The sequence below is a fragment of the Triturus cristatus genome, chromosome 9 (assembly GCF_964204655.1).
Source record: "Triturus cristatus chromosome 9, aTriCri1.1, whole genome shotgun sequence".
Classification (NCBI taxonomy): Eukaryota; Metazoa; Chordata; class Amphibia; order Caudata; family Salamandridae; genus Triturus; species Triturus cristatus.
The window spans coordinates 239,171,066-239,243,154 of NC_140592.1; the positions used below are offsets into that span (position 1 = coordinate 239,171,066).

Here is a 72,089-nt window from a genome sequence, read left to right on the forward strand (position 1 = left end):
GGCATAGCTTTGTTTTGCTCGTGAATATGGATTAAATGCAACTTTAAAGCAGCAGATTTCGAGTGAGTGCGTTTTTATTCCGACTTCTGGGCTCAGAGGTCACCTGCTTTGATATTTACCGGCTGCTCTGCCGTACGAATTTCGCACCGCGCCAAAAGAGGAGCGCCGACTTTCTAAAGAGGGCACCACAGGATTCACACATATATATATATATATATATATATATATATATATATATATATATATATATATATATATATATATATATATATATATATATATATAACAACTACGGGTGTCCCCATTAAAGATGTCACTCCTGGGGGGGAATACGCACACACACCTCCGGCAGCAGCTGTCAGCAAAACACCTCAACTTCCAAATGCAAATGCCAAACGCGTTTCAAGCCGTAAGCCCTTGTTCACTGGCTTGCATTGACAACAGAGGCAGCAAGAAGTTTAGGAACACCTTTATTCAATTAACACAGTCCCGCCCCAATGGGCGTCAACAGGCAAGGCATTGTGGTCATAGTAGTCCATATACCAGCGATGACTGCGGTTCCATCCAAACCCAAGTGGGTGTTGCTGCCCCCATTCAAATTAATCCTCAGTGGGATATCTACTTGAAAGTCATCATCCCCAGTGGGTGAAAGTCAAAGGAAAATCACTGACTGCTCACCAATGTACTCCGTAGGTGAGGCCTCCTCCACTTCTGTGTGTGCTCGCGGTTGCGGGCACAAAGAATCCGCTATTTAGAGCAGCGGGACATCTTTGCGGCCGGACCAGCCGCTATACAAAACAACTACGGGTGTCCCCAATAAAGATATCACTCCTGGGGGGGAATACGCACACACACCTCCGGCAGCAGCTGTCAGCAAAACACCTCAGCTTCCAAATGCAAATGCCAAACGCGTTTCAAGCCGTAAGCCCTTGTTCACTGGCTTGCATTGACAACAGAGGTAGCAAGAAGTTTAGGAACACCTTTATTCAATTAACACAGTCCCGCCCCAATGGGCGTCAACAGGCAAGGCATTGTGGGCGGGACTGTGTTAATTGAATAAAGGTGTTCCTAAACTTCTTGCTGCCTCTGTTGTCAATGCAAGCCAGTGAACAAGGGCTTACGGCTTTAAACGCGTTTGGCATTTGTATTTGGAAGCTGAGGTGTTTTGCTGACAGCTGCTGGCGGATGTGTATGTGCGTATTCCCCCCCCAGGAGTGACATCTTTATTGGGGACACCCGTAGTTGTGTTATATATATATATATATATATATATATTTATTTATTTATTTATTTTTCAACCAACAAAAAGTTCTTGCACTCCAGGAGGTATATAGGCAGGCGGATTTATTTCATGAGTTTAAAGTCATCACCATCACCAAAAAAGCACAACCAATGCTTTTCGACCTGAATGGTCTTGAACCGTGATTTGAGATGTCATCAGTGATGTCATCAATGATGTCACTGACCATGTCATGAGTGATGTAATATGTGAGGTCATACGCAGCGCATTGCAGTGGTGTGAGTTGAAGTTAACTCAGGTGACTATAACAGCTGAATTTCTCTGGTTTTGTATGAGTAAAATCTGACCCTAACTATAATGTCCCTCTAATCTTTGTGGTTTTTAGTGAATATATATATATATACATCTAGTGCACTGTCAAACATGGAGGGAGCCCGGCATTTGCTGCGCTAAAGGAACGAGAATTTCTGAAATATTATCAGCATTGTGATATGTTTGAAGTGCATGATGGAACTTGTATGCCCATAGACAGTCACGTGGTCAAAACCTTGAAATGCACGCATTGACGCACTTAGTGGATGACTTCCTTCCGTGAACAAGGCTTACTTGCCGAAACATGTCGGAGAAGGGGAAGCTATAAGTTTGCTGCATGACTCCAAATAAAAAGCCTGAGTCCTCAGTATTGGGCCTCTTTACTTTTTTCATGTGCGAGATGGTTTGACGGGCCCCTCCGTGCCCGCCTCAAGAGGTCGCCCTGAAGGGTCGGGGGCTCCACTTCGGAGACTTTTTCTGTGGATATATATATATATATATATATATATATATATATATATATATATATATATATATATATATATATATATATATATATATATGTTCAAACACACACACATCTAGCTATGCTCACAGCTTTCCTTTTATTATGTGGTCACGGGGGACACTGAGCTCCCTTTTTCGCCATTCTCTGATTTTATGCTTACTTGAACTAATTGTCTTCAAGTATATTATGTTTTGCATATACAGCAGCTAGACCGATGAATATTTGGTTTACATCTATCTTTAAATGTTTTCATTAATTGACTTATTCATTATTCTAAAGCTAATAAGTCCTTGGTATACTAATGTTGAAGTTTATCATACTTATCCGGGTTCCTTTTGCATAATGGGGTACTTGTAAAGGTATAGTGTCGGTAGTCCATTCCAAAGGTTAGAACTAAGAAATCTGAATGAGCCACTGCACATATTCCCTAGCTTTACTGAGGATTCAACAGAAGAGATAAGGAGGATTGTTGTTCTGGCTAGTTGAAAGTCTTATAGATAAGAAGAGGCACTTAAATTTAATTCTTAACTCTAAGGGCAGCCGCTATAGCTTTTTGTGAGCCTCGGAGGCATGATCTTGTTTGTTAAGATGACAAATGGAACGTATTGCAGCATTCTGTACTCTCCAAAAAAGCAGGCAGTCCTAAACCTAAGTGTAGCAGTAATCTAATTTTGACATCAAAGATGAGGTAACAACCATATAAATCTTCAGGAAGGAAAGGGAGAGCTCATTGCATGATACACAGTCCATAGAAATTGCTCTGCACTGCAACTTCATTTATTTGGAGATGCAGAGAAAGTTTGTGGTCCTAGGAGACGCCAATGCATTTTGCATTAGTGGCTGTGGGATGTTGTGTTCCAAAGCCACACCAAAGTGGCTTGCCCCTACATTCTCTACTTCTGCCAATATTTAAGATTTCTATTCTTTGGCATTAATATAGCCTTATAGCCCGCTGCTATGAGCTATATCGGTTGTTAAAGGCCCTGCCGACGCCGCAGGCAAGGGCCTATAATGAGATTTAGGGCCTTTAACAACAGGTATAGCCCTCAGCAGTGGGCTGTAAGGCTATCTTAGAACATTCCACACACTAAGGATAGAATATTCTATATTAACAAGGAAGCAACAGAAATACAAACATTGGAATGTTGGAGCAGAAGGCTTATACCAGCCATTAAAAGCCCAGAGCCACTCCATTTCTTCAGAGGAGCTCCCGACATTCCAGTGTTCTAATTTAAGAAAATGAAAGGTCATCCATTGCGGGATTGCTTGCATGGAGTCGTAGAAATGTGACAAAGATGCAGGATCTGGATGATCTATGTAGCTAATAATCTGCATATCATCTGTATATGGAAGAGTAGTAGAATCAAAAGTTAGAATAAGACTAGATAAATGCAGTGGTAGCCGGCATGGTACGTGGGTGGCGTGGCAGGTGTGGGCGCGTTTGGTCCCGAGGGGGTGATGAATGGTAAAAAACAAAATAATAATAATAAAAGAAAAACATACCTTGCCGTGCCAGTCCAGCGTCTCTGCTCCTGCTCTCCGAGGCACAGGAAGCACAGAAAAGGCTCTCCTGACAAATCACATCGCTGCAATGCAGCGTTGTCTTTGGTTTTGAACGTCCTGGTTCAACGCTCAACCAGGGAATGGGGTCCTGGGCTTGTTCTCCACACCGGCTGTAATACAGCCTGCATGTAGAACGGGGTAAGAGCGTGTGACTGATGTGGGCAGCCCGAGAGGTTTGACCAAGCAGTCATTGCGCACTTAGAAGTGGGTAAACCACTCATCCCCGGCCTGCTCCGAGAGCCGAGCAGCCCTGCCCAACCACCCACAAAACAACAGGAAACATAAAGTTATAATAACTCAAAGATATCATTTTATGTTTCCTTTGCAGTGCACTGCTTAAAAGCAGTGGGGCGACGCTCCTCCGCAATAGCGGAGGAACCGCCCCTGGATAAATGTGGACATATAGTGCCGGGAAGCCCTGTTGGGTAGCTGCGCTCTTTATAAATGTAAATACAAATACAAAAGCATATGGGACAATTATGGCTTGGCGGTGCTCAGAACCGGATTAGGACTGAGGTTGATTTTGAGCCGGTAGTTCTTCATTGTGTAAGGCAGGTGCCTCACTGCTAAGCTCACGGAGTCCCACCTTTAAACAAAATGTAAAGCCTGATTAACAACGGGCCTTTGCACTCGTGGCGGAGGCTCTGCAGTCGTGGGGTAGTCTCCACACTCAGGGCAGAATCTCCACAGAATTCTCATAGTGGGGATTCCTCCCCAAGTGCGGAGACTACCCCACGACTGCAGGGCCTCCGCCACGAGTATGAGGGCCCTTTTTGAAATTAGGCCCTAAGTGTTCCTGTTTTAATAACTGTAGTTCCTAAATATCGAATGCCGCATGGTCAACGCCTTTGTAAGTAAAAAAACAAAAAACAGAACTATATAATAGAATTTGTGCTAAAGTGTTATTATTATTCATGCATAATAGTTATGGGTACAGGAGTAGAATCATTGTAAGCAAAGTTATCAAATGAAAAGTGACATTTATATTTATTGAGACCACAATATTGAAAAAAAATTAAAACACGTTACAAAAATATACATTGGCCATATAAAAATTTTATTAAAAAAAACAAAACAAATAACAAGCAGCCACCTGGATGTAAATGTTGCTTTATCGAGTTTAAAACAAGGTTTTCTTTTGGACCCTATACAGAATGATTCTAGTCAAATTTATTCAAGGCCAGACTTGTCATTTAAAAAAACACTGCTCAGGGGCAGTGATTTAATTTAATTCAAATGTGCAGGGATTTAGTATTCTCTTTCCTTTCCAGGCAGAAGTGTGTCCTCTGGAGAGTGTACCATCAGTGCGGGGGGAGGCCACAGAGGTGCTGGAATGCCCACACCGCCTGCTCAGAGAATCACTGCACCATGTGACAAGTTGACAGGGATTAGGCTGATGCTGTGAGCAGTTGTGTTTCTCGGATTCTACATGTCCTCTCTCAGGTCCCCCTTGGTGAACCGAGGGCAGCCCCTCGAAGCCACAGCCCCAACCCTCGCTGCGGGTGCTGAAAGGATTAACAAACAACCTCATGTGCTACAAAACTTTGTGTTAATCACTTATCATTTATTTTATAAACTAACTTCACATGAACTGCTCTAATAAAAATGTCAGTCTGGTAAAACTGTATGCAGTGGTATTTAGCCATTAGCAAGTCGTCTGTACTTACATTAGAGTATACATGGCATTTAGATATATGTGCATGTCAGGACCCAATTAGTTAAATAATACTTCTATTTGAATTACTAGCGAGCAATGCACAAGGAAGAACCACTTTTAATGAATGTTTGCCTTTTTGCGAAAACAGGGCAACTCCATGTTTACAATTTTGATACTTGTATTCATTTTATATTGAGTGAAAAAAACATCCTGATCTAATTAAACTACGTGGGAGTCAGCAATACCAGTTTAAAGGAGCAAGGCGAATCACGCAGCATAAATAAAGCTGCACTTTAAACAAGCATTGGCAAAGCCAAATTGTCTTGCCTATGGGAGCTATTGGCTTAGGCAATGATTTTTAACCATGCTGTTCAGCAATACAGCTGCTGCACACAATGGCTAACAATATATTTTTTTTATAAAGCACTATGACACGCACAGTGCTAATGCATTTATTTTAAAAAATGAGGGAGTGGGCTGGGGACGAGGCAACACAGTGTGAGAAAGAGCGGGAGAGAAGGAGGCGGATGGTGAAAGGAAACTTGAGAGACAATGGGGAAGCACACATAGAACATAGTGTGATTGGTTAGCATGGGAGTCTAGGGGAGCACATCGACAACATAGGGTGGGTGGGAGAAATTAGGGTAGGGCACGGACAACAGAGGGTGGGCGGGAGTGAATGGGGCAGCAAGATGACAACAGAGGGTGTGCAGAAGGGGCTGGGCCAGCAAACTGATAATGAAGGCTAGAATGGAGGGGTGGGGGAAGCAAGCTGAAAATGGAGGGAAGACAGGGGAATGTTTCTGGGCTAGAAAGCTGACAACAGAGGGACAAGCAAAATGACAATGGGGAGCGTGCAGACATTCTGAAGAAGCACACAGACAATGGAGTGTGGGTAGGCAGAGCTGGAGAAGCACATGGACATTAGAGATCAGGCATTGATGAGGAAGAAAAGGGAGGGGCTTGAGTGGCAAACCGACAAGGAGGTGGTGAGGAAGCAAGAATGGCAAGAAAACGTGGATGAGGAGGAAGCAATAACAGCAACTAAGGGAGAGAAAGAGGAGAAAAGGGGAGAGAAGTACACAAGACAGACAGTTGGAAAACATATACACTGTGGCAGAGTGCTTCAACCAAAAACAAAGTAAGCGCCTGAAAAAGGAGCAGTGGGAGGACAGAAGTAATTGGGGCATGCTCCATGGGAGGGACAAGTATAAGAAGAGGAATGAAAGACTACAGATGTTAACAAATAAGAAGCAAGCAAATGAGAGCGACCATAAAACCAACCAATGGTAAGCAATGGGTGGACTTCAAGCCTACTGTAAGCTAACTGTTTTTTTTTTTTTGCAAGAGGCAATGCATGCATTATTTTAGGTGAGACCTAAAAAGGAAAACAAAATTTGACTTTTCCTTCCTCTGCTCTGTTTTACTACATGCAAAAACAACAGTTGATGGACAGAATGCAGAACAATGTCATACATTCACCCCAGTACAGAGATCTGGGCCTAAATCCATCTTTTCTTTGCTCACCATGCCATTCCAGTTTGAACCCAGCCATATGCAAATCAGTCTTGACCCTGTGCCTCATGGGAACAGTCCAGCCCGAACTGCCAAGCCAGGTCCTCCCTGGACTGAAACAAGCATCCTAGGACCGGTTTCGGGGTTTCACCCCTCTTCAGCCAGGATAGCTTGATTCCAGTGGCATGGAGAGCACGGGACTCACGTCTGAGCATACCCGTCCCACTCGGGGTGACAAATGCAAAGACAACAGTTGATGGACAGAATGCAGAACAATGTCATACATTCACCCCAGTACAGAGATCTGGGCCTAAATCCATCTTTTTTTTGCTCACCATGTCATTCCAGTTTGATCCCAGCCATATGTAAATCAGTCTTGACCCTGTGCCTCATGGGAACAGTCCAGCCCGAACTGCCAAGCCAGGTCCTCCCTGGACTGGAACAAGCATCCTACGACCGGTTTCGGGGTTTCATGCCTCTTCAGCCAGGGTAGCTTGATTCCAGTGGCATGGAGAGCACGGGACTCATGTCTGAGCATACCCGTCCCACTCGGGATAACAAATGCAAAAACAACAGTTGATGGACAGAATGCAGAACAATGTCATACATTCACCCCAGTACAGAGATCTGGGCCTAAATCTATCTTTTTTTTGCTCACCATGTCATTCCAGTTTGAACCCAGCCATATGCAAATCAGTCTTGACCCTGTGCCTCATGGGAACAGTCCAGCCCGAACTGCCAAGCCAGGTCCTCCCTGGACTGGAACAAGCATCCTCCCTAAGTGCGCCAGGTATGCCCAGACGTGGGTCCTGGGCTCACTGTGCCACTGAAATCAAGCTATCCTAGCTGAAGGGGGGTGAAACCCTGAAACCGGTCCTAGGATGCTTGTGTCCGGTCCAGAGAGGACCTGGCTTGGCAGTTCGGGCTGGACTGTTCCCATTAAGCACAGGGTCAAGACTGATTTGCATATGGCCAGGTCTAAACTGGGGTGGCATGGTGAGCAAAAGAATGATGGATTTAACCCAGATCTCTTGACTGGGGGTGAATGTTTTGATTTGTTCTGCATTCCGTCCATTAATTGTGTTTCTTTTGCTTTCTTGCCCTAAGTGCGCCAGGGTTGCCCAGACGTGGGTCGTGGGCTCACTGTCCCACTGGAATCAAGCTATCCTAGCTGAAGAGGGGTGAAACCCTCAAACCGGTCCTAGGATGCTTGTTTCCGGTCCAGGGAGGACCTGGCTTGGCAGTTCGGGCTGGACTGTTCCCATGAGGCACAGGGTCAAGGCTGATTTGCATATGGCCAGGTCTAAACTGGGGTGGCATGGTGAGCAAAAAATGATGGATTTAACCAAGATCTCTTGACTGGGGGTGAATGTTTTGATTTGTTCTGCATTCCGTCCATCAATTGTGTTTCTTTTGCTTTCTCGCCCTAAGTGCGCCAGGTATGCCCAGACGTGGGTCCTGGGCTCACTGTGCCACTGGAATCAAGCTATCCTAGTTGAAGAGGGGTGAAACCCTGAAACCGGTCCTAGGATGCTTGTTTCCGGTCCAGGGAGGACCTGGCTTGGCAGTTCGGGCTGGACTGTTCCCATGAGGCACAGGTCAAGACTGATTTGCATATGGCCAGGTCTAAACTGGGGTGGCATGGTGAGCAAAAGAATGATGGATTTAACCAAGATCTCTTGACTGAGGGTGAATGTTTTGATTTGTTCTGCATTCCGTGAATCAATTGTGTTTCTTTTGCTGTTTTACTACATGGGCAGTGATAAGCAGAAAGGAGATATTTATGGCAGCATGTTTATTTTTTCCATGCTTTAGGTAACTATAAGAAAGATAGTATTTCTCTGCATGTTTCCACACTTTTTGAGCGACAGTGTTTTTACAATCTGACTTGTATTCAACTGACCTGAATATCGTTTTGCAAAAAAATAAATGTTTGTTTTGGCTGGTTTCGTTTTGCACTGGAAATTTTTATTTATTTTGCATGTGTACAAACATTTTATTTGCTTCTCATAAAAGAGCACCACACCAAGGATTTAAGTGGATTATGGGAAGACGTATGGTGTGCGTCAAGTAATGGCGGGATGCACTCCTTTTTTTTCCAACTCTTTGTCTCCTTTTATCGGGTCATTGTAAAGTGCGTGCATGCTGGGTTAGTTCCTTGCCCCAATGGCACGTGTACAATATCACCAGACTGTGTGAGGGATCATTTCACCCCACCCCAGCAGCACAGCCGATTAGTGGAATTCCTCCAATCTTCAAAAATGTATATTAATCCATTAATCTTATTCTTTTTTTCCCATTTCATCCATAACTTTAACCTTCTTATTTCCGTTTCATCCACAGGTAGGGATCATGCTCTCTCCCAACTTATATGCTCATGATGTGCCCATCCAGGCCTCTGTCATGAACACAATGGAAACACATGATTTGTCCATAGCAGTTCCTTTATTAAAAAGCCAATGCATTTCGAGCGCTGCACGCTCTTCTTCAGGGGTAACTGCAAGTATTAAAAAATATCCATTACTATATTGGTCTCAATTCACCAGGATTAACACAATGCATTATTCAATTAAATATCCTTTAATCGAAAATCTCATCAAACATCACGTCAATGTCACTCCGTCATCGAATGCATCCCCCAATACCCACGTGTTTTGATTCAAACCCTGCTCGACCCCTTTAACCTTCCCAACATGAAACTCCCAAAATACCTCCTCACCTTCATACATACTTTTGAGAAAACCTTTTCTACGTGTACTACGAAACACTAACCCTGGAATTACACCCTTCATTCACACTGTTTTCTCTCATTCTCTCCATACTTTGAACTGAAAACTTTCGAACAACTCTCCCCTTCCTTACGCTTCTAATCCCTTCCCCTCAAACCTTCCTGCTTAGACTATTCACACTACTTTCACACTCAAAACCACTCAACCGTTATCTCCTTCGTAACTCATTGCAGCCATATCAATTATGACACTTCACATACCTGCTTAGACTGTTACACTGCCTTCCCAACATCCATTGCTTGAACAAACTTCTTTCACCGTCTCAACCGTGCGTATTTAAACCAAAACCACTCACACAACGTTCCCTCATTGGTGCTCATAAATAAAACTACTATGAATTATTGATTACTACATTACCCATAAGGCACTTCATTCCCATTTTAAAAGTGATCAGTAACTAGATCCAACCAACCACTTGCTACAACTGACTTTAGTCAATGTGTTAACGTGTAAAAACTAACACTATTACAGCTACTTTCACAATGGTGTGACCATGTACTATTAGGACTAAAGTACCCCCACCATACATTAAGGATATTGAAATCTACCTTGGAGTGCATGACCTTATAAATGAACTTGGCTTCAACCTCATTTCTGTAAATGGTCATAGAACTACTTGGTGACTTTTTCTCATATAGAGTATTGATTTAGAAAAAAATATTATAGAAACCATTTTGCATTATTTTGCTACATTGTGCATCAAAATAAGACTCATCTTTCACCTTTGAAGACCGGAGTAAATGAGTTCAAAAAAGCTGCGTTTTTTAAATTTAACATATAGAGTATACTCTATCCTCCCCCGTCTTACTAACATTTATTCACCAAATTTAGATTGCCAATATTTGGTTTCTTATGTCTCATGTCGGATTTCTAAGAGAAATTAATGAAAACTCATACATTTTTTGGACAATAGCTATGTAAATTAACATTTACAGGCACCTATAAGAGGGGAAGACATAACCCCTCTCTACCTGGTGACGCTGCGTGCAAGGCAGGGGGGTTTACAGTTGTGCAAGCCAATAATCGCTGATGCAACCTGGCACGCAGCAGCTCCACTCTCAGATATGTGAGCATTAAAGGAGCAAATCGTTCTCTCTTGTGTGGCCCCAGTCTCTTGACGGAGCCTGAGGCGACACAGACAAGGCAGATGAGACGTAGTCCAGGGGAGAGAAGGGATAGGACCAGGAGCCCAGTTCACACAAAGCGGATATCTTGAAGGTAGAGTTGGTCTGCTGTTCACCACCCCTGTTGGCACAGCATAGAACGAAAACAGTGGGGACTGACCTAAAGTGGTGAGAAGTTGAGTGCTCAATGTGCCCTATGTCTATAAAATAATGGAGTAGGCAAAGCACAACACCAATGCACAGGGATGAGGAGGGATTGTCAGGCTACCTTTCCAGAAGAATGAAGGGCACCAGTCGAGTACAGCAGGTTTGAGGAACGAAGGCAGGGTTGAAAATGCTGTGCAGCACTGACCTAAAACATCAGAAAAGCTGAAAAGTGCAAACCCAGTCAGAGGCGTGAGGGTTTGTGTCATGCAAGCTGCCAAGAATTTGTTGGCTGGGACATTTGTGACTATGGTGAGGATGCTGGCCCAAAAATATAAAAGAGCTGGTGCATGAGACGAGTTGATAGAAGGGAAACTATCGGCCAATGTTGAAAAAAAGTGCAGGGACAAGTGCATTACCATGTTCACCCAATAGGACAAGGAATGTGTAGTTTGAGTTCTATCCTGCCTCCTCAATAAAGGAATCTTCACACAATCTTCAGAGCCTGAGAACGTGGCAACCAAATTTAATGAATGTATGGTGCACATTATGAGGTGGATGTGTGATAACTGCTTAAAGTTGAATACCGACAAAACCGAAGTGGTAATGTTTGGTAAGGCTATCCCTTTATGGAACTCCTCCTGGTGGCCGGACCTGCCCATTGCCAGTAAAAAAGGTAAAAAACCTTGGCGTCACTTTAGATGACCACCTATCATTATCTGATCAGGTAAACAGCATTGGTTTATAGTGCTTCTTTACACTGAAGATTCTATGAAAAATGTTTCCTTTCATTCCTATGTATCTTAGGAAAACAGTCATTGTTGCTCTGGTGCTATCAAAAATTGATTATTGCAATGCCCTCTACCTTGGGACAAACAAGAGGACTATACGCAAGCTGCAAACACTGCAAAATGCAGCTGCACAATTACTGCTTAAGATTCCCAAATTCAGCCCTGTATCCCAAAGTATTCAAGACCTGCATTGGCTCCCAGTCCAGGCAAGGATCCACATCAAGTCAATGTGCATTGTGTACAGGACACTGCACTGGGCTGGGCCTGCCTATCTTAGTAAGCATATCAGACAATCAACCAATCAATCAATCAATCAAGCAGGGATTTATAAAGTGCGCTCCTCACCTGTGAGGGTCTCATAGTGCTGGGCGGGGGAGGGGTGTGCAGCACGTCCCACAACGCAACCTCAGGTCATCGTCGGCTTCTCTACTCTTGGTTGAGGACTGTAAAATGGGTGGCAGGAGTTTCTTCCATCTGGCCATCAAGCTTAGAAATCAAACCAATAGACAACTGTTTAGGAAACCATTAAAAACATGGCTTTTTGCTTTAAAACCATAGTTGTTACCATCCCCCTCTGGTATAGATCAATGACAGCTAGCGCTAAGATGCCTCTGCAAATGCGCTTTACAAAACCTTCAATTCATCTCATTTAAAAAATATGGTCCGCATGTCTTTCACCTAGTCCTCAAGCATGCCTCTAGTGGAGGAAAAGGTGCAAGATTTCTAGGCTTGAGTATTTTTGGTAGAAGAAAGGAGGGTTTGTGGATGTGCAGGCCGGTAGCACCAGACTTCATCAAGGCAGGATCATCAGGCCGAAAACTGCATGAGGACTGAGGCAATAATTACATATCTTATGAAATGCAACATGCCTCATCATGGAAATATACATATACATATATATGACAAAGTCAATTTACAGTCATTTAACTGAGCTCACCTGGATCGACCACTCCTTCATCCACTTCACCATCTCACGGCCCCCGGCACCTTCACCAAGCTGTCCAGCACCTCACACCACATCTGGAGCAAAGTGTCAGACAGCCAATGAACCCAAGCCCTCAATACCTCCCACCCTGACACCACAACCAACACAGAACAGGTGTTCAAGAACTTCTTTGCCTGGATATCTAACTAAGCCGACGGAGTCACCTCGTCAAACCCTCCAAATCCAAGAGATCCACCACTCAGGCCAGCTGGTACACCACGACAACTGAAAGCCTCAAAGTGAAACTGTAAGTGACTAGAAAGGAAATGGCACTCCAGCAAGGATTCCACAGATCAAGCCACCTTCAAAACAGCCCTCAACCTATACCACTAGCTCTTGAAAGACGTGAAAACAAATGCCCAAAGCCAGCTCTAACCACAGCAAATAGCTCTTAAGCATCATCAGAAAATTCTCCAACATATCGGTCACTGAAAACACCGTCACCCCTTCCTAGGACCTCTGTGATGCACTGGCTGACTTCTTCCACAGCAAGATCTCTGTCTTCTACAAAATATTCAAACCCCAGCCCACTGAGCTTCACTCTCTCATCTATCCCACAGATACAAACTCCGACCACCTTCTCACCACCTGGCACCAGCTAACCATAGAGAACACCATGGTCATGATCAACTCCGTCCACTCTGAATCACCCACGGACCCTTGCCCCCACCACATTTTCAACCTGGGAAGCAAGAAGATCAGCATCGAGCTCACAGCCATTCTCAACACATCCATCACCGCAGCCACCTTCCCCAAAAAATGGAAACATGCGGAGGTCAAACCCCTTCTCAAGAAACAGTCCGCCAACCCCAACAAGCTCAATAACTACAGCCTCATCTACCTGCTCCCTTTTCCTGCCCAAGTCCTCAAGAAAACCATCAATCCCTAACTCACCGAACACCTGGAGGAAAAACAACCTACTGGACACCTCCCAATCTGGATTCTGCACGAACCACAGCACTGAAACTGCCTTGATCGCCACCACAGATGACATCCGAACAAGAACCCTTAACAAGAAGCTTCATCACATAGGAATCCAAAGTGACGCTCTCAAATGGATCGCCTCATTCCGCTCGGGAAGAGCCCAGAGTATCCGCCAACCTCCTTTCACCTCGGAACCCAAGATCATCCTCTGAGGCATCCCTCAAGGTTCATTCCTTAGCCCCACACTCTCCAACACCTATACGACCCCCTGCCAACATCATCAGAACCTATGGATTGAACATCACATCCTATGCAGATGACACTCATCCTCTTGCTATCAGACGGCCTTGCTACCACGATAGTCAAGTTCTACCGATGCATGATGAGCATCGGCAATTGGATGAGAAACAACTGCATGAAACTCAACACTGACGAAGCTGAGGTGCTGATCTTCGGGATCAACACCTCCCCATAAAATAACTCATAGTGGCTCTCTGAACTAGGACCCTCACCCACACTGAATGACCATGCCTTTAACCTTGGCATCATCCTTGACAGCAAACTTACGATGAAAAGCCAGATCAATGCAGTCTCATCTGCCTCTTCCTTACTCTTTGCGTGCTCTGCAAAATCTTGGAATAGCTCTCCGTCAACACCTGGCGAAATGTCCCTCAAGACCTATCGACCTGCCAGCTGGACTAAAGCAACATACTCTATGTCAAAATCACCAATCACCTCCTGAAGAGACTGCAGACTATTCAGAACGCAACAACCAGACTTATCCTTGACCTCCACAAACAGCCCACCTTACCCCCTACCTCAAGAAGCTTTACTGGCTCCCATCCAAAAAGATGGCAATTCAAGATGCTGATTCACACCTACAAATACAGAGCCCTCCAAGATCATGGACCAGCATCCATAAACCGACACGTGAATTTCCACCAACCCTTCAGAGACCTGTTCTCTGCCTCCCTCTCCCTTGTTTACACCCCCTCATTCGCCGAAGCAACAGTGAAGGACTCTCCTTCTCCTACCTCGCTGCCAAGTGCTGGAATGGCCTCCCTCTTCACCTCCAGAACTCACCCTCTCTCTCAGAGTTTAGGAAGGGACTAAATACCTGGCTGTTTAACCAGGGACATCTTAAGGATATTGGGGGCCTAGGGCCGATTGTATTTTGGGGGCCCCTATTTGGAACAGTTTTAAATTTATGATCCAGTTTCAGCTCCTTCATGCCCTCTTTGGCCAGGTCACTGAGAGTCCACAGGCACACTCTTCCAAATTCTAAAGTTGTTACTAATATCCAGGGATAGTGATGTTTGTTTTCAATATTGTAGCACAACCGCGGCTCACTTATATTACTGCAAATAATCTCTGTGACACCCTCCAATTTCTCATATACGAGGTACCATTTTGATCTAAATGAAACTTTATTTATGGATCTTGCATGCAACACAAACACAACATTTCTCTGCAAAATGTCTGTAATAGACTTTCGCTTACCACTCACATCAAACATAAATTAAAGAGAAACAGTATTAAAAACAATCTGTTGAAGAATTTTTCAAGATCACCAGGACAAGCCTCTGCAGAACCGAACTGGCTCTATGAGGGGGCCCCTTGGAAGACTGGGGGCCCTGGGCCAGAGGCATCTTTGCCCATGACTTAAAACGTCTCTGAACTTATCCACCCGCAGCATCAGCCTCAGCACCTGGATACCCTCGGGGTGATTAGCCGTGCTTTATAAATCCTGTTTGATTGACTTGGCTCAGGTGCAGGCAGCGCTGCTGGGAGATTCGTAGGTGCAAGTTATGAAGGACTGGTATGTCAAGCTGATAAATGTGGGGTGATAGGCCTGTCACGCAACTGGTAGACCTCGTGAAGGTTGAAAGGCTGAATTCACAAAAGTTGGTGAATCGTAAGACAAAATAAGAGTTGTTTCTGTATTGTTTGTCTCTCCATTACGCCCAAGACTTTACATTTCTCCCACTCTGTCCCTTTATTTCCCCTTATTGCCTCTTCACTTTTACCTCCTTACTTCTCTTTTCTTCTCTACACAGGTTTGTACTGCACTTCTACTTCCTTCCCTGTCCTTGCACCAAGTGCCCCCTATTAAGATGCTGTTGATCGTCACCTGCTTGCCGTTTTATTTCCACTCCACTCCCTTCTCCACTCTTTTATTTGTCCTCCTTTCCCCTCCCACCTTCTGGCCTGACACTCACACTGCGAATGCATCTTCCTTTCCTTCTCCCTACCTCTTATTCAGCTACCTGCTTTGAGTTTCTCACTGTTTGCTTTCTTCTTCCAGGCCTTGGAGGGCTGTTCAGGTCTTTAGCTATTAGCTAAACATCCTTCTCAGTGGCTTTCCCAGCACACTGGACCCCCCCCCATGCTTTTATTTCCCGCACCCTTCCGTAATTTATTTATGTGGTCTAGCCCTCCCCATGCAGATAATGTTAATTTTATTTTTACATCTCTGCCTCAATTCACACCACCAGTACCTTCCTTGCTGTCCCTTTCTCCCTCCCTGGCATCTTCATTGAATCCTAACCCAACCTACTCGGAACTGGTAAAGCATCACTGGCCCTCGCCTCCTTAAAAGCTCTGCCTCTGATAGAAGTTCAATCATTCTGAATGTTTTGTGGAACTGCTAAAAGCAGAGTTACAGCTGTCTTCTAGGTAGCACATTTCCACCAATTAGCACTGCGTCGCTTGCTCATGTAGTTATATATGGGTGGTCCCCAAAGGATGCAGTATTGCCCCGGATCCTGAAATGAGCATCACAGGTCCAGTTGGGTCTTCTGCTTTACTTTGCCAGGTCTTAAAGTCCCAGATATGATCCTGTCTGCCTGTTTGTCAGTCTAATGAAGCATTATCACAAGCAGCAATCAATATTCTCATTTAGTATATTTGTGACCTTTGACCCCAAGGACTCATCCCACATGCATATCCCCACTGACCTGCAAAAATGGTGTGCTGGTACAAATTAGAAATCTCTTAGCAAGATACTGAGGGCTCTGTGGTTCTTCACGACGTGTGTCCACGTCCTTCTGTGCATTTTCATTAACATCCACACTACCTTCCATACAGATGCATATAACATAACTTTTCTTCAGTTGCGCCTGTAATAAATGTGAAACAGCAGTGTTAAAAAAAACATTGAAACCAGCTGTAGCTCCTCCGCTATGGCGGAGGAGCGCCCCCCCTGCTGAGAGCCAGCTGAGGGAAACGGGAAAAATAAAATGACAATAAATTGGTTTTACTATCATTTTGTTTGTCCTGTTACCCTCTAGAGTCAGCCAAGGCTGGGCGGGGCAGGGCTTGGCTGTTGTCACAGCGGTAGGGGAGGAGTAGTGCACGGTGTGAGTGCGCCTGGCGGTTTGGCCGGCCGTCTTAGGAGAGCCAAACCAGCATGCGCACTTAGGTTTCTCCAAAACAGCTGTACTGCACAGCCGGGTTATACACCATCGGGAGAGAAGAGGAAAAGCACAGAGGCAGCGTCGGAAAGGGTACGTTTTGTTTTTTTAATTATAATTATTTCCCTAATCCTCCATCAGGTCCTCCCACCCCCAACCCCCACTTGAGTTTTTCTGCGGCCTCCACTGTTTGAAATGACATCGAGTGCACACGACCAATTATATTTGAACATCACACACTAGCCCAAGGGGTGTATTGGCAATCGCCCCGAAAGCCGCTTAAAAGACTTCCCTAAAGGGTGTCTTAGCACAATGCCTTAGTGTGTCTGTTGTCAAACTTTCTGAAGTGGTCTCATGACACTCTACCCCGGCAGCACTCTAGTCACTGTATTCCAAGTCATCCCTTGGCCCGATACGTCTTATGAAACTCTTCATTTTGGTGTGGAACGCAATTCAACACCCTTCATCCCAAAAGGTCCCCCAGCATATTACTCCAGTTGTTCTTTGGCCCACCACCTCAGCAGATCTTAAGGTGTCTCTTGGCTGATTACCCTGGAGGTCTCTTTAGAGACTGCCCTACCCCAGAGGACTGCTGTCAGTCTACCCCATGCGGTATCTTAGCACCGTCTCCCATGGGGTATGTGTGTGCTTGCTTTAATTGAAAAAGTCATTAAAAAATGAGAATTTGTAGATAAAAAAAAATATGTGGGTGTGACAAAAAAGTTGTACCACACTTTTTTTTTTGTTGCACAAAAACCTAGATTGTGTGGTCGGTTGGCCTCAACATGATGTTAAAGCTTCACCGAAAAGGGGGCATGCAGTGCAGTCATAACTGAATGAAATACTTTGATTTTACTGAAGTTAGAGCAACTTTTCACTGGAAGCCTCGGATCTCTGTTCTGGCTGGATCAGCACTCAGGAGCTTATTTACAAGCCCCTTGCGCCACCGCTGCACCACTTTTTATATGATAAAAAGTGACGCACCGGCTGCGCAAGGGGCTTGTAAATAAGCCCCTCGGAGTGCACAAATAAACTCCTGCGAAGGTCGGGCTTTTTTGTTTTGTTTTCTTTTTCAGGGAATATTCCCCTGGCATTAGAGATGCGAGTGAATGAAATGTTCAGGTAATAATTTCCAGATACCCAGTAGCCCTGGCGGAAGCGCTGAATAAAAAAAAATGTTCTATGAAATTGAATCTGTCAATGCGCGCGCTCCGGCGGTGGCGCAGCTCGGGGCGCGCGAGTCCATAACGGGCCACACCGCTCACCCTTGTGGCCAGCAGCGCGCGAATAAAGCGGCCAATTATTTGCATTAGACGCTGTAATGACATCCAGTGAATCGAAGGGAATAGAGCCATTAATCAAAGTGACAAGGTAAGATTTGGAGCTTTCTATTAGCCGGGGTGGGACCGGGCAATCCTCCTTTTCATTATTTTTACGGCTATTGACATTAACAACAATATTTGAGGGACACCGAGGATTCATGGCCGCCATTTGGACAAATCACCCGCGTTTCCCGTAGTTATGTATCTGATTGTCTCATAAATAATAATGGCGCCACCGGATGTGTGCCTTCTAGAATGTAGGAACAATTAGTGCAGTTTCCAGCACCGCTATCCCCCCTCGCAGTCGCACCCCTCCTCAGGCTGGGTTGATGTATTCAACCGCGCATCTCCTCCAATGACATATCATTTGAATAACAGCAAACACAGTCAAGGGGGCGTTGAGCGGCCTCATTGCTGTCATAAACGCACACGACGTTCTCTGGTAGGCGAGGCAGCATAGATGACGCATGTTTTCTTCTAGGAAAATGGCAATGCCCCCTGCACCCTATAGACTGAATGCCCTGTGTCCATGTTGAGTATGGTGCATTGCTTCCAATGGCACATTTAAGCCATGTAAGACATGTACGAAATGTGTATTCACAAAACATTGCCGCAATTAGCACACCAAAGTTTTTCAAATGTAAAGGAGTTGTGCAAACTGACGTACTAATAGGTCGGTTCACAATATTCCAAATTGTGATGGGTCGCTATCCAACCTACCTCATCAATATATTCGTGATATAGGTTATAAACCACGACTCCCTAGGACTAAATGCTATCACTCGGATGGGGTCAGTAGACCATCAGTAATCTCTGTGATTGCATTTTAAATAAAGTCAACTTTAAAAAAATGCCCTCGTTAAAGAATGTCAACAGTAGTATAACTCTGGTAGTTAATGCACTTACTGGAGAAATCTGTGTGTGGTCTAGTCACATGTTTAACTCACCATAAAATGGCATAGAGGGTTAATGTGCCTGCTGCAAAGCAGATTTGTATTTTATGAAGCAAGCTCATTGGGTTATTGCTTTTGCTACAGGGATCCTTGAGTTACCAGAGGGTCTCTAATAATAAACCTTGTTATATAGCTCAGTGAGTTATGAACCAGCATCAAGAAGCTGCATACATGCAATACCATGGTTTATTTTTCAATCTTTTGTTATTCTGAGGTTGTTAAAAAAGTACTTATTAGTAAGTGCCATATAAATGGTTATTAGTATAATTACTCAGAGACAGATATATCTGATCAATATCTTCTCACAGTGAATACATAGTTCCTTCATATACAGCATAGCAAACTCAAAAAATTGCCTCCAAATTATATTTTATCTTAAGCACTTGTAGAGTAACAAGCTGAGGGACTTTATTTCCTGGATGGCGTTGCGTAGCCAGGATGAGATTTAAATAAAAAGCAATGCAGATTGCCCATTGGGTGAGGTAGTTGTGTTGGGCCAAGCTGGAACTGAAACTAAGAGACCTCCTTCAAAAAAGCAGTGCTGATGGCCCATTAAGTGAGGCAGTTGTGTTGGACCCAGCTAGAACTCAGTCTAAGAGACCTTCTTCACCACCTGCAGGTTGCTGGTATAAACAGAAAGCAGGCAAAGTTCAGGCCCCACTGAATGTGTCCTGGTGCCTGCAAACAGCACTGGGACACAGTATGCACATTTTACTGGGGTCCAGTAAGATGCCGGATTTGGCTCAGTAGTACCTGCTGGATCCAGGATCCACATGGATGCCCTCATTTCCAAAATGTTTCAAAGCATGTCAGCGCATCTGAATGGTCAATTCAGAGAGGAGTCTACAGCTTTGATATCATTAGAACAATCAAGATGATAAAATGGTGGGCATACATGAAAATAACAAAATACTAATAGATTAATTACAATCATTACCATTAAGCAAAAACACAGTCTACAGTCCGGCCTGTGTTTCCAGTCTTGCAGTACATTTCTAAGAGCAGATGTTGGTGTTTCAGTAGCAATATGACTCACCCAACTAATAACTCCCTCATATGGACTTTCACCCACTGCTCGTTTTCATCTATTTTGTACAGCTTGTTCTCTCGGGATTCTGTGGATTAAAGGCTTTTGTCAAGTGTTCCACCACTGTTTAGCAGTTCCTCATTGGAAGGTAAGTGTCTATGGCTTGTAGAAGTTCTGACTGATATTCAAAGACACCCTGGCAAAGGCAGTTAGTGTTTTTTTTTATAAACAGATTTTATTGAGTTTTTGCACATAGGGTACAACAAGTCGCACACTTGAAACAGCAGGAAGTGATGCAGCATCGAACCACAAAACAGGCCATGAGATTGCACAATATCATAGTTCAAAGGAGACACCCACACAGTTAGCGATGGACAAGGCCTTAAGCTGATTGTCCCAGTCACTTCTCCCATACTCGTCCATGCTTTAGTGGACAACCCCTGGCCTCGTAGACAGGTCTCTCTTGATCTGTGCACCAGTCCACCTCCCCCTCCATTGCAAGAGGGTGAGAGGGACGGGGTTCTTCCCGCGAATAGCAATGTCCCGTTTGGGCCGTGTCCAAGAACGTGCGCTCCACCTCCGAGCCCCCGGAGCCCTCAAGGCCCCTCAGCAAGAGCATCAAGGGGGAGTGGGTTCAGAGAGGAGACCCACATGGTGCAACCTAGGTGGGGTAAGGTAGACACAACATAAATAGTACATTTGAATCAGGCGCAGCCTAGAGGAGATGGTGATGATTCTAGGCACCATCAGTGTATCCTGCCAGTCGTCGTCTTCAAGGGGACCCAGCCAGCCCTCCCATCGAGACCTAATTGATCCAAGGTGCCTTGGGCATTAATTGCCGGCGTGCAGTTTTTTTCGGAGACCCCAACCTTGCCCAGTGCACCCATGAGGAGCTTGGCTTCCAGTGCGTTGAACTCAGATGGTGAGTCAGTGTGTTGGACATGGGCTTCAAGGGCATGCTGCAGTTGGAGGTATTTGTAAAATTGAACAGCGGCTGAGCTTCGGTCAGGGATATACACTGAAGGGGCACATCATTAAGAAACTGGGAGTCAGAGGCAGAGTCCTCCAGGGGGACACCTTGTATAGGAGGTTATAGTAGTGGGTGAATGTTTGTGCTATCTCTGGGAAGGTATGGTAGGTAATACCAAGGTCGTCAGTGATTTTGGGCACAATCCTGTTCATCTGCAGACAGGACTCCAAACAGTCTAATAGCTTCCCATTTTTATCCCCCCATCCGTAGCCCCTGGCCATCATGGCACATCATAGGTGTTTGGCGGCCTCTAAGGATTGGAGATGGCTCACCTCACACAAGAGGTTCAGCTGCCAGGAGACTTCACTGCAGTGGTCTCCCACAAGGTTTTCCTCCAAACGGAGGACACGTGATGTGGAGGAAACGTGCCTGGATTCTTCCCTTGATGTATCCCCTTATGGTCTTTTTACTGGCAGCCCAGAGGCAAGCAACAGTGGGAACCATGCCTTTGTTTCATTGAAAATACGCTTGCAAATCAGTTCGAAGGGCCTGGCAAAGGACTTGTGGTGAAGATACCATACTTTAATAAGCCACATGGGGCGTGGACCATCTTTGGTGGAGTGTGGTCCAATATGCCTCGGGGGAGGATCTGAGCATGTGATATGATGTGACAGTCAGGGGTCAGCATGAACACAATGTCAATGCTGGAATGGGATGGTGCACAGCAGACCTGTGTGTGAATTGACATTGCTGGGAGTTCCATATCCTCCACACGTCACAGAGGCCAAGCACGTTAGCCCAATCAGAAAGACGACAAGCTTCGGTGTGCCTAAAGACAGAAGGGGGACCAGTAGCATCAATTTCCGGGACAGAAACTACATTAAAGTCGCCCCCCATCAGCATCAGACTCCACGTGAGATCTAGGAGGATCTTAGATAGGTTGTGGAGAAAGCCGTTTTACACCATTAGGGTGTGTAAATGCATATCAAATTGGCTGGGGAGCCTTGATGTCGCAGGTGACGGTCATAGGGAAGGAGCGATGTCACAGATTCGTCTCCCCCCGGCAGCCCTCAGAGAAGCCTGAGTGGAAATCTCTATCATAGCCATTATGTGACAGAAAGGGACAGGGGTTACCCTTGAGGTGGGTCTCCTGAAGCATCAGGACCTGCGGTATTTTTCACGCGGTCTAGCAGTCCATCAACGTTCCAGGACAGCACTCTTAGGGATGCCAGACCTGGGGCAAAATGTGTTTGTATGCAGGCGTGGTGTGTAAAGGCGTCACTCTCTGCTGCATGAAGTAGCCAAGAAGTTTGCTTAAAGTGCGTGGCAAGGGTCCATGTTGCCGAGTCATGCTGCATGGAATAGACAGTAGGTGTGTGTCTAAGTGCAGTGAAAACAAACAAATGTAAAAACAGAACAAAAGTTTCAATACAATTAACCCATTACGGAGTCCCTACCCCTTAACTACCCCTCACCTCCTACTTCCACCCCAGAAGCATTTGACACCCTGTAAGAAAAAACTGAAACACAAAACAGCTTGGAAAAGGGAGTGGAGTGGTGGACCCCTCCATAGTATAGGATAAATGGTGGCCATCAGAAAACAATCTGCGAATTTCAAGGAAGCAAACAGTAACTGAAGAGTCACAGTGCAGGGCTCTGCGATAAGTTTGTGTCTGCCAGTAACTCGGTGGGAGGTTGAGAAGTTGTAGCCAGGAGGCCCTCTTGGTTCATCTGGTGCTCTGCCACCTAAGAGGCATGGAGGGAGTACTTCGCGGACGGACGCAGATCTTGAGCTAGGGGAGGCGTAGAGGAGGATTTGAATCCTTTGGTGGTGCATATTCTTCGTGAGTGAAAGATACAGTTATATAGCACAATAACAAACAAATGCCTAAAAAACAAGCCAATCCTATTGGCTATACAAGTGCTTGCAAGAAGAACCAAGCAAATGAGTAACAACAATAATTTTATTGTGAATAATTACAGCTCAAATGTTTCGGATCTGAAAATTTAATATGGAATTAAACATTGCTGAGATTAGTGGAAAAGAAATTGTCTTCAGATTGTCAATCATTTCTGTTCCTCTTCGCACCACTTTCTTCTACTGTCTGTCACCATGTTAAACACTTACTCCCTTTTTTTCTTCACATCTATCTGAAATCTTCCTTTGGCATACCTCACACCTCATCATTTTTCTCTTCACACTTAACACTTTTTCTGCGCATATTTCTCTTCATCTCCTCAATTCACCACTCCCTCACACACACAACCCACCTCAGCTTTAAGCACTCCATTTTATTTTCCATTGGTGCCGTCAATATTTTGTCGGCTGTGTAGCTCCTTTACATACTTTGCCACAAAATCACAATTACAGTTGGTACGTATGTGACCATTGTTATGTACACTCTGAAGAGAGGCCAATGACACATATGCATTTAATCATAACAGCGTTATTACACATTGACAGACACTGTGAGAAATTCACACTGCCTTCTGACTCATCTCTAGTTCCCACTTGTGCCCCTTCCTGGACACTCACCCACAGCCGGAACTCATGCAGATGTCAAGTGACTACTTGGTTCAAATAAAAAGTTGTATGTTGCATGAAAAAAATACAGAAACACAAACTATGGAAAAAACAAATTCCCGTAAGCACATGAATGTTAAACCAATAGGATTTTAAAGACAGTTTTTAATAAATACCTCATCAGAGATCTGACAGGACCTGGCACCAGCAACACACTAATGTGGAGTGGGTGACGGACCAGCACCCAATCATATCTGTGCCATCAGCACTGCTGGTGGATTATGCACATCATAGGTCACTCTCACATCTAAGGCCCAGTCTTAGAGGTGGGTGGGTGAGCCACTGAAATCTTGTGCCAGACGACTGACTCTGGCTCAGCTCAAGGTCCTCTTGGGCCTTCAAGCTCAAAACAAGCTGAGTTTTCATGCGGCTTCTGCCTTCCACCCACGTTCCACCCACGTGCTCCAAGAATTAGGAACGAAACAGTGACCTTTGATGTAAAAGAGGTGAGGGAAAGAGATAATCATTAAGTAGCTGAATTGCACAATGGGGAACCAGAAAATCTGAGATCAATCCCGGCTTTCCTGCTTGAAAAAACGGTGTGATCCTAGGCAAATATTTTATTTTACCGAGCCTCCTTATCAAACTTTAGAGCACCTTCAAGAAGTGTGCTTTAAAAAAAAACTCTTGTGTTTTATTTAACAGATTATAATGTTGCTCCATCTATAGTAAGAATCTAGGCCACATATCGGGTACACATGACAACTTAACAGCCTCTGATGGCAGTTCGGGGTGGACTGGATTCAAGCTTTCCTGGCGGATGAGGGGTGAAACCCCAAAACCGGTCCTAGGATGCTTGCTTTCAGTCCAGGGAGGACCTGGCTTGGCAGTTCCCATGAGGCACAGGGTCAAGACTTATTTGCATATGTCCAGGTCTAAACTGGGGTGGCATGGTGAGCAAAAGAATGATGGCTTTACCCAGATCTCTTGACTGGGGGTGAATGTTTTGAATTGTTCTGCATTCCGTCCATCACTTGTATGTCTTTTGCTTTCTCGCCCTAAGTGCGCCGGGTATGCCTAGACATGGGTCCCAGGATTACTGTGCCACTGGATTCAAGCTATCTTGGCTGATAACGGGTAAAACCCCGAAACCGATCCTAGGATGCTTGTTTTCGGTCCAGGAAGGACCTGGCTTGGCAGTTTGGGCTGGACTGTTCCCATGAGGCACAGGGTCAAGACTAATTTGCATATGGCCAGGTCTAAACTGGGGTGGCATGGTGAGCAAAAGAATGGTGGATATAACCCAGATCTCTTGACTAGGGGTGAATGTTTTGATTTGTTCTGCATTCTGTCCATCACTTGTATGTCTTCTGATTTCACTAGTGGCATTTTCATCAGGATGAAAGGAGTCCTCAATATTTCTCAGTTCATATTTTAAAACTATTACATTTAATAAATGGAGTGATATAATCTGAAGTGCCATGGTGAAACGCTTCCACATCTTACAGAAATAAACTTTTTTTAATTTTGAAACTACTTTACCATATTTGTATGTTTGTTACATGCTCTATGTACATGGCAAATATATTTATACTTCGGCTTATGTGGGACTTCTAGACCCAAGTCAGCCCCTTGGCTCAGCTCTCCCTGTCAATATAGTGGCTTGACCACCACTGCCCATTCTGCAGTAACAGTGATTTGATGTCACTGTTCCTGTAGAAGGCCAATCCGAAGTTCCAAGACCTGACTAGGAAATTATTAGGGGTTTCCCACCCCTAGAACTCCCTGAAGCTATGTCCGTGAGGGCTGATGCGAGGCAGTCTTGAAACATTATTCCAGCCTTGTTACTGTCTTGTATGTTATCCTTAGAGCAGTTCTAGAATTTGAAAACCTTTACTCAGAGGTTAATTTGCAAAAAAAGAATTATCATGTGGGAGCTTTGACCAGCCCATTTCTCCTGTTAGAGCTGCCTAACACAGAACCCAGCAAACTTTAAAGTGTGGAGGGGATGTGGCGTAATGGCCAGAGCTGCTTACTTCGGAGCTGGGGAACCATGTTTGAGTCTTGGCGTCGACTCGACATCCTGTGAGTCTCGGCGAATCACTTAACCTCCATGTGTCTACCAAAAATGAATGCAGCCTAAACTGGTCTCAAGCGCCATTGTTGATGATTAAGTGTCGGTGCTGAGCACCAGAAACCGCCGGCTCAAATTAAGCACTGCCTTTACTCTGGGAACACATAGGTTCAGGGTAATGAAAGGGGGTGGAGTCAAGAGGGGCAGAATCATGAAAAACAGTCTGACAGTCAACCTATACTTTTATTTTTTTTAAACTCTGGCACAAAGAAATTGGCACCAGTAAATCTGCTTTGGCTTAAATGGTCGCAAAGGCAGCATTTTAAAATGTTTTATGCGGTTAAGACACCTGCTGAAGAGATCTTAGTGTGCCCAGTAAATCTCAAGAAATAATGATAATGGTTAGGTAATTATTGTGGTTAATGCTATTGCTGGAGAGATCTGTGTTTAATCTAGTCACAGTTTGACTCAAAGTTGCAGGGTTAACATGTATCATATAAAACACATCTTGTAACATGCAGATGTCAGATTTGTATTTTATGAAGATTGGTAAGTGGGTTACTGATTTTAACACAGAGATCCTTTAGGTATTCACCGTTTATAAATTGCAATCCTTCTAATATAAGACAGTAAGCTATGGAGAGCGATATATGTCTCCGACACCTTGTAACCCTGAATGTACATTGATTTAGAAGTGTCTACAATTTAGTGTCAATATATAATCTGTGTGTGGTTTTGTGTAGTAAAGTGCCCTAGCACCCTACATTTGGATGAACAGCGCTATAAAAAAAAAAATAATAAATTGTTATTTGTGTAAATACTCGAACAGTCTGGCACATCTAACATTCTTCCAGTACATGCATGTCTCTTATATACAGGGATTGAACAAAGTCAAAAGCTTGCCTCCAATCCTTAGTTTCTCTTAAGTACTTGTGAAGTGATAAACTGTGTGCCTTTGTGTCCCCTCCACTGGATTGGCATCTAGGTTTGAGGCTCCAGATAGCTTCCAGACAGGATCACACTTGAACAAAAGGGAGGCTGAAGACCCTTTAAATTCTGCCTTTGTTTTGGGCCCAGCTGGAATCTTAGACACAAAAGCCCCCTTTCTGCCTGCACATTGCTGATGGAACAGAAAGCAGACAAAGTGCAGACACAGCTGAATGGCGGGAAATTCTACCAGGACAAATTCAGCATATTTTACTGGGTTCCAACTTCTTAGCAGGTAGGACGGCGCCCACCCCGTGAAAATAGGAGGGGTATGCCGTCCACCCACGTGTGCCTCTGACTTGCACCCTGCTTTAATGGGATGCTTGAATGTGCCTGGGAAGGCCGCATAGGTTTCTTATGGCAAAATCTTGAACTTTTTTTTTTTTTTTTGTATTCTTGAAAGTAAAAACGTGGTGCTTCTTAAGCTGCTGTCAAACGTAGAATCACTCCTCCACTGCTAATCCCCAAAGACAGACCAGACAAATTGATTTTTTCAAGCAAAGAGAGAAGCTATCAATTCCCAAATTTCAAGGGCTGACTGTTGCTCCTCGCTCAAGCGAGCTGACAAAGGGGCATTACAACAGTTCCAGTCACCGACTTGCACTGCACCAAAGGCGAGCACTGCAAGGAGATGAGCTGATCAGAATGCAGGCTTTACGACTATTACATTCGTGTTACATATTCAATTGTTTTCTACAGCAGTTCTTTCGCTTTTTTTTGCATCTGACATTTAGCTCATGTTTCCTTGGTTTGGCACGCAAATGTCAGTGTAATGCGCAGTCCGTGGCTAGTAGTGGAGCTGTGACGCTGCAGGGTATGTCCAGCAGAGATCTGGCACAGAAACCAAGTGATCAATGGTTCCTTGGCTTGTAGCGTTTAACAGTTCACATAAAACGCTGGGATGCCCTGCGAATGTGGCGATGATGCTTTCAACACAACTAGCGTGGGCGTCACGTGGCATCAAGCTGAATATTTTCTCATTAACATTCAAAAGCATGCATCAGTTTAGAGCATACATTAACTCTATGTTTCAAAGCTTGGAAATAGCACATAAGGGAAAGTGTCTGTTTGGGGCTGTTAAGCGCCAGAACAATAATACATGCATCTGTTTAAATGAAAGATATGTCAGCATCTCTTATGAGGTGATGTACTAATGGACTTTGTATCTGTAGAGCTTGTGGTGTTATATTATGTTCTCCTTATTTGTATGGCACGCATATCACCGAGGAGGGTGTGCTGGTATCTAAGAAAGGTGGAGCTGCCCCAGTGGGAGCCCATTGGAAGAGCTAGGTTTTCAGTTTCTTGTGGAATTTTGTCATGGAACTGGTGCCGCTGATGAGGTGGGGGGGTAGAGGGGTCATTTCCGACTTTGGGGGACAGGTAGGAAAAGGTGTGGGCCACAACTATGGCTCAGTGAACTAAAATGCAGGATTTGCGACTACCAAAACAACAGTTGCAATGTACTGAAGAGACATTCGGGCTTATTTACAATCTTTTACGCCGCCAGTGCATCACTTTTATTATGGGAAAAAGTGAGCACAAGGGGCTTGTAAATAAGCTGCATTGTGAATTGCAATAGGGTTTGTGGTGTATAATGATCTCATCGCAAGTTCTTGTGAATCGTAAAGAAAGCGAGACGTGAAAGAGACGTATGAATCAATAACCTGCAACCACTTCTGCCGTCCCAAACCCTTGATCAGATAGAGCTACCTGAAAGGGGTGGAAGCTGTCTGTGCCTAGGACAGATCTGGGCCTAAAGACGAGCTGACAGACGGCCATGGGAACACTGTATTCTCTGCATGATGTTCCTTTGCACAGTGACCCATTTTTTTCATTAGACTTTTTAGGTCTCGCCTGACGCAGCGCATGCACTGGTCTGGCGAGACTTATTGAGAGGGCTCCAAAAAGTGCTACCAGGCCAGCCTAGAGCCACAGTGCATGTGCACGGGCGCGCGTGCCGCGCTTTTCCGCCATTACTATCACTTTCGCGGCCGCACGGCTGCTTTGATGTTTGATCGCGATCACTCTCACTTTCGCGGCCGCTTTGCATAGCCAATAGGTCTTGCTTTTGGGACCTTATAAGTATTTAGTTATGCAACTGTTGCATGGCTAAACACTTATAAGGTCCCAAAGGCGAGACCAATTGGCTATGCCAGTGCTTGTTTCCATTCCAGTCACAGTGCCTAAAAGCGATAGGTGCTGAAATTACAGTATTTAGTGAATAGAAATGCTGAGTGGGTTGTCTGCTGTCCCACGCAAGCCTCCGTCCTAGCATTCGCAGGCCTTCTCAAAGATTCACCAAGAAGATCCTGCCTCATTAATGTTAATGAGGAAGGGGTTCAGCACATTTTTTTGAATGTCCTCGGCGATGAGCAACATTGCAAAAATAGCTTTGGAACACATTGCAGCATTGTATAAAAAACTGTCTGCTATGTATATATCTTCAAGGTATATAGATGTGGAGTTAAGAATAGTATATCTATACCTTCCTCTGTGCACTTACCTGTCAATCTCTTTGTCCTTTGTATATTGACTCCGATATTGACACCATATTCGATACCTAATATTCAGTACTACACTCAATGTTAATAACAATACAGCTGTTCATACAAGACATATATATTAACCACTCATATTAAGTTCAATGCCAGACTTTTCTCCTTCTCTTTACTTTGATTTACACTGAGCAATTACATATAAAAGAGTCCTAAAATGAACATTTCTTAAAATGAAAATAATGTGTTTTGGGAAGCGTGAACTTAGAATAGTTTAGGTGACTGGTGAATGTTTGCCCAAAGTGGTAAAGGCATTTCTTTGCAGAGATAACCAAAGATTTTCAAGACACAAAAACAAGGTTTTCTGGCTGAAGATTTCTACTCCAACACAGAAGATTAGAATTGACCGTGAGTTGTTTGCTATCATCTGGCCAATTCGACATAATTCAATCTACTTATAGAGTGCATCGATTCTCAAATCGAGAAGTTCATTTAGACGCTGTCAGGTGGCCCACGAGGCCAGCAGAGGTGCTGGCCTCCTCTTTTCTGGCCTAGGACCACCCATTAGATGTAGGGATTTTTGTCTGCCTGGCATGGATCTCTGTTCCAACAGTGAAGTCACTGGTGCAGCATCCCTACTGAAGGCACTGATCTTTTGCAAAGTGGGTGCCATTTTGATGCACCCGCCTTGCAAAGTACTTGGTTCTGAAAAAAAACTAACTTCCAAAGCAGGAGTTTGTTCTTGAAGAACAAAACAGCAATGCACAAAGCACACAGAGCTTTCTCCCTGCGTGTGGGGGTCATTGTGCAAATAGCCTGCAGGAGACTGCCATGTCTCGCATGGTGCTCTCTTATAGAAAAGGCGCCACAATTGCCCTACTCTAAATAGAGTGGGGTGACTGCTGTTGTGATCTGGTGAGTCTGAGGTGGCTGGCTCTCAGGTGAAAGGTTTCCAACATTGGTGGGAGCTGAGACTACATGATCTGGTGCCCTGTGGTTCTCCCACCTTTAAATGGGGTAAGTCAACCACAAGTGCAGAACAGTGCATCTACCATTTTATGGTGGATGCACTATTCAGCAAAAGTCTAGTTGTCCCAATCAGAGTCCTTTTGCTAAAATAGATTCGCACCCAATCAAGACAGGTGATTAGAAGGAGCACTTGAAAGGCAAGGTTTTGAGTTGATTCTGGAATGAAAGCTTTGGCCCTTCTGAAAGGAAACTAAGATGAGCAACACATGGGACCAAATAAGAGAAGAAACACCCTCCTATGTGGGTGAAGTTGATTTTTAGAATGGTCAGCAAAGATTAGGAGGAACACAACAGAATATGGGTAGAATTGTAGCAATAGAGTCTGGTAACTCTAATGGCGGGGCAGCTCTGTGACAGAAATGAAAGGCTTCGAACATATGTTCTAGATAGGTGGCCAATGGGGTTTAGCATGAAAGGAAGAAATAGAAGATCTCGTTATGCGTCCCGTGATGAGCCTGGCCAAAGCATTTAGAATGATTTGAAGACGTTTTGTAAGACCCTCGGTTATGTGCAAATTGATAGCATTGTTAAAATCAATGTCAGAGATAATCACTGTTTGTAATGACAGGAGAGAAGCAGTGGAATGATCCTTAGAGGGGATTAAAGAGCTTAAAACTTGTTGCAGTTATTCCGTTGTTCTGTGCAACCATCTTTAGAGAAGATCGAAAGTACAGTACAGATTGCAGTTGTTAAAAAGATACCGTGGGCTAAGGCAGGACAGTAACCAACCATTGGACCGGGCAGAAATAAGAATGCCTACCACAGAGAACTCTGTTTTAGTCAAGATAAGGCTCAGAGTGTGTTTGGCCATAGGGGTGGCAATAGAGGTCAAGCACTTTTGGAAACTCTTACTGCTGGTAGCATGGTCATCATCCAGCCAGAGGACTAAGTTGAGTGTCATCTGCGCTAGCAGGGAAATCAAAGCCATAAGAGCAAATAAATCTGCCAAATGGAACTGCATAAAAGTAAAAAAGGGTGGCTCTGATTAATTGACCCTGGGGAACCCTACACATGATGGAGAGGAAATCAAATGTATATGGAGGAAGGAGAATGCTTTGAAGAATCCTTCAAAAAAGAACTCTAGATTAGGGATAACACTTCTCCCCACACACACCAAGCGAATCCTTCAAGGAAGGATATAAGCCAATAATATTGATAGAAGTCTGACTTCAAGAATTCCATGGTTAGCAGTCTTAAATGTGCTCCCAAAAGATCTGGGATGATCAGGGCCGCAATCCCACCATCATCCAGAATGTCCAGATGGCATTAAGAGGAGCAATTAGGTTTACCTCAGTTCCGTAGTGGAGGTAAAATCCAGCATATGCTGAGTGACATTAAAAAAAAATATATTATTTATTGAGTTTCAATAAAACAATCAAACAGATAAAGTACAAGCAGACATACAACACCCCAGTGAACAGGATCGTAGGGACACTGCAAAACATCTCAGTTCTGTAAAACACATGAAAGGCATTATTCAGGCACAAACAACTAGAACACAGCATGACAGACCCCTGGAAGCTCATAATAATCCATTTCCCATGATGTTGTGATCTGCACATATCTGAGGAGCAACAAGAATACATTCACGTGTTGGTATCCTCCTCTGCCAGCAGTCCCTGATCAGCCCTCCAGGGTCTCCTGATGAGTCAAATAGGCAACTAAAGGTCCCCATATGTCCCTAGGTCTCGAGTCGAGGGCCGTAAGATCCCAGTATGTGTCCAACTGGTCATGGCAGTACACAGCATGATGCATCCAGCATCAGACTGTGGGCACAGGTCGTCTACCACAAAGCATAGCAAGCTGTCGCTTGGCAAGAACTAGAAGCATGGCTGTGAGGCATTGCTCCTTCCTTGTAACCTCCTTAACATGTTCCAAGAGGACCGCCAAGTCCTGTCAATCTGGCTATCTGTAATAGTGTCCACAATATCCAGCACAGAGTCCCCGTTGGTCGCTACCCCAGGACAGTGCCATGCAAAGTGTAAGAAATCACCAGTCATTGACCCACAGCATACGCATCTAGCCTCCACCAGCAACCCATTTTGCAGAGCATGACCTGAGTGTAATATTAAGGGTGGGCGGAATTTGCGAAATTGCCTTTTGCAAAATTTCGCGAAACGGCAAAAAATCTCCGTGAACACACGAAATCTCGCGTGCTCGCGGAGATTTTGGCTTGATTAATGCGTAACTGAATTTGACCTTCAACTGGGGCACCTGCTTTATTTATATCTGTAAGTGCTTCCTGTTGAGGTTTAATTTTTGTGACAAGAGCATCGTGCCAGAAGGCATCCTGTCCTGCATATTTATCCAAGAAGATGCCACTGTTTTGTGCAATACCTCTACTCAACTGGAGTACTTTCTACTGGCTAATCAGTAAGTGCTACTTCGGTGGGTAAATGTATAGTGCTTTTCCTACACTACAGCTGCGTAAAGGGCCAGAAGAGTCGTCTCCAGCGACCATGTGTGTCTGTAACTTTTGCCACAGCGCCGATGGGCGGCGGGGTCCCTCGAGTGAGCTGTCGATAATAGTGGGGAAAGGGCGAGAAGACGTTGCACACCGCTGGTGTGTGGACTGGGGCCAAACGGCGGGGCTTCTATGCAGTTCACATGCCTCTTGTTTATAAAGGGTCAGAGACCGACCAGAGCAGCAGATGAGGAGACAGAACCTCCTGGTGTCTGGCACTACACGGGGATTGTGCTCGAGAAACTCATGGATGCACAATCCTCCATCAAGGATTACAGCAAATTGCTGACGGTAGATATGGGGAGAAAGCACACCTGCCTAGCCTCCACCGTGCTCACAAATCTTTTGTGCTGATTAATGCGTTACTGAATTTGACCTTCAACTCGGGCACCTGCTTTATTTAAATCTGTAAGTGCTTCCTGTTGAGGTTTAAAATGACAGGAGCATCGTGCCAGAATGAATCCTGCCCTGCATATTTCCGTTCCGATGCGGATCGGGGAAGTTTCGACATTTTCGCGTTCCGCGCGGAAAGCGAAAATTTCCAAATTTCGCAATTTCTGCGAGCAGAACAGAAATTGTCGCCCACCCTTATGTAATATAGCATATAGAGAAGTTTTAAATGCACCAGGTGCAGTCGGTAATTAGGAGACAGCAGACTTGTCAAGGTACAACAATACACCCATTGTTTGTCTCCTACCATCCCCGCATCCAAGTCTCTTTGCCAGAGATCACGAGCCCTCAGGTTACATAGAGACGTGTTCTCCTACATTGTGGCATAAAGTCGGGTGATGAGCTGCCTGGAGGGGGATGTGCCGAGTAGTAGTTCAAGAGCATGCAATCCTGGTGAAGCAGTAAGATCTGTTGGGAACACCTCCCTACCAGTAGTATGAAATCTAAGAATTAAGAAAACGTCTGGGTATCATACGTGTCTGTCTGCATGTAATGGATGTAAGGAACTGGCCCTGAGAGAACCGTCGCCCCATTGTCGTCAACCGTAGTCGTTGTAATCGGGTACACACCTCGCGGTCCAGTGTCAATGATGAAGCCAGATTCCTCAGTGTGGGACACAAATTGGCGTAAAGCATCGCCAGGCCCATGCATCATCTGAGTTGGTGCAGTGCAATGAACAGTATCCACGGCTGCTCTGGGTCACCTCACAGGAAGACACATCACTGTCGTCATTGGACAGGGAGCCGCATTATCCAGTTCAACCGCTATATGCGGCTGAAAAGGCATAGCATGATACCAATGATATCCAAGCTGGTCCTGAGTGCAGTAATAATACAGCTCGATGTCTAGAATACACAGTGGGCCTTGTTCAAATGGGAGTGTGAGCAGTTCCTGAGTGGCTCTGGTTGTGGACCCGCCCATGCCAGGGAAATGAGAGCAGCCCTAAGGCGCGCAAAGAAACATTTAGTGAGCGGGATGGGTATATTTATGAAAAGATACTGAAATTTAGGCAAGACGACCATTTTGGCAATTGCAATCCAGCCTGTTAGAGATGGTGGCAGTTTGTTTCAAAAGGGCACATGGGCCTCTAATCATATCAGCGTTTTCCCATAATTCTTACGCCACACCTCATCCACGTTTCTACTAATCCATATGCCAAGATATTTAACGGCTGCACCGTGCATGGCGTCCGGGGAAACAGAGCAGATTTAGACCATTTAATTGTTATACCCGAGAGGCTGCCAAAATGAATAAGCACCCGAAGAATGGGTGACAGGTTGGTTTCGGGATTCCGGATATAGAGTGTGATACCATCCGCATACATAAATATGATCAGGTGCCTAGAAGTGTAACTGAGACTATAATTTGAGTAATGCTGTGGCGGTCGGGCTGCCAGGGGCTCCATAGCTATCGCGAACAGCAACAGAGACAGCAGGCATCCCTGCCTGGAGCCCCTAGCGAAAGCAAATGAGGGGGTAACCACACTATTCACCCGGAGGTGTGCTGTAGGATCCGTATACATCAATCAGATCCTCTGTAGTAACTGGAAGCTCATACCAAGGCGCTCCAATAGACAAAACAGATAAGTCCATTCCAATGAATCAAATGCCTTTGTGGTGTCCAAAAATATTGCAAAGGCCTGCAGCTCCGGGTTTAGTGTATGAAGCAGCACGAACATTGATTGTAGGTTATGGGCTGTTGAGAGTCCCGGAACAAAGCCTGATTGATCCGGCCAAACAATGGTTGGCATCGAGGGAGCCAGTCTGTCAGCTATCAATCTGGCCAGTTCGTATTGTCTAGATGGTATGAATTTTTAAAGTTTCCAGTTAAAACAGTCACCTAAAACACCAAAGCACCAACCGCGGACATATAGTCATGCGAGACTGGGTAAAAGTCGAAAAATATAGTCAACCATGATGAAGCGTGGTTTGGAAGTAAAAAGTTTATTGGGCTCAGTCAGTGCTTACCTTCAGACTTAGAAGAAATTTTGAAACCAAAATTTTGAGAAAGTTAAGTTCAGCAGGGCAAGGCTGTAGGTGGTGTTCGAGAAGGGAGCATTGTCATCAGGGAGACTTGACTCAAAGCAGAGGCGAAGATGTCTATGTTTGGACTTAGTCGAAAATCTCCAGTGGGGCGAGGGAGAAGGCTGTCGCCGAAGATACTTACACAAGGCCAGATACCCCTTTGGCGGTGGACTGTTGAAAATACTCTATTGCTGTGGAGAAGAACGTGGTGGGAGAAGCCGCAAAGTCAATCCAGCCAATGATGCACCTCAGGCGGATAGGTGAGCAGGTTGGTTCCGGTCTCCTCTGGGTTCTCAGAGCAGTTTTTGGCTCACAATTCCTCAGTTTGGGAATTTGGCCATCTAGGCACATCTAGCACCACAACCAAGGGTCCAGGACGGGTGGGACACCACTTGGAGGTTTAGGGTTCACCCAGACTAGGTCCAGGTGCAGGTTCAAGATGATGAGAGCCTTTTGTGTCCCTGTGGCTCTGAACAGGAGGCCAGAGAACTAGCCCTTGGAGTCACTCTGGTAGTACTGGGTTCAGGTGAAGATGAGGGGCTCAACAGCAGGGCTGGACTCTGGGGGCTCATGGCAGGCTCCAGGCAGCAAGCAGTCCTTCCAGGTACAACAAAGCAGTTTTGCAGAGTGCACAGCAGGTCACAGCATCAAACAGGCCTCTGGGAGTCCTTCCGCAATTCCAGGAGTAAACAGAAGATTGGTGTCTGAGTTCCTATTTTTATACACGGATACCCTCCTTCTGGAAGGTTGCAGAAGTTTTCAGACAGTGTGTTTGAAGTACATGGAATTGCCTGACTCCCCAGCCCTGGCTCCAAGCTGGCTGCAGTGATAATGTGGAGGTGATAAGACCTTTGTGTGAAGGAAGAGCACAACCTATTCAGTTGCAAGAGGGTCAGTGCCTTCCCATCCTGCCAGCAGATAGCCCTTTCAGGCACACCTAAGCCCTCTATTGTGTGACTGTCTGGGATGAATTCACAGAGTCTGTCAGTTACATCCAGTCATGTGACCTAAGACAGGCTACAGGCACAAAAGGGCTAAGGGCAGAAACATGTCAACTTTCTAAAAGTGCAAAAAGAACAATTGATGGGTTGAATGCTGAAACAATGTCAAACATTCACCCCCAGTAGAGAAATCTGGGCCTAAATCCATTGTTTTGGTGCACACCATGCCATTCCAGTTTAGACCCAGCCATATGCAAATCAGTCTTTACCCTACATCCCATGGGAACAGTCCAGCCCGAACTGCAAGGCCAGGTCCTCCCTGGATGAGAAACAAGTATCCTGGGAGTGGTTTTAGGGTATCACCCCTCATCAGCCAGGCTAGCTTGACCCCAATGGCATGGTGAGTACAGGATGCACGTCTGGGCATACCCTTCCCACTTATGGTGATGAATGCAAAAAGAACAATTTTTATTTTTTTATTTTTTGGGCAAACTGGACCCGAAGGTATAAGAGCCCTTTACATGAGCACCAGTTGTGTTACAGACGTACATATTCATTTTGATAGGCACAGGGGTATTATGTGGCTTGGAATTATCACCACATAAGAAAGGAATATACCGAAGATTGTAGAGCCTTGAGAAAGTCGCGGGACGATTTCCCAGTGAATGCGACAAAACACGTGTCGGCTGAAGAGAAACTATAAGAATAAAGAAAGAAAAACAAGAAACTCAAAATACTGTGTTAATATTCATGCATACAATGTGTAGATAAATGTTTAGATACACTACAGACGTGTGCTGAGGATTTCCTTTGTGTATTCAGTGGCCTCAGCCACAATTCTCGGGGAGGTTGGTGGTTCTCCTCACTTTACAGCACCGTCCAGAATTTAGGATCTGTTGAAACTAATATATGTGCAATTTTCCTGAGTGGCGCCGTTTCACCTAGCTCAATACCACTGTCCGTTCAAAGGTCTAAGTGGCCAGGGGTATGCCCAGGCATGGGTCTCTTGCTTGCCTGCTACCTTGGAAGAGTAAAATATTTCTCAGAATAAAAAACAATTGTGCTGTTTGTACTAGTAGGTTATACAACCGTTAAATATTAAGTAGGGTTTATTGACCATCCTTATGTGATCATATAGTAATCTTTGATATTTTTGTATACTGTAACTTTATTTGGATCTTGTTTTGGTAACGCGCTACCCAGTGTTGAGTCTGTTTGACCGTAGTGCTTGACTCGGCATAGGTAGTTCACCACTAACTCTCTAAGTCAGGCATAAATGCAGTGAGATAATTCTACTGCGTTGGCAATTTTACATAATGATTTTTAAGTCTGCTTGGTAGTCACTCTTCATCAACAGGTGCAATACAACGCTGGAATGCGAAAATGATGTATCCAAGTAGGCAGGTCATCCAGTATGTTGAATATTCTCATTACACCAGGAAAACAGATCATTCCCACTTATACTCAAAATACATCTTTCCAAACATTTTAGCAATCCGAGCTTGAATGAACACAATTTCAAGCTCCCTTTGCTGTAATGCACAATTTGTGGGATTTCTTCGTAATTACAGTATACTTTATCAGTGATGAGTCTGTTTCATGGCTTACAAAGATTGTGCTTTATTGAATTTGTGTTTTTTGTGAAATGCGTGCAACTAGAGCACAGCAACATTACATTTGATTGTGACGTGTTAAATCATGGCATGGGTCCGTGAAATTATATGGCAAAGGAAGACAAAATTATATAAAACGGTTGATCCAATTATGAGGTTGCACTTTGTGATTAAAGGCACATTATGTGGCATGTTCTGTGAATTTGTATCTGTGTGTTTTGCGTCGTAACACACATTGACATAAAAAGGATCCCAAAATTATAAATAATTCATGGGATTTATAAGAAAAAAACTATCTACGTGCAGCAGCTCATATTGAACCTCTTACCAAAAGTTCATGAATTCTTCTTGAATGCTAGCACAGTACCACTATTCTATGCATACTGTTCTTTCTTTGTCCCAGGGGTTAACATTTTGTGTAAAACAAATAAAAATCAACACTCTTCAGAAATCAAACCTACCTGTAAACACTTCTTGTAATAAAATGTGGCTCTTCTATATTGTGCATCAAAGTTATGTTTTAAAACTTGCCTTTAGTTTAGTGTTCCAAGTATTGGCACTCTGGAAGCATTGTTTTTTTAATAAGAAAAAGCCCAGCAGAACAATACTGCACATTACACATATATTAGGCAGTGCCACTCAAGGAGGTTTGTAAGATACATCGTGCCAAAAAGAGAGATGAATTATGGCGGAGATGTTATTAAACACTGAGGGAGATATTTACAATACGATGTCAGAGCGCGGTGTTACTCCAAAATTGGTGACTCGGCGCTACAACATTTTTTTAACACAGGGATGTGCCGTATTTACAAAAATGCAGCGTATCCCTGTGTTTTCCATTGTGGTGGCGCTAAAAAAGCTGCTCAGCGCCAGCGCAGGCACCCTTTCACCATGTTGCAAGGGTGCCTACACTGCGGGGGTGATAGTTTATGTGCAGCAAGGGACACCTTCCTGTACATAAACAATCTTCAAATGCGATTTTCTGATCCTATGTGCGTATCGAAAGAGCAAAATACTAGTATTGTCATTCTAAGCCTTTGTTTTTGGCGCTGCCTCATCCTTGTAAATATGAGTCAGCGTCAAAAAGCATTGGGTGTTGCGGCGGAACGCCCACTGAAACACCCATTGCACCCCCCTTTCACGCTAAGTGATGCGTGTAAGGGGCCGTTATTACAAGGCGTTAAGTGTCTTAGCGCCGCTTGGTAAATAAGGAGAAGGGGATATCGCCACCAGAACGTCACTAAAAGTGATGTTCTGGTGGTGACATCTCTTTGGAAATATGCGCCTGAGTGTCTACTTAAAAGTCCTGCTCCTGTAAGAACGCTGTTATATAAACATTATATAGTATCAAATGGAAAACAAACTATTTTTGACTTAGAGTATTCTTTTTATCTGATTTGAAATCACATTGAAATTGATAGGGCGTTTCCTGCCTCAGAAAAAAACCTTTTCCCACTCCATAAATTGGCGATAGTAACACCCCAAGGGCAAAATTCCCACCTCTTTAATATCTAAATAAAGCAATCAACACTTAAAAGGTTGTAAGATAACTTTCACGAAGTGTTAGGTACTTGTTGTAGTGAGATAACTCATAATTATATAGTAATTCACATTGTTTATTGTATTGTAGCATGTTATGTTTTGTAATGACTTGTATTTTTTCTCTGGGCCCGAGCTGCACAGGCTTCCAGCTGTTCACATCATACTTACTGGAAATGCTTAAGTTCACAGTTTCTAAGCAGTTGGATTCTGGCCTAGCTTTGACTAATCTCTTACCTCTGCTGCTGGGGACAGTTGTAAGAATAAAGTATTATTTATTCTACTTGGGGATCCGTTCTGATTACTACAGGACTGCACTCCACTTGCAATGTTTTTAGTAATGTATAATTCATTTCTACTCAAATATATATTTTTTGCACTCGCAAGATATGAAGCATCTGATGGACTATTTTTCCACTGCAGCAAATTCGAAATTATGCAAAAAATAGACTTCAGATTTGATGAATTCCAGTGGGTGCCACGGTGACTGATAAGTGGGTTCCCACTAACATTTGTGCCTTTCTTGCTACATAATACATTTGAGAATTCTCTTACAAAGCAAGAGGCCTTTGTCAAAATGATGTGATCAAAGATGAGAAGAAGGAGGTACTGCAGATACAGTTGTGGGTAGGAGGGGATTAATAAGAGGATGCAGAGAAGAATAAGTGGACGATTGGTACATCAGATTTCAGAAAAAAAGGTGAGGGCCAGCGCGTATTCTGATGAAAAACGAAAATAAGACACCTGTGCCCTCAATGGAGGCACCTGGCACGTGAGAAGCTGGGAGAGGAACAAGGAGTTGAGTGCATGAGACAACTATAGGACATTTGGCTCAAGGCAACCAAGAAGGGAAACTAAAAATTGGGCACATGACCCAGACCAACAGGGTGCATGAGACTGCAAAAGGATTGCTTAGGTACATTAATGAGGTTTGAACAACTAATGATATCCATGGAATGGAGGCAAATAATTGAGCAGATGTAAACAAGAAAAATCAACGAGGGCAGAGAAGATCATTTGAAACATAAATCGTAATACACATTGCAATGTAATTGTTAGAGGAAATAGAAAAACGAAAATGGGTACATTTGGCTGCTGTGCCATCCGTAATGTATGCATATGTCATGAGAAAATGATGCCAATGGAATTATAAGAGAGACATGCCCACCATCTGGCTGTAGTTGTCATACAGCAACGCCATGTTTTCCTTTCAGCATTCAAACACTCTCTCAAAGAGAGATACAAAAAACGTGTGAAGTGGAATTGATTAGCACAAGATACAAAATCACATGCATTATACTTGCCAGGACTTACCATTTGAATGAAACCCTTTATAGACTAGAGCAGGTACCTGAGCCTGCCTAGAGACCGAAACCTAAACACCCCACTAGAAAGAAAGCCACCCCCCCCCCCCCCCCCATCCCCAGCACAAACGTGGTAAACATGCATCACGGCCACTGCAAGGTAAATGTACACGCCACCTGTCTGACAACAGGTTTTATTTTTATCCCATAGAAGCACAGGGTCATTCACAAGACAATGGAGCGCCTATCATTGGGTGTTGTGCATCTGAACAGAAAACAAGAAATGCAAAAAAAAAGTCTCACACAACGTCCTGCAGCTGCTCACTGCGATCAGATACGTTTCTAGCACAAATGCTTCAAAGCGCTCGCGAGAATTGTCACTGAGCTCCGCCTGCCAGTCTCTGACAGAGCTTCGAATACAGACAGCACCTCCCTCTTTCCTCTCCTGCTGGAAGCTTTGTCTGGAGCATAATAATGTCGACCATTTATCCCTGGTGACCCTTGACCCCCTGGCCTGAGGGTCAAGGTGCATTAAATATTCTAATGATATGGGGAGATTGTACACCTATATGAGAGTGAAAACAGTCCTCACTGTGTAGTCTAGTCATTATAGCTATACATTTTGAGAAAAGTAACGTGTAGAAACCATGCAAGGACTAGAAAGGTCAATAAATGTAGGTCACGCCTGCATGAGACATCTGTCAAAGCAGTGTCGCAGAGGCTTCTGGGCTTTTCCTCCCATCACTTCTATATTTGCAATGCTTTTCCCACCTCACACCGTTTCACCCCTGGATCCATGCTTGATGTTATTACATAAACAGCTCTGCATCATATTTCATATCAGGAGTGTTCCTCTACAAAGAAGGACCATATTCACTTTTGCATTTCCAGCTTGTTGAAGTTATCAGTATGAAAGCCTTAATAATGGAGTCGCTGTTTCCCCAAAAATGTTTGCAAAGATTGTAGTCGTGGCATTACATATTTAAGGTGTGTATTCAAGATCTCAGAAAACTCTACGCAAAAGAGAACCAGTTTGTTGTGGAAGATCTTTGCAGCTACGCTGCATTTGTTTACAGCTTTAATAGTGCCATTGTAAATTACATCAGTTAGGACGTGAAATATGACATCTTAAAAGTGCCAGAAGAGTGAGTAAAACAACATGAATGATGTCATATCTAGTATTATTAGAAATGATAAGAGCAAAAAAAATATTGGAATTGTAAGGTTTGCATTCACCAGTTTCGAAGGGTGAGGGCTATTTAAAAAGTGCCTGTGTTTTTTCGTTCGATGTGCTCTGCTTATATTTATCAAGAATACATTTTGTGTGGTTCTTAGGGCCACAGAAAAGTGCAATAGAAAAAACAGGGCACGTCACGGCCAGTACTCCTGGAGGGCCCTCGATTTAGGGAGCTCCTCCCAATGAAACCTGTCATAGGTGCTGTGGCCATATCATTAGGCAAAGGCAAGTTTTATTGATTATTTCTCCTTTCTGTTTTTATGAATGACTTAAATTAGCATTTTTTTAGAAAGAAAAAATAACTACATTCAACACAAAATGATTTAACATTTACTACTTTTAATTTACATTTTATTACAATACTTTATGTAAGATAAAACAAAGAAAAAAGTTTGTGGTTCAATCAACCTAAAAGAATGAAGTAGGTAATGCAAGGAGATGTAGAAGGGGTTGAAGGGAGGAGTGTACTCCTCAGTTTAATAACTGTAACTTTGACGATATAAATGAGTAGTAATAGCCAAAGCCGTATGCATTTTACCAGGCACACTATAGCGCTAGGTATCTAGAGGAATTCATTTCAAACGTGTCCAATTATTAGCCAACTTGAAAGATGATTTTTCCAAACTTGCTTGCAGCGATAAGACCTCAAACCAAGTGTCATGCTGGGCTGAGGCTTCCTATGTGCCTTTTAATGTCCCAGCAGCTATCTTCGCGCCCATGTTACTGCTCTTAGAAGTAATATATAATTTCAAAAACATTGCATGGGTTAGTGTTCCACATAAAGGAACAAACACATTGTGCGCCTTTCACTTAGCAATAGATAGGACTGTTTGAGTGAAAGGGCTATCTGCACACCCCCTAAGAGCTTAATTATGCAACCATGGATGCTAAAGACTGCATCCATAATGAGAATAGTTGTAGTGCAGAAAAAATGGGTTTTGGAAAAAGATACACCTGCTGTTTCATGTAAGAGCGGTAACTAATTCATACAAGTTTTCTATGTCAAAGGCAGCAGCGGCCGGCATGGCTCACACATGTGGAGGCGGCGGGGGGCGCGGAGCTGAACAAACAAAAAAAAACATTTAAAAAATAACTTACCTTTCCGCCAGTCCCGTGTCTTCTCTTCTCCTGCTCTCCTGCTTCCGACTCCAGGAACAGGAAGCAGGCAGCCAGGTTCCCTCCCCTCAGCCAATCACAATGCTGCAGTGCAGCGTTGTGATTGGTCTGTGCGCCGTGACACAGCACTCAGCCTGGGGCTGTAGGGGAGGCCCTGTTCTCCATGCAGGCTGTAACGCAGTCTACATGGAGAAGGGTGAAAGTGCGCATGACTGCACACTTAGGAGTGGGCAAACCCTGCTTTGTGAGTAGAGCAGCCCCGCCCATCTGCCCGCCTGCAAAGCAACAGGAAACATAAAATGATAATAACTGAAAGTTATTATCATTTTATGTTTTTGTTTTCTTCACTGCTTGAAATCACTGGGACGAAGCCATTGCGGAGGAGCTGCCACTGGTCAAAAGGTTGGAAATAAGTATCTGAATCACAAAACATTTTTGGGGCGCCAGTGCATACAACTTTTATCGCCATATTATAAAAGCATATTTGTGGAGGTGGTAATGTGTGACAGGAATATTTTGACATATTTGTTTTGTTGCATTGTGTTGTGGTGGTAATATGTTGTTTTTGTGCTGTTGTGTTTTTGTGTTGCATTATTGTATCGTGTTATTGCTGTACTGTACTATGGTTGTCGTTAGATTTTCTTTAAAATGTTTTGTTGTGTCATCTCATTATGCTTTTGTTGTGTTTATTTTTTGCTTTGTGCTATTTATTAAGCTCTGTTCTGTTGTCCTCTGTAATTACTTTAGAGACATTAACTGATTCTGAGCCAAAAGCAGCATAATTCCATTAAAAAACAACCATTTATCACTGTCTTTGGTGGTATAATACCACAGCACCAGCTCTATAATTATTTAGAAAAATTCAGTCAGCCCAATTTTGTGGCACAGACTGTGTCTTAAATTAGCATTTTCATTGCTCACTCTATCGGATATGGCCCATAATTAAGTAAGTTTAGCAAAATGAATGAATGCATGGTTAATGTATGCCAAGTATTATCATTTGATTTAAAATTACATTCGTTGCATCAATATCATCCATTATATCTTGCTTGTTATTTCATCACCTCACAGTTATTCTTAATATTTACATATCTACATTTTATTAGTACTGCTTCGTATTGTTATCTCTTCCTAGAATGACCCTCAATACTGATGGTGTTATACGTACTTCATGTGCTCCTATGCATCCCTTTGTCAATTTATGTTACTTGCTGTAGCCCTGAAACTGCTTATTTACCTATACGAGCTTGTGAATGCTGTTTCATCTCTAAGCATATAGGGGTTTAGGCTTTAGCGGGTATTGTTACCGGATCCGAAAAGAATCCTCTACCCCTTCACTGCTTTCGATGGGAAGCCATTCGGGGCAATATGCTACTATATTAATGTATTATTAATGTTTTTGTACAGTGACATACAGTGATTTTGTGTAACACTAAAGTCCTAGATAAATAATTTGATACAATTTTAAGTTTTCTTTTAAATTTTCCTTTATTGGCTCTTTGGCTTTTTCCACATTCACCCTCATTTTGCCTGACTGTCTGTGCATTTGACTACACCTGCCATCCACAGTTGTGCTGAATTTCTCCGCTGATACTTATTCTCCAGGGATGGAGATGAAACAGTTTTCAGGGAATTTGGTAAGGAAAGCAAACTGGCTTCCAGAAAACCCAGAGTGGATCTGGTATGTGAATTTTAGAATAGTGTCCAAGAGACTGGAAGTCAGTACATGGATATAGCAGAATGTCCGGGAACAGGTAGGCCCCATAGTGGCGAGTATGTGAGCTCAGGGATCGAATAGTAAAAATGTAGTCGATTTCAAATATGCAGCATTGTGCATTAATCATTTTGCCAGTACATACGTAAATGCAGTTAGAAATGCTCCAAATGCCCTCAGACTGGATTTTGTTCCTGTAAGAAATTGGGTTATTGGTTAAGGGCTGTGAAAGACCCACTCAGACAACAACAACAGTCCTTGTCAGGGTGAACCACAAAAGTTCCCAAATTAATGTGTGCTTAACCCTCTTCAAACTTGGCACAAAGAAGTCAGGCTTAACTTAGAAAAAATGTGAAAAGAAATTATGCAGCACACAAACGGTAATAAATTGAAAACACAACACAAGAAAATTCTCAAACCAATTTAGAAAACTAAAGTACATTAGAAGTAGTCAAATGACACCAGAAAGACTAAAATCAAATCAGTAGAACCAAGATGCAATTTTGAAGCTGGGGGTAAAGTCATAAGTTCAGGCCGACTGCAATGGAGTTCAGATCACATACAAGGACCAGGTTAGTCCAGATGAAAAATTACCTTGAAAGTCCAACACGAAGAGTTTCGTTCATGGTGGAGGAGGCCACAAGGAGGCGTCTGAGCGTCACAGATGGTGATTGATGGACCGCAAAGAGCCAGTTGGGCATTGCGGACAGTCGTTGCTGTAGATTCACAATGGCAGTCATCGCAGGCTGTCGTTGCTGTAGCACGAAGTGCAGATCTAATGTTGCAATTTATTGCTGGCGGTCACTGTTGACGCAAAGAGCAGGTCTCACCACCAGAGCTTCGTGTTGGCAGTTTCACGGGCAGCAAAGTCTTGGCACAGACAGGCCCATTCATGGTTACTCAAACTTCAAGATTTTCCCTTTTTCTGTGGGAGGAGTACACTCTGATGCCAGCCAGTGGTCCAGGACCTAGGGAGGCACATCTTGGGGATCAGGGACCCATTTTAGCAGTGGCCAGCAGGACTCAGACTGGTCCATCTGCAGCTCCAGGCAAGTCCAGTTGCAGCTTACAGTTGGTCAGTAGCAAAGAGACTTCTGAAGCTTGTTGTGTACAGGAGTTCAGGCACCTAAATATTGGAGTCACTTTGGTTAGCTTAGGAGGAAGGCAAGCAGATTCAGTCGTCCTTCTCAGACAGCAAGGCAGTCCTTCAAGCGCCAGGGCAGTACTCTGGCAGCAGGGCAGTCCTTATTCTGTATCTTCCACATATCCAGGAGTGTTCTGATGAGTGGCTTTGGAGGTCCAATTTTCATACCCATTGCCAACCTTTCTGTGGGGGGACTGCTTGTCCTTCCACCATATCTGATTCTGGAAAATTATTCCCCTTCCCCGCTCAAGGCTCCAAACTGTCTGTTGGTGCCAAAAGGCAGGGCAGGACTGGTGTCAGGTGCCTTTGTGTGTGAAGGAGACAAAGCCCTTTGAACTGAAAGGGGGGCTGGGCAAAGCACCACCCCAATCATCCTGCCAGCATGGCCCATCCTGTCCACACCTAAGCGTCCTTTGTTTCACTTTCTGGAAGCAATACACAATCTCCAACAGCAACAGCAGAGCCATCACATTCATGTGCCCCAAAACACTGACAGAAGGCACAAATGGTTAGGCAAAGAAAATGCCAACTTACTAAATGTGGGCTTTTCAGAATTGTGACTTAAGATCTGACTTTTCCATTAAAGAGGATTTTGAATTACTATTAATGTGAGCGTAAACAGCAAATCTCTATCTGCTCCCAATCCAAAGTTAGCACTTATTAAATATAATAAGGTAACTTAGTGTTAGTCAATGGGAGAGACAGTCCTTAAAGCAGTAAAAAATTACTTTAGGAGTTTGTCACTGCCGGAACATTTAAAACGTAAGTACACATGTCCAACTTTTTAAATACAATGAACCCAGCCCTATGGGTTTTTAGAGGCAAACGTTTGGGCGATTTATAAGTATTCAAAAGGAAGGTTTAGCCCTTGCACAGGGCTTATTTTGCCAGATTGAAATTTCAGTTTAGAATTGCACTACAGACTGCAGTGGCAGGCCTGGGACATGTTTTAAAGGATACTTTAGTGGGTGGCACAAGGAATGCTTTAGGTCCACTGGTGGCATTTAATTCACAAGTCTGGATACAGGTAGTGCCATTTACTAGGGACTTACAAGTAAATTAAATGTGCCACTTAGGTATAGTCTAATTTTACCATGTCTGAAGGGGAGGGCACAAGCACTTTAACACTGGTAAGCCGTAGTAAAGTGCGCAGAGTCCTAAAACCAATAAAAATAAATTAAGCAAAACAAAATGGGTGAAGTCAAAACACTTGGGGGAATACCATGCTAAGGGTGTAAGGTCTAACACCTTAAGATTGATACTTTTCGAATGCTGTCCGCTCCAAACATTTGTCACATAGAAAGCAAAGGGCAAGATCAATAAGCCTTTGTGGACAAAAGATTTGATGAAGATGTGGTCTTATTGGTCAATTACTGTGGTTAAAGGGAAGCAGGGGCATTTTGCTTGAAGAAGGAATGTTCAGTCAATTTTATCTGGAGAACCCTTCTACTCCTAGAACCTGCCACCAGCCAGTGTTTAATTTGACCCAGTGGTTGTCATTGAATTGGTTTCAGTGCTCAGCACAGGCACTTAAAAGTCGACACTACACTTATGACAGTCTGCCACATAGTGGGACTGCTCATCAGATATAGAGATTAGTAGAACAACGGTTGTTTATGAATACAACATACATTAAAAATAAATAATACCTGCCTCTGTAGCCACTCCTTTAGCTTTGGGGACCTGGAGTAATCTGAACTATTGCACTTGCAGGCGAGAGAGATGGTTAGTAGTAGTTTTGGTGCCATCATTGGCAGCGATGACAGGGTCAATGAATGGTGCAAGCTGCAGCGGCCTCCTGGTCAAGGCCCTTCCACTTGTTATTTTACAAACTGCACTGCCACCAGCTTTCATGATCTGAGCTCCAACAACCATCACCAAGTCAGGACTTTCACTTCAACATGAGGGCCCTGATTGCAATTAAGAAGAATGTAGATGCAGCAATACTGGATGGCCTGATTTAATGTTTTTTGATGGTATCCCTGTATTTGGATCTTGGTAGTTTTTGTTTTCAGAATAACCAGGAATTGCCACTTCCAAATCTGCATGTAGATTCCTCATTTCTAGGAAAAATCAACTCCCATGTACCAGCTGTTTTAGGCAGGAAGTCAAGATGATGCCTGGGATGGCAGGTGGCGAGCAGGGGAGGAAGTTGTCTGTACTGCCGTGTGATATGAGGTGGAGATGGTGGCCAACTACTCTTCCAGGTGCCAGAACACCGGGACAGCTGTAATCTGGTGAAGTGGTATAGTACCTGGGGAGTACACCCCACATGAATTATAATCAGCCCACTGGTGGTGATTCATATGTCCAACAACAAACCTTGAAAAATTTGAAGGAACTTGCAGATTCTATATCAGCAAAACTTAAGACGTCCCTTAGACCAGAGAGGAAATCTTTGTCATGATGGAGTTTTTTATTTCTAGCTGGAATTCAAGGACTTCATAGACTGGCTAACTGCAAATCATAGCTCTGTGTGTGAAATCAGCGTGTACCATTTTTATGAGATCCTTGTGACATAACCACATAAGCTGGTATTCCAACACTCTAAGCCTCAAAAACTTTGGCTCATAATACGGAAGCAAGTAGTAGATCAGTGTGGTTCTACCATTCAGATCATCAATTACTGCGGATAGAGTCAGTACTGGCACCTATCACTGCCCGATTATAGTGCAAAGCAATATCAAAAGAGACATATTCACCCTTTACGCATTTGATGGCCCAAAAATGGATGACCTGTCTGTAGAGAGGGCATACGCTGCCAAATTGAATAGCTTTCAGGCGCTGAGGTTTGGGGCTGTGATTTTCAGTATTCTGCATGATCCTCACATGGGAGAATCAGTCCTACCCTCTTACTGTCGAGCTCTCTAATAATTTTTACTGACTTTACATAACATAGATGGAGGTAGGGGTAATTGATAAAACTAAGATCAATGTGGGTTTGAATTCCTTCTGTGTTATTATCCCACCTCCGGCTAGTCTTTGCCCAACTAAGTCCTGATGGTTACCCATATTTTGGGTTCAGGGGCAGGAACAGAACATGGGGCTGAAACCCTTTGCTTCTTCTATCTCTGTCCCTGCACAATTAGATCTCCTCGCTTCTCGCAATTTTTGCATTCCTAGCTTCTTCCAATGGCGGTCCATAATGTCTCTTATTGCAGCTCACATCTGTACGGAAACAGGGGAAATAGCTTCAAGCAGTCTTCTAAGGCCTTTCACTACAGTCCATCCGTAATTTATGTTTATTCTCAGGTAGGTCTTTCCTTCAGTCACATGTAAGGATCAAACGTATAGCTTTAGTCTGTTGCATATGCATAGTTTCATGCAGGATTTAAGGCATGAGACAAGAAGCTGGATCCCTTCACTCTTTCAATTGTGGATAGCCATCTGCCGGACACAGTATTTTTTCTCAATTAGTTTTCCTCTTTTTTCATTTTGGAGAGTCTAGCAAAGCTATTATGGGATCTTCTGCCAAGTGTGCTATGTTTGCTTCTTGTTATCTATACTTTTGATACTGTTTAATAATTAATTGTGTAGTATCCCAATTTGTAAAACAAGTTTTGTGAATGGAAGTGTAATTTGCAATATGATCCATGTACTAATTGCCCATTCAGAGGGCTGTCAAAACGACCTGCATAATGAATATTAAATATGAAGGTTGCATTTTTAGACCCTCTGTGAATGGCTGCAAATGTAAGGATGGTGGCCTGGAAGGGACAGTAGACCGCTACCCTTGATTTGCTTTTCCAAATGGGAAACACTTTTTTAAAAGCAGTTCTTGCCAAGTAAAGGGACAGGTATTGCCTAACAAATCTTGTTTTCCAATTGGAACACATCAGGACATGCATGCCCCCCCAAGGCCACCCGGCATGAATCCCAAAGAGGAAACTGTCTCAGAGGGAAAGCTTCCCCTTTGCAAACCAGTTACAACCACAACTTGAGAGGCAGTCATTTTCCCATTGTTGGTGCTACAATTGAAATAAAAACCATTGATAAATTCCTTAGCAGTGCATAGAGAAGAGGGAAAAGCTTATTTCACACCTTGCCTGGTTTGCAGTTCAGCAAGGGTGCGAAACCGCTTTGGAAAACTATTTGTGACATGTAACGGGTTTTGTAAATTATGAAAAGGTGTTTTTTTGCATTTGAAAAAATACTTATTCACATGCTTTACAATCACAGAAAACTTTAGTACGTGAGGCTCCTAGGGCCTTATGTGAAAAACCCTTTTGCAATCGCGAACTCTGTTAATTGCAAAATCCCTAGATCTGCATCTGCAAAAGGGCTTTTTGTATGTTCAAAGGACCTATTACAAATCAGAAAATGTATTCTGTCTCACAAAAGGGATTTTGCGACACTCTCTGTATCACAAATAGGAAGGGCGTGAAAAGGACACCCGCACCTATTTGTGGCCGTAAAGGAATGTATCAATGGTTTGTAACTGCAGTTGAGGTTGCAAACGATTCATCAGATACTGACACCTCAAAGGAGGTGGTATCTGATTTGCAAATGACAAGGGGTCACATTTGAACCTGTTTCTCTTGCGAATGTTCAAAAAAGCTTCAAAAGAGTTGGCAGTGGTACACAGCACCATTGCCAATCATCAGTGAAACTTTAAAACAGTCCAATTACCTTTTAAGGAAAATAAGCTACATTTAAAAAACGTTTTCCTTATTTGAAAACAATCACAAACATGATGGTTTGCTGGCCCTTGCAGGTCACTATTCCTATGATCACAGATGGTCGCAAATTCTTATTCTTAATGAATATTCAATAGACAGGTCCTTCCAGGACCCTCTACAATTCAATATTTTCTAAACTGACCTATTTGTTCATTGGCAGGTTTGCAAAATCTGAATTGATTCGCAAATTATGGTGTGCAATTTGTGACCCCTTTTGCAAATCACTTCTTAACAGTAGCGGCTCGTATAGGGCGTGCTGCGCGGCGGTTGGGCGGGGGAGAGGCAGGGTTGGGGTGTAGCAAACACGGACATAGGACGGAACGGAGGAAAGTAATTATTACGTTCCTCCGTTCCGTCGTATATGTCCGTGTTTGCTACACCCCACCCTGCCCCTCCACTACCCCGCCGCACCGCCTCGCAGCACGCCCTATACAAGCCGCTACTGCTTCTTAGTACATGAGGCCCCAAGTTCCTTATCTCCGGACTGGATTGCATTGTGCTTGTTGATTCCTCCATCCACCAGCAACTTTGGTGAGGTTACTTCTTATCCTGAGAGCTATCAGAAAGAGCTCAGGGGGGATAGTCAAGGGCTGTTTGGGCCATGTTGCTCTGTGAATAGGTAGATTTAGGATGGTGGGGAGGCAAAGCTAGAGACAATTCAGCCTCTAAAGTTACAGTGACTTCACAGCAGTTTTGATTGTAATAATCATAATATCTCTGCTTTTAATAGGGTACAAAATAAAAACCACCGCTGATGCTAAAGGAATATGAATTATTTAACGCATATGTTTGCCATTAAAAATCATTGTTGTGTGTGTCGGGGCGTGGCTTGCACGCCGCTGCGAGATGGCGGTTTGTGCTTGAGCTCTGCGCTGGAGCAAGCGCCGACGGAGGTTTGCTGTCGCCTCGGATTGCCCCGGTCATTTGTGAAGGTGGCCTCATGGATATGAAGCTGCCAAGCATGTAATGAGAGACGTTTCCTGATCTTTGAGGCTGCCGGTGACCATATTTCGGGCGTTTTTAGGTGGTGCTCGGTGTTTTTGCGAGCGGCCGCCATTTTGTCTCTCTCAAGAGTGGGATGTTTTCTCTCCTCAGCACGACGCCGTCACTGCTACGGATTTGCCATGAATAAGGACTGACAAGAACTGGTGAAGTTGCTCACATTTCCTACATTTATACTGTTTTTTTATTATTTCCTCCTGCTGCTTTGCTGCCTGTTATGACCATATTGTTTGGTTTCCTACTGTCATATTTCTAGTCAGCGCACCGCCATCGCCCTCTTAGGAGGTCTCGTTGACTGATATTTCCATAGTTCGTGGCTGTTTCTGGTTGTTGGAAGGTGCCGTTTTTGATTTCTGTTGGGCATGATATTTTTGTGAGGTGGTTCCTTTCTCTGCCCTGGAAGAAGCCATTATTATCGTTCTCTTGATGTGAGCGCGCTCTCTATTTTTGCTTGTTTCCTTTTTTTTTTTGCTCCTGCTGAGGTGGTGTGCTCTATGGCTGCGAATATGGGCCCGTCACCAAATGCTAAGGACGCAAAAGACTCTAAAGCGTCTCTTAAAAGGTCCAAACAGTTATCCCCTACACCTGAATCTGCGCAAAAGGACCCTAGCGCCACTCTTGAGTCTATCCTGACGCGCCTTAATGAGGTCTATGAAATTGCGCAATCTACCAAGACTAACACAGATTTACTGCAAGTAGAGGTGCTAGCCATCAGGAATGACTTCAAGGCCCTTTCTCTTCGTGTTTCGGACACAGAAGCACGTATTAGTGGCGCAGAGGACTCCATGCAAAAGCAATCTAGATCTCTCTCACAGTTAGAGCGTTCAATGGCAGTTTTGCGGAAAGACCTTACTGAGCAAGAAGATTGTAACCGCAGGTCTAATCTGCGCATTTTTGGTCTTCCGGAGGATGTTGAGAAAGATGCATCTTCTATGATTGATTTCCTTTATCAATGGATTCCTTCCACACTGCAAATTTCTTTCCAAAGGGATTTTGAACTGGAACGTGCACACCGTGTTCCCACATTTCGTCCTAAGTCTGCTACGCAACCTAGAGCGATCATTTTCAAGCCACTGCGCCATCAACACACTGAGCAAATTCTGGCTCATATGCGGAAGGTTAGAGTTGTCTCTTGGAATGGCCATCGCATTTCAATTTCTCAAGACTTTGCCAGAGACACGGTCATTAGGAGAAAGGGCTTTCTTAATCTCCGGAAGCGTTTAGCCGAGATGAATATTCCCTTCTCTTTTGCTGGCCCTTCAAAATTCCGTATTACTTTCAAAGGGCGCTCCAGAATCTTTGATGAACCTGCTGATTTGGCCTCGTTTCTGGATAATCAGTTGGAATCGCAGATGGAACTTCAAATGGAGGCCTCGCTGGATCCTGGCTCCTCTGGCACCTGATATGACTATACATAATGCAATGAGTTTTTGTCTTTGCCAGGTCTATTAGGTTTACCCTCTCTTAGATCTGCGTGGTGGTCCTAATGTCCAATGTTCTGGACGTGCTGTTGTTGTCTTATGTTTTTCATTCCTATCGTTATAATGTAGTGGCCTTTTATTTTCGTCAGTCCTACGGTATGATTCGTCCAATTTTTCGTGGTAGTATTTCTTGATGGTTCTATTTCACTTATGTTCACTTGTCGTCCTTATTACTCTTCTCATCCCCAATGTGCATTTCTATATTGGTCCGGGTCCGTTTCTTCGCCCATTGTAGGGCTTCTTAATTCTCTTCAAATTTGTGTGTATGATTTGGTCTTCTTTTTTTCGTTTATGGTCTTTCTGTCTGATCTTCGTCTTCGGTTGTCTCGTTTATCTGGAGTACGCCATTGTTTATTAGTGTTTTGGTATATTGTCTGGTTATGTATTTGAGTCATAGTATTCTTTTTAGATAAGTATTAATTGCTGTTATTAGAGATAATCTTTCTTTCTGTATAATTAGTGTCTATATATTTCTTATTGTTATATCATTGACTGTTTAAGAATTATTATTAATTGTCTTCTTCCACTAGATTGGAGGTATAGCGTTGTACTGTGTTGGTTGGGCTCATGCTTCTTTATTTTCATGCTCATATATCTACGACATTATCGCCTTTCTTAGTTACATTAGTTGTAACGGATTCTATGTTTCAGTGGTCAGTTATTTACAAGCTTATTTATAGAGTTTACATACTGATATATAATCTCGTTTATCTTAATTATTTGCCATAGAGCTTCATTGACTGTTATACTTATCTTTACTACATTCCGTTCTCTACTATGTTTCACTTTTCTCTTTTTTATCTTCTTTTCATAAAGTACCATATAATATTCTTTGTATTGTATTTCTTTTTCTTTTTTCTTTTCTGCTCTTGATGATGTCTACTCTGGCTTGGTTATAATTATAGTGTTGTTTTGATTCATTTTTCACTAGCTCTTATTGAATTGTATTTTTAGTTTATTATTATGAAGTGCTGTTTATCTCCTTTAGATGGTTCCTCTTTTTAATTACACATAATCAGCTATGTATTGGTCTGGGGTTATATATGCTGATGAGTTTTATTCCTCCTGTTGGTTTCCTTGCTCTTTTTCCCATGCTCCCCCTGATATGAATTTGGTCTTTTTCAGACCTTCCTTTTGGGCTCTTATCTCTCCTGCTTTATCTATTTTCTTGCTTTCTTTTTCCTCTTCTTTTTCCTTTTCTTTTCGGATTTCCTCCTTGGATTCTCCTTGTTTCGTGTTGTTGTCTAGTGTCTGGAGGCGTGTCTTTTTGGAAGTTGTACTTCATATATTATATATGCCATATCCTTGTTTCCTGAGGCTAGCTCTATGTCTGGTTTGAATATACTCTCCCTTAATGTTAAAGGATTAAATCACCCAGTCAAGAGGTCAAAAATTTTAGACTACTGCAAATCCCTGTCTTCGGATATTGTCCTTTTTCAAGAGACAAAGGTCTCTGTCAAGGAGGCGTCGTTTCTAAAGAAAGAATGGGTTTCTGATGTTGCGTGTTCAGATGCGTGTGGTAAACGTAATGGGGTAATTACTTTAGTTTCTAAACGATCTGGATTATCTATTGTTTCCTCTGAACAGGATACAGAGGGTCGTTGGCTACTTTCTAAGATATCCGATGGTAATGCTGTTCTCTTTGTTATGAACATTTATGCCCCTAACAAAGATGATCCGTCTTTTTGGAAAGTAATCTCCAAAAAGCTAAATAATACTCCTCACTCTGGCAATCTTGTTGTAGGGGGAGACTTTAATTTACCAATGGATCCTATTTTGGATAGGAATTCTGCCTTTACCTTTCGTCCCCCTCAAGCACATAAACAACAGATTAATATGTGCTCTCTGACACATCTCCAGGACGTGTGGCGTCTTCATAATCCCACTGGCAGTGATTTCTCCTTTTTTTCGTCTCCTCATTCGTCCTTTTCACGCATTGATTACCTTTTGGTTCACTCCTCGCTTGTTCAATCTGCCTCTTCCCCGCTTATCCCTCCCATTTTAGTTTCAGACCATGCTGCGGTGACGTTCACGCTTATGTCTTTTGCCCCCAGAGCAAGGTCTCGATCTTGGAGACTAAATACAGGAATTTTACATGATGACTCCCTGATTCGAGAATTTTCTAATGAGATTGAGACGTTTTTCCTTGAGAATGTTGGATCAGTTAGTTCCCCTGTGGTTCTCTGGGATTCTTTCAAATGCACTTTCCGTGGTCAGGTTATTCGGTGTATGTCAAGGAGGAATGCTGCCATTAAGAAGGAGCTCACGGATTTAGCAGATGAGATTAAACGTCAGGAATCTCTTTTTCGCAATTCTAAAGATAAGTCATATTTACAATCTATTAAAAACTTAAAATACACGTACAATACCATAGTTACTAAGGGCCTCATGTAGGAAGCCAAATACCGGTAACGGCCGATTTTCGGTAATTATACCGTTACCGACCGGTATTTTGGCTTTTGAGATGTAGGGGGCTCATTTCTGTATTCGGTAATTTACCGAATCGGTAAAATTACCGAATCGGTAATTTTACCGATTCGGTAAATTCCGAATACAGAAATGAGATGTAGGGGGAGTGTGTGGGTGTTTTTAGGAGTCGGTATTTACCACCAACTAATAGTTGGTGGTAAATAATTAATGGATGTGTTTAAGCATTTCTAAGCGCTTAGAAGTGTGCAATGTGGCAGACATACATGCCCTTAGGGCATGTATGTGTGCAACATGTGCACACGTGGCCGAATCAGGGGTGCAATAGGGTGTCAATGTGACACCCTGCCACCCTTGCATGTGTTCCCCTAATTACCGAATCGGTATTTACCGGTTCGGTAATGAGGCATACCTTCCCATCAATGGGAAGGTATGCCTCATTACCGAATCGGTAAATACCGATTCGGTAATTACCGACTTTTACCGAATCGGTAAATAATACCGACTCATTACCTACATATCATTTACCACTTCATAAATACCGAATCGGTAAAATTCGGTATTTATGAAGTGGTAAATGGGTCCCTACCTACATATGGCCCTAAGAGAGCTCATATTGGCCTTCAGGCTCAAACATCTAAGAAGTTGTTGTTAAAAAATCGTGCGGGTAAGATTCTTGCAGCTACATTGAAGTTCCAGGAATCTTCTTATAAATCCTCCCAAATCTCTTCTATTACTGACCATCTTGGTACGAAAAAATTCCAGACTGCAGAAATTCTTGAGGTCTTTCGCGACTTCTATAATAATTTATATACGCCCTCTACTCAGGCTTCTTTTGAACGTTGTCAGGAATTCTTGAAGACGGTTCCTTTGAAAGCTGTTTCGGAGGAAGATAATAATTCTTTGAATTGCCCGATTACCTCTGATGAGATCATTTCCGCGATTAAAGCTACTCGTTCTGGTAAGGCTCCGGGCCCTGATGGCTATCCTATTTTGTTTTATAAGACTTTTCTCTCCGTGCTTGTTCCGAAACTTCAACTGGTCTTTGATGCTTTTATTAAGGATGGCTCGGTGTCTGGTTCTGCTGCTGATGCTACTATTGTAGTAATCCCCAAAGAAGGGAAAGATCATTCAGACCCCAAAAATGTTCGCCCTATTTCCCTTCTTAACATGGAAGCTAAGATTTTTGCTAAAATTTTGGCTAAACGCTTAGAATCCTTTATCCCTCAATTGGTTCATCCTTCCCAGACAGGTTTTGTGAAGGGCCGTCTTGCACGTGATAATATTCGTACTTTCTGTCACATTCTCGGAGCCGCCAAGCGATCTAATCTTCCAGCAGCGGCCTTGGCTCTTGACGCTGAAAAGGCCTTTGATAAGGTTTCGTGGCCTTTTTTACGAGCCGTTTTATGTGCGCACAACCTTGGTGATTCCTTTATCCGTATGGTTATGTCTCTGTATTCCAGGCCTCGAGCTAACATAAGAGTGAATGGAGCTACGTCATCCTTTTTTAACCTCCGCCAGGGTACGAGACAAGGTTGCCCTTTGTCCCCTCTTTTATTTTTGCTGTCCATTGATCCTCTTCTCAGAATGATTGATGTTCATCCAGACATTAGGGGTTTTTCTTTTGGATCTCATCAGATTAAAACAGCTGCTTATGCTGATGACGTTCTCATTTTTTCAGAAGATATTGCACGCGCCATCCCTGCTATTTCTGATACAATTTCTATTTTCTCAACGGTTTCAGGGTATACCCTGAACAAGGATAAGACCGAGATGTTCCCATTAAATGCTTATTGTTTCTCCTCTCATATGGGTTCGGCTGGTTTTAAGTGGCAATCTAAGCAATTAAAATATTTGGGTATTTATTTTTGTTCCACTCTTTATGCCACTGTTACATATAATGAATCTCAAACTATTCTTAAGGTACGACATCTTCTAGAAAATTGGTCTCCGAAACATATTTCTTGGTGGGGCCGACTCCAAACTCTTAAAATGATGATAACACCTATTATTAATTTTGTTTCCTCTATGCTTCCAGTTCAGCTCTCTGATGCCTTCTTTCATGAACTTGATTTAATTACTTCCAAATTCTTATGGAATGACAAAAGGACTAGAATTGCCTATAAATTCTTGAGAAAATCCTATGATATGGGAGGTTGTAACCTTCCTGATTGGGGGAAATATCAGTCTGCTTTTTTGGCCTCCCAGGGGGCGCTCTGGTTTTCCTCTCCCTCTATGCATGTTCCGGCTTGGTTGCTAATAGAACAGGAATTGGCCTCTCCTCTTCCGACTGCCTCTTTCTTAACCACAAATACCCTTTCTATTCCATTTTCTAGATCTATTATTCTAGACACTATTGCTGCGGTTCGCAAGGTTGATAAGAGAGTGGCGATTCCATTACATAAAACTAGATGGTCATCTATTTGGCGGAATTCCAAAATTAAAATTACTATCGATCCAGACTTGGTGTCTTATTGGTCAGGGAAAGGTATCTCACTTGTTAAACATTTATATGATTCCAACAATGATCCTCTCCCTTTCTCTTCCCTGGCTCAACTTTTCTCTTTATCTAATATAGATTTCTATACCTTCCTTAAGATAAAAGTAGCACTTGCTAAAGTACATCTGCATCCTTCTTCCCCTACGATTACGCTTTTTCAGTTATGGGTTAGATCTGGTCATGTAGCATCTAGGATTTATAAATTTTTATCGTCCTCGACACTTCCCTCTCAAACTGTTACACAGCAAAAATGGCTTCATCATTTTGAACATGATGTTACCGATCATATCTCTTCAGACACTTGGCAGGATATTGGTAGGCTTTCTCTTCGTAATAAAATTGCCCCTTCTTTAATGCAGTCTAAGTTTTTCTCTATTAATCTTCTTCACTGGACTCCCACTCGTTTGTATTCGTTAAATCTTAAGGAAGATAATTTATGTTGGAGTTGTGGTCTTGCACCAGGCGATTTTCAGCATATGTTCTTTGATTGTTCTCTTCTCCAACCCTTTTGGGGTTTAATTCATAAACACCTCATGCTTATCTTTAATATTAAGTTTCAACTTTCATTTCCGTTAGTCCTTTTAGGCCCGCTGGCGGCCTCGGTCCCATTGCCTCTAGACTCCATGGAGGTACAACTGTTGGATCTTTTACTAACCGTTGCAGTCAAAGTAATTCTCATGGAGTGGAAATCTTTTTCTTCAGTCTCTTATCATACTTGGTGGGCATGGGTTTCTTTCCTACGTAGTGCTCATACTTCAGTTGAGCATGCTCATCTTTCTCCGTCTATATCTTCTGGTGTGTGGTTGGCGCTAGATACGTACATGCAATTGGCCTCAGAGGGGTTGGTGGATCAATATCCCTTTGATTTGTCTATTTAATGTTGTCTTGAGTGTTCGGTGAATCCTTTGGAAATCCCTCTCTTTTCTCTCCCTTTGTCTTGTCTCTCCTCTTCTCTATCCTGTCTCTTCTCTATCTTTGCTTTTTTTCTTTCTTTCCTCTTATCCCCAGTTTAATATCTAATGATGATACTTTTGATAATTACTTCTCCCGGTTTTTCATTGCTTCCTCCTCAATTGACGTATGTCTCTGATCCTTTCAGAATAATGAATGTTTAGATATATTTTTATTGGTTATTATCAACCTAACATTTTATATATTTTAGCTGTTATCAATTGTATCATTCTTGCCTGTATATTATGTTTGTATCTAATCTTTTAAAAATAAACTCTTTTGAAATCAAAAATCATTGTTGTGCTCATGGGTGCCTACAGCCATTAATACAGATTTCCTGTACATCGCATTCAATTCATTTTAATGAAAATGACGTACATATAATCTAGATGTTGTGACGTTTGATGCTTTGACATTGCTAAAGCAGTGACCCAATGATTGTAATATTAATGCTATGTTTGTCTTTTCTTTTTTCCCCCATTCCAACATTGGGATTTATCACAGGTATGTCCATTTCCCTCTATTTTGTACTAATAATGTATAATCATAAGTTTATCTTCAGCGCTTTGTCAATGGATATGTCTTATGTTTTTGTATGTTGTTAATAGAATTTTTTGTCAAGTACGTTCACTGCTGCAGTGTTCCCTGTGCACCTTGAAATGTTTATGTATTTTTTCTCCCTGAATGATTGCTATAACAATAGGGCAAAAAGCTGGTTTTCCTCGCTTGGAAAATGAAACTCTCTAGTTTTTCTAAAAAGTTAACACAGACCAAGCTTGAACTCACCTTGTTTATGTACTGGGAACATTTGGACACACTCATAATAGACTAAACGTAGAACAATCTGCCATCATATGTCCTGACGTAATTTAGAGTTCATGTCTGAAAATCTTTCTTTTAAATTCATCACCATTCAGAGGCAGTAGTAAAAATAAGTTTATTGAGTTGTAATGAGGTGTATCATACACTATGTGAGGAACCAACGTGGCATTGTTTTTATAATATCCTTGCCTCCTGTGGGCAGCTCCTTTGACAACTATTTCTGTCTCACTGGGTGTAACTTCTTCCTCATGCTTGTGTTACCAAGAATACCAATTCGGAATGTTATGTCTAGGTCTTGAATAAGCTACGACCTTTTGGTGTTACTAAAATTATTTGTATAATAACTTACTATGTTCAGGTAACCCTTTTCATGAAAGTGCCATTCAAAGTTGTTTACTTTTGTCCCGAAGACCAATATCTTTGTTTTATCGAGGTTAATGTCAGTAAGGTTTCTTCATACATTGTTCCTAAAGCATCGTGGGGCATATGTACAAGCCCCTATCGCCACGGGAACGTCACTTTTTGTGATGTTCCCGTGGCAATAGGGGCCTTGCCTTATGTACATGGCAGCTTAACGAGGTTTAACGCTACCTTGTGTTGAAAAGATACATTGTAGTCATGAGGTAAGTCAAAGTAGATGTTTATTGGTAAGTTACAGGATGGTAGGTACAAGTAGATAAGTTGGTAATGATCAATTCATGGCCAGTTCAAGGCTCCACCAGGAACTGCATCTTTGCTGCTCAGCCCACTCTCTCTGTCATTCCTCCAGTCCACCAGGCACACCAACATTCCACACAGTCATCAGGCATTCCAACGTTCCATACATACACACATGCATACTAGCTGAGCAGCAGGAAATGTAAGTACAACACTTTGTACATAAGGCACCCTTTCACGCTATGTTTAGCGTGAAAGGGGCGTGCAGTGGGTGTTGTGGTGGGTGTTCCACTGCAACACCCATTCACTTTGACGCTGCCCCCTATGTACAAGGGTGGCGTACATAGGAGGCAGTGCCAAAATTAAGACCAGGAAAACCCTGGTCTTAAGTTGGCGAAACGAGGAGAAATGCATTATTTCTCCTCAGTTTTGCCTTTTCGATATGTGCTGCCTTGTGCAGCACATATGGAAAAAGCAAAATGCCATGGTTTGTTTATGTACAGGAAGGTGTCCCTTCCTGTACATAAACAAACCTTTTTAAAAAATGCCATTTTGTAACTTTCATGTGTGCTGCATGAAGCAGCACACATGAAAGTTACAAAATGGCATTTTAGGATTGTTTATGTGCAGGAAGGGACACCTTCCTACACATAACAAATCCTCCCCTGCTCTCTGGTGCAAGGGTGCCTGCGTTGGCGCTAAGTTGTTAAACTTAGCGCCATTGCAGGGGGAAACGCAAGGCTGCACCTCATTCTTGTAAATATGGTGCAGCCTTGCCTTTCCGAAGTGACGGAGCGTGTTGTTAAGCCCAGGAGGCTAACAACACACTCCGCCACTTCCATTGTACATATCACCCCAAGTTTTTTATGTAAATCGATGGCCCTATAGTCTAAAACGTTCGGACCATCCGCTTACAGTAAACACGGTATATGAGTTGAACCCATTTTGGGGGATAACCATTTTGTAGCTTTTAGTGCAGAAGGCAAAACGGCTACATATAAACTAAAAATAGTGGGGGCTAAGACCGCAGCCTTGCCACAGACCCTTGAGAATTTTTATTTTCTTTAATATCTTCCCTGACTTATTCTCTCAGATATACAAAACCATAGGGGTTTGCCCAAATCGCCCTCCACAACTTGGGCTAAGAACATCACCTTTTATAACATGGTAGCGTGGAGGAATGAATATCTCAATATTACCTAAGGGAACAATTAATCACCCTATACAAGGCCCATTGTTCCCTCTCAATTTCGAATGCATCAAGAACCACATATCACTCAGATTTCCTTGTTGGAATAGTTCTTCATTGTATTAATTCATTATATGAAGACAAACTGGTACATGGATAACAAAAATAAAACGAGAAGTACGAGGCCTTGGCCCGTAAAATCGACACGGTGGCTATCGATGTCACATTAATTCGGGCGGATCTCTCTAAAACCAACGAGAGGGTTCAAGCGCTCGATGTGCGGACTTCCACCCTTGGTGCGGATGTGTCGGACCTGCAGACCACTCTTGGCGACATCAAGATGGCCAACGATCAGATGGCCCGGCGGCTGGAGGACTTCGAGGGACGAGCCCGACGCAATAACATCCGTGTCATAGGCGTACCGGAGTCCTCCGACAACCGCCCGGTTGACCTCCTGGTCGAGGAACTCATCCTCCAACAGCTGGCCCCCGCTGGCCTAAGTAAGTTCTTTGCCGTGGAGCGGGCCCATCGAGTTCCGGGCGGTCGGCCGCGGCCGGGGGCCCCCCCGAGGCCTATTGTAGCCAAACTTTTCCACTACAGAGACCGAGATGCGATTCTGCAGGCCTCACGGGTCCACGGCCCGGTTCGTCATGAGAACTCGTCAATTAACTTTTATCCGGACTTCACCCAACTTGTCCAGAAACAGCGGATGGGTTTCCAGGGGGTGAAGCGTCGTCTCCGTGACCTGGGCCTTAAGTACTCTATGCTCTATCCCGCAAAACTCCGAGTGGAACACGAGGATCGGACTGTCTTTTTTGACTCTCCCGCGACTGTGAGTGACTGGCTGGACTCGCTGCCGGACAGGGGTGACCGGCCGGGGCCCTCTGCCGGTACCGAAGGTGACGGGTCCCCTTTGGAGTGACTTTTGGTCCTTGACTTTGCCATTTTACACTGTTCGGCTGGGTTTTACTTCTTTTGTTCATTTTGTCTCACTATGACCTGTGTGGGGGGCGGGCGGGGACGGGTCCCTTTCCTCCTCCGGGGTCTTTTCGTAGAATGGGGTTTGTAGGGCGACAGGCACACTGCAAGTTGGGGTGGTTTTTTGGCCCGCAGGGGTGCAGGGTGGGGGGAGTTGGAGTTGGGGGGGGTTGGGGGGTGGGAGGGGTTGTTTTGATGTGTGTTCTTTGTTTTCAGGGCGAGGTACTGATTTTTGTCCAGTTTCGGGTGCTGCGCTATTGGCTGGGGGACCTTTGATCTACTGGAGGGGATGGGGGGGGACGGGTTGAGATTGATGTCATGGAACGTCAATGGGTTGGGGGACCGTATCAAGCGGGGTGTTGTGCTGCAGTATTTGCGTCTTCTGGCTCCTGATGTGGTGTTTTTACAGGAGACGCATCTGGTTGGTAATGTTTGTCATGCAATGAACAGGGGGGGATACCGCCTCGTGGCCCATTCTGGTTTCACCACTGGTTCTAGAGGGGTGGGCATTCTCCTGCGATCCTCACTTCCGTTAGAGATCACCAGGGTAGTCCCGGATGATAGAGGGCGCTATGTGGCTTTGACTGGGAGGTGGGAGGGGCAGTCACTTTCCTTGGTCTCAGTTTACGTTCCCCCGGGCCTCCAGAACTCCACCTTCTCGGACTTGGGTCGAATGCTGCTTGAACTTCCGGACAGTCTTTTGCTTATGGGCGGGGACTTCAATTCGGTGGTTTCGGGTGACCTGGATCGTCACCCGCCCAGGGCCGTCCCCGCTGCCCAGGCATGGCTCGGCGGACTCTTGGAGACCTTTGGTCTGGTAGATAGTTGGAGATTAATGCATCCGACACAATGTCAGTACACCTTTCACTCTGGGGCGCATGGGAGTCTTTCCAGATTAGACTATTTTCTTATGCCCGCGGCCCAGACTGCCCGGATTCGAGAGGTTAGGCACCTGGCGCGGGGTATCTCTGATCATTCCCCGTTGTGGCTGCTCTTTGACACCGGGTCGCGGTCTGCAGGGCGGATCGCTCCCATTAACCCTTGGTATCTGCGAGACCCCACGACTCGCGACAGCTTGGTCAAGTCGATTGACCAATATTTCCTTGAAAACGAGGGGTCGGTGTCGTCCGCAATGTCCCTGTGGGAAGCTTTTAAAACCGTGCTTCGCGGACAAGCCCTCTCCCAGATAGTGGTGGCTAAGAAGCTCAGGAATGAGGCAGTGGTGAAGCTGGAGACTGACATATCGGGGCTGGAGTCGGCCTTGGAGGCGGGTGTCACTCCGGATGGGCTCCATGCCCTCAGCTTGAAGCAGTTTGAATACAGGTCTCTTGTTACTGATGCTGCCAAGACTATGTATAGGGAGCAGCAGGGTAGATTGTATGACGCCGGGGACAAGGCGGGTAAATTGATTGCTTGGCTGGACAGGAAGGAGAGAGTGAATCGTGTGGTCCCGGAGCTTCGGGTTACGGATGGAGCGTGTGTGACTGAGCCTGGTGAGATTGTGGAGTGTTTTGCTGACCACCTCCGGGCCGTGTACTCCCCGGTGACTGATAGGGATGAGGAAGACTCTCGCCTTCTGCTGCGGGATATTGCTCTGCCCGGCTTGTCCGTCGAGGACCGTGAACAGCTGGACGCCCCCTTGTCTGTTGACGAGATTGCTACTGCGATTCGCTCCCTTCGCTCTGGCAAGGCTATGGGTCCCAACGGCCTGCCTATTGAGTTGTATAAATTGCGCCCGGATAAAATCGCGCCTTTCCTCCGTCGTATGTTCCAGGAGTCCCTCGAAAAGGGTTCCCTTCCCGCCGACCAGCGTTTGGCTACTATAGTCGTGATCCCCAAGGATGGTAAGCCACGAGACCGCTGTGCCTCCTACAGGCCTATTTCTCTATTAAACGCCGAGCCTAAGATACTGGCTAAAGTCCTCGCCACTCGCTTGCTGAGCGTTATCTGTGATCTGATCCGTCCGGATCAATGCGGCTTCATCCCTCATCGTAATACCGCTCTTAACCTGCGGCGTCTCCACGGCGCCCTCGCTAGGGCGGAGTACCTCTCCGAACCAGCCGTACTGGTTTCTTTAGATGCCACGATGGCCTTTGATACCATCGAGTGGCCATTCCTCTGGGCTGTCTTGACCAAATTCGGCTTTGGGGAGGGATTTCTTGGCTGGGTGAAGCTTCTTTACGCTGGACCAATGGCTCAGGTGGTCGTCAATGGGCGGGTCTCTCAGCCTTTCGCTCTCGGTAGGGGTACGAGGCAGGGGTGCCCGTTGTCCCCTCTGCTCTTTGCTCTCGCCTTGGAACCGCTCGCTGCCTGGCTCCGCTGGGAGCCCTCGATCAGAGGGATCCGGTGGGCCCCGGGCTTCGAGGACCGGGTCTCGTTGTACGCGGATGACATTCTTTTGTATCTCACCTCGCCGCGGCAGTCGCTTAATGTTCTCTTTGATGTCCTTGCTTCCTTTGGGAGAAATTCGGGTCTGACGATTAACTGGTCTAAATCTTGCGTGTATCCTATCTCTGGTGGCCCTCCTCTCTTGCCGCCTCGGCTTCCGATCCAACTATCTCTGTCCGGCTTTAAATACCTGGGGGTGTACGTTTCGTTGGACCCGGCGGTTCGCTATGAGCAGAACCTCCTGCTTCCACTTCGGCGTTTGAGGGAGGATACGGCTCGGTGGTGTAAGCTGCCCTTGTCCCCGCTTGGTCGCGCAGCTCTGTTTAAAATGATGTCCCTTCCCAGATTCCTTTATGCACTTCAGAACTCCTTCGATGTCATTCCGGTTGCCTACTTTCGGGAGGTGGAGAGCCTGCAGAGGAGACTGGTGTGGGACGGGCGGGCGCGTATCGCTCTGGCAAAGCTCACTCTCCCCTGGTACGACGGGGGCATCGCGCTTCCCGACATTAGAAGGTACTATTGGGCCTCCCAACTATCGGCCATTAACCATGCCACGTATGCGCCCGGCTTGAACCCGGCGTATGAGATGGATAAATTTCTGCTTCCCGGCGGTAACTATAATAGGGCGCTTTACTCCCGCTTGGCTGGAAGGACCCTTACGGGCCCTACTAAGATTGCGGTAAGGATCTGGAAGGCAGCTAATGTAGCCATGGGCTGGAGTGAGCGTTTAACGTGTGCTACTCCTTTATTCGCCTCCGACCGATTGGGTAGCCTCTGGACAACGAAAGGCTTTGAGCACTGGGACACGATCGGTATTAGCAGAGTGGGAGACTTATGAGTTAAGGGCGCGGTTAAAACCTTCGCGGCGCTCCAGAGCGAATACGAGCTTACTGAAAGGGAGTTCTTCCGTTATGCCCAGGTTCGGCATGCCCTGCTCTCTGTCTTTGGGGAAGGGACCAAGGTCCCGGCTTCTTCGCCCCTCGAGGACCGCATACTCGATGGTCACGTGCCCGACAGTACTATCTCTCTAATTTATAAAAAACTGATTAATAATCGGGCTGACCTCTTGGTGCGTCTTCGGGAGGCATGGACGGGAGATGGGGTGGAGTTGGACGACGAGGACTGGAAGTCCGCACTGTCGTCCCCTAAGGAGGTGGCCATCCCGGCCCGTCTCCGTCTGGTCCAGCTTAAGATTCTCCACCGGGTTTACGTGACGGGTCCCCGTTTGGTTTCGATGGGATTTTCTGACGACGGGCTCTGTAAGCGGGGCTGTGGGCTTAGTGCCACCTTTCTCCACATCCTATGGGAGTGCCGCGAGGTGGCGGAATACTGGCGCCGGGTGCATGAGGTTATGGGACGAGTCACCGGGGTTGCCCTGTTGCCGGAGGTGCGTCGCTGTGTTCTGAATGTGTGGGAGCCCAATGATTATAACGCGGCCCAGACTCGGTGGGCGGCCCTGGGGAACATGATTGCCAAGAGAGATATAGCGCAGCTTTGGGGTTCCCAGCGGCCTCCCACCGTGTCTGTATGGATGGAGAACATGGACTGGTGCATGTTCAGGGAGAAGACTGTGTATGTGGCTCGTGGTAAACCGGGGGCATGGGGCAGAATCTGGGGGCAATGGAATGAGTATCGGGGGAATATCTGTGCTCCCCCCCTGGTGGACACTTCCGAGGTTGCCTTGTCCCCCTGACCCGTGATGGTTCCTTGCGTATTTGGAATATCCGAGTGTAGACCTGGCTCACCCGTGGACCCCCCCTGACCTCTTAGTCCTCCTTCCCCTTGACCGCCATCTGGTGGTCGGATGTGAAGTCCCCCTGCTGTAGTCTGACGCCCACTTCATGTCACTACGCCTCGCCTTTTGTTTTTTAGTTGTTATTTATGTTAAATGTATGTATCCTGATTCCCTTATGTGTAACCGGAGCTTCTGTAATGGGCTGGGCCCCATGGGCCGGTTAATGACTTTAACACTGTGTGATCCTTTTTGATTCTAGCGGCCGGCCCCGGTGGTTGTAGGCCCATGCTTGTATCCTTTTTACTGTTCAATAAAAACTTTAAAAAAATAAAAAAAATAAAACGAGAGCGTAGGAAACATTTACGCTCATACATACATCAGCCCTTTTAACAAGGGGCATATCAACTGTACATGGAACGAATCTTCATGTGTATGTTGTCACCTGAACCCCAACTACTTCATGTCAGTCTCGCACCCTCATTAATGGCAATGCACTGGGAGGTAATCTTGTATACACCGAGGGTATTCTCTCTACCCCCTAAAACAATTTATATATGTGTATCTCCACAACAATACAAGAATTATTCTTGAATTAAGTTGATTCGTCCAATCATAAACTGTCGACGCGTTTCAGCCCCTATTCTTTCCAGGCCTCATCAGGACAAGGGAAAAGGGAACAACTTCATCTCTCACAGGCATGATGTCGCTAGGAAGCGGCCCCCTGGCTAAACGTAGTCCTCACACTTCAAATCTAAATCCCACTGAATGTGTTCTTAATGGGCTGTGGCTCATCCAACCCTTTTCAATTTAACAGGAAGCCACGCACCTGTGCAAATGCATTTGTGGTTCCCGAGCACAGATCTGATACAAGTGGCCAGATGACTGTGAATGAAACTGAGTGTGATCTTATTCGGAAGACGCCGAGGATTTTACCTGCTGCCTGCCGAAGTTACTGATTATATCTGATACACAGGGCGTGGCTTCCTGTTAAATTTAAAAGGGTCGGATGAGCCACAGCCCATTAAGAACGCAGTCAGTGGGACTCAGATTTGAAGTATGAGGACTACGTTTAGCCAGGGGGCCACTTCCTAGAGACATCACACCTGGAAATACAGAATTGAGGGCTGGTTGGGCTCTTCCATCTCTGTGAACTGTAGATTGTACACAAAGGTAAAATTATTACTTCCAATTCTATCTCTGACTTTAGGGAAGATGTGTTATCTTGTAAATAGCCTTGTTTTTAATTATTTTCTGAAGTGTATATGTTCCTGAGCTTCAAATCTCTGTTGGTCGTAAATTTCCGAGCTTGGCGGCTTGTACCGAGAAAGTCGTGCCTTTTATGAATTTCTTATAGTGAGTTAGTATTAAGAGCTGTGGTGCAAGTCTGGCATGCAGTGTCCTATATTATTTGTATCGCTTGAATTTAACTTGTAGATATAGTGGTCCTTATCCTTATGAGGCTCTGTGGACATTGCAGAGAGCCTTGAATATTGCTCTTCAGGTTAAGGAAAACCAGTGGAGCTATTGCAGGTCTGCAGTCACATGTTCTTTTGGATGTGGGTGGAGGAATCTTAGGGCAGCATTTTGGATTAGTTGTATTTTGTGCATGATGAAACTGGGGGGTGCCTAGGTATAGCCTATTGGCATAGTCAAGGTTGAAGATTACAAGAGTGAGGATATCTTGTAACTTTGGTTGGTATCTGATAAATGGGAAGATGCGACACCATCCTTTTATTATGTAGAAAGTGGTCTTGTGGACATATGGCATTCAAAATAGGTGTGAATCTGTGGTTACCCCTAGGTTTCTGACATCTCTTGATATTGTTGGAAGGATCTTGAGTTGCTTGGACTATACGGCAGTGGGATGGTATTTTTGTCATTGTCTGCAGGTCATGATCTCTTTTTTATTGCAAGGCTGAGCTTTAGGTGATTACTTACCATTCATGCATTTATGGTGAGTAGGCAGTTGTAAAAATTTGAGTTGCAGAGGCCATCCATTTTTACAATAATTTACATGTCTTTGGCATGGTTCTAGCAGGTGAGTCTGAATGATTTAATCACGTCTTCTAAATGGGTAAGGTAAATGGTGAAAAGTAGAAGAAAAATGATAAACCCCTGATGGATGCTACAGTGTTGGACACTAGGGGTTCATGTGAAAGGTAGTAAACATATTATACTTTTTACTGTCTCTGGGGCAAGGGCAATCAACTTTAGGGCATTTTCATGTATTCCAAGATGATGGAATCTTTGTAGAAGTGACTGGAGGTGGACAGTGTCAAATACTGCTGGCAGCCATTCCATTCTCATCCACTGAAAGTTTTTGGTCATGCCAAATAGATAGGATAGATGATTATGTACCTCTGCCTGGCCTGAAACTGGATTGCTGGTCTGACATTAAGTCAGATTCCTCCGTAAACTCAGAAAGTTGAGTAAATACTAATCTTGCAAAAACTTTTCCTAGGAAAGGGCCATTAGATATGTGTCTGCAGTTTTCTGGGTCAGATACATCAAAGTTTTTTTGAGAAGTGGTTAAATGTTGGAGGTTTTCAGCTCACTGTGGAATTAACTTAGTTCCAATGATTTGTTGGGTAAACTTCTAGCTACCATCCCTCACAGGTTGTGTGAAGGACAACTTGAAAGATTTTTGGAGGTGCTGTGTCTGGAGGTGATCTTAATGATCTGCCTGTGATGATACTGTTGAGGAAATTTCTTTCTGAGAGGGTATTGAAAGTATTCAATGGAGGAAGGTTGGTGTTGTCTCTTTATATGGTGATTAAGTCAATTGTTAGGTGTTGTTACCTGTGTTCTCCTTGAAGTATTTTTTTTATTTATGTTTATTATGTTAGATGTTTTGTCACAGAAGCCTGTGATTATGGTGTTTCTGCATTTTGGCATGCCAGATTGTAGAATTCTGCTAGAATCTTGTGAGTTTCTTTGACATGCAGTCAGCTTCAGTTATGCATGTGGAATATTGTCATACTTTCGTGGCTGTGATGACTGTTCTGTAGGCTCTATTATAATGGCATAGTAATGATTTTGTATTTTTCATCTCTTGATTTTCTCCAATTGCAAGGCAGTATGTCAGATTTTATTTTCATACTTCTGACGTAGTCATTAATCCATGTGATGTTCTTTTTGTGCTTAACCTTGGATGCAATCTTTATTGGTATATGGCTGTCCAAGGTAATAGAAATCCAGTTGTAGAAGGATATCATTGGGTCACAGATTCACTGGTGTTTTTTTCAAGGTGGAGTTTAGTATTTTTAAGTCTGGTTTTCCATTGCCTGTGTGTGTGTTTGTTGTTGGTGTTGTTGCTCTCTTTGAAGTGTTGTTGCTGATAGATTTGTCAATCTTGAAGGCAATGATGCCGGGGTCACTCGTGATTATTGGGAAGTAGTCAATCACTGTGGTTTGTCTCAAGGTGTCAAATATGACACCCAGAGTGTGTCCAGATGAGTTATTTGGTAGAAACAATTTGTTGGAGATTGAAGGCATCAAGGTTGTACAGTTATATTTTCTTCCAAACCATATAGGAAGCCCTCCTAGAATGTATAGGCCGAGGTGGTTCAGATGAGTCTTGGTCACCGTATCTAGTAAGTCATCTTTACATTTTGCATTGTTCAGTGGTGGTCTATATAATAAGAGGAAGAAAGAAATACGTGAGAGTTGGAGTAGGGTGCAATCTTATCAGAAAGGATTTGCAGGTGTGCAGTCTGTTGAAGGGGGGTGACAGTGCAGATTAAATGAACTGATGATGCATTTGTAAAATAAGGTGTAGCTTTAAACAGCCAAGATACTGACCAAATATGTCTAAACATCAAGAATGTGTTACCAATAAAGAACTAAAGCAAACGTAATGCAGAGGTCTAGCCACTACTGCCCCTAACTACAATGTATATTTATCATCTACAGCAAACCCCTTTAGATTGATCATCATAGTCAGAGTAAGATTGAACGCTTCACATGTACCAATGGGCATTGCATTTCCCCACTGAGTAGATTATGATAGTTCATACCTTGAGTGCAGACACTTCTCCCTAACTTTACTGGCCCAGTGTTTGGTTTGATATTTATTGGAAATTTAGCAGCTGTGACTATTACCACCTTTTACAAAACTACAAGTATTTCCCAGATAATGGGGAGTAGCGTGTGGTTTTGTGCTTTACCGCACCAAAACCCAAATGTCATTATTCGTTGGTAAATGTCAGCTGGTTTGCCCTGATTAACTTTACCAGGGGAAATTGACGGGCTGCTAACAGAATTTACTACATATTGGAATGGAACAGGCCACTCATAATGGGGGCATTTGACTCAGAAGAGAAAGTGCAGTTGTTTATCAGGTTACATAGCAAACCTCTTAAAAACAGAAGTGATGAATTTGAGTCCAGACTATAAGAAGCCAAGGGGAACTCTCAAATGCAACACCTGGTTTCCTGGGTTCCTGGGTTCCTGGGTTATGCATGAAGTAAAGGGCCTGTTGAGTGAAATTGTTTCTAGTTTCTGATATATTGCTCGTTCATTTAAAGATGTGTTTCACCTTGCAGCATGTTATTTATATATAAACTAAATTTTATTGCTACATATGACACACCATGTCTGATATCTTGTAGAGGAAAGACATTATTCTTCTGTGGCAAATAGTACAGTAGGTAATCCATTTAATTTAGTACTACCACTTGATACCGGGCATAAGAACTAATTTATGTATTTAACACTTATAGACAGGGGTTGTCTCATGCAGTATTAACATGCATTACACTGCAATCATATAAGAAAAATATTCTGAAATAACTGACAATGGTGAAGAACGCAGTTGTCTTGGAGGGAAAAGTCTGAGTGATGGAAACAACCAGAATTATAGATGGGTAGGTGTGAATAACTGGGACTTGTTTTTTACTGAGAACACTGAGCGGTGTCAAATTGACAAAAAGAGCGAGGCTTGAGTTGTATACGATGTCCCTCAGAGCCTGAGGTGAGAATTCTCCCATCTTTCACAGATACCATATACAATTTTATATAATAGGTCCTGTACTCATTCAATAACTATGAATTAGCACAATGGCTGCGAATAGGTAGGGACCAATATTATATAAAAGTAATGGAATGCAAGTTTTATTCTTCACTGATGTGGTCTAATTGTAACATTTAGAAAATGTTGTTCACATTTATGGCGAGTATGGAACGCAGGTATAAACTGGATAATATCCAGTAGTAGGAATTGCCAAAAAACATTAGGAAAAGGGGAGGCAAATACAGTAAGAGAATAATGGAGATGACTAGAGCAGCGTTCAGATCACAGGAGGGAAGGGTCTACCCTAAGACGATAAGGAAACTAGAGATTAATTAAGACACAATTTAAATAAATTAGTTTTCAGGTCCTTTTAAAGG

At 43.9% G+C, this 72,089-nt stretch overlaps 1 long non-coding RNA gene across 1 annotated transcript; it reads right to left on the bottom strand.

Moving 5' to 3' along the window:
- Positions 1–8,511: 8,511 nt before the first annotated feature.
- Positions 8,512–43,074, bottom strand: LOC146797670 (uncharacterized). Its single transcript, XR_014969021.1, has 4 exons — positions 43,017–43,074; positions 16,510–16,671; positions 11,989–12,129; positions 8,512–9,292 (listed from the first exon to the last, which is right to left on the bottom strand). It is a non-coding gene; the product is annotated as an uncharacterized LOC146797670 (long non-coding RNA).
- Between the last annotated feature and the right edge of the window lie 29,015 nt (positions 43,075–72,089).